Genomic DNA, 72089 nt, shown 5'->3' with positions numbered 1-72089 from the left:
TATATATATATATATATATATATATATATATATATATATATATATATATATAAAAGAAAAAAACATATGATGCATGTATGCAATAGGTAAAGTGGGCAGGTAAAGTGGGCAGGTGAGCCTGTGCACATGCATTTAATTTCAATTTTCAATAAATTCAATCAAAAGTGAGTGGGTTGGTGAACTCAGTTTCATGCTTTAAATCAATGAACCCACTGAACCCTCTAAAGATAGAACGGTTAACCGGCGGTACCGCCAGTACCGCCCTTTCAAGCCGTCATGGTACCTTCCTCCCTAATCAACGACTGTGGACTTGGACAATTAAACTAACATGCATTCAATTGTTGTTCTAACCTCAATATAGTATAAAAAATTGGCTCCATAAAAAATGGGCCTTTTGCCCATGCTTTTCACCGGGCCTACTACAAAATAGAACGTTTTAAGGAACAATATAATGTAATTTAACTCACAACACCTTCTCTAACATATGGCTATTTACACAAACTGCCCCTATTAAATAATTTCATCTTGTTACATCCAATATTATAACTTTACAAAATAGAACGTTTTAAGGAACAATATAATGTAATTTAACTCACAACACCTTCTCTAACATATGGCTATTTACACAAACTGCCCCTATTAAATAATTTCATCTTGTTACATCCAATATTATAACTTTAAATGTGATTAATGGACTGTTTGATTTCATATTAACCCAGTTTGGTCAGACCTTTTAACTTAACTGATTTGGTTCGGTAAGTGCCATTTATTTTGTATCTTACTCGATCCACAGTCACATCCTCTTAATCAGTCCGCCAGAAAAAGACGATGACTCGAAAAATGGACGCAGTTGCCCCCTTGACTCATGTCTGCCATCTCCTTCAATCGATCAATTTGTTCCTACAACCACCACCACCGGTCGTCTTCTTATTTAACTATGCTTCAATAAATTTCATGAAATCGATGCTTCTCCATCCACCACCACCGGTCGTCTTACTCTTTAATCCATTTTTTGGATTCAATTCATAAAATCGATTTCATGAAATATAGTAAAGCACATGGCCGCCCCAACAGATCCCTAGCATGGCCGTCCCAACGGATCTCTAGCTGTTAGGCGCCCCAGCGGGACGACTGTGTGGAAGGCCCAGCCCCGCCAAGGGGCACCTTCCACTACAAGACAAGGATAACGGCTCCAGGCGACAAGGAGCACATCCAGAGCATTATCGCCTGGACCAATCGTTTTGCCTGACACAACGAGGAACACGACTCACCAATAAGGACATCGGATCTTATCGGGACTGTAGTCCTTTAGGATCCTCAGTATAAAAGGATCAACACTTCGCCTTGTAGGGTAAGCTATCTCTCCCGATTCTCAGCCCTCACTCTCCAATACACTACTAACTTAACCGTTGGAGCGTTTTTTCGGGACCTCCTTCCGGAGAACGGCTGACGGTTTTCTCTTTTTGTGACCTCTCAGGTTCCTATCCAACGAACTCAACATTCACCATCCAAGTGGTCGGAGCCCAGGTCGCATCATATATATATATATATATATATATATATATATATATATATATATATATATATATATATATATATATATATATATATATATATATATATATATATATATATATATATATATAAAAGAAAAAAACATATGATGCATGTATGCAATAGGTAAAGTGGGCAGGTAAAGTGGGCAGGTGAGCCTGTGCACATGCATTTAATTTCAATTTTCAATAAATTCAATCAAAAGTGAGTGGGTTGGTGAACTCAGTTTCATGCTTTAAATCAATGAACCCACTGAACCCTCTAAAGATAGAACGGTTAACCGGCGGTACCGCCAGTACCGCCCTTTCAAGCCGTCATGGTACCTTCCTCCCTAATCAACGACTGTGGACTTGGACAATTAAACTAACATGCATTCAATTGTTGTTCTAACCTCAATATAGTATAAAAAATTGGCTCCATAAAAAATGGGCCTTTTGCCCATGCTTTTCACCGGGCCTACTACAAAATAGAACGTTTTAAGGAACAATATAATGTAATTTAACTCACAACACCTTCTCTAACATATGGCTATTTACACAAACTGCCCCTATTAAATAATTTCATCTTGTTACATCCAATATTATAACTTTACAAAATAGAACGTTTTAAGGAACAATATAATGTAATTTAACTCACAACACCTTCTCTAACATATGGCTATTTACACAAACTGCCCCTATTAAATAATTTCATCTTGTTACATCCAATATTATAACTTTAAATGTGATTAATGGACTGTTTGATTTCATATTAACCCAGTTTGGTCAGACCTTTTAACTTAACTGATTTGGTTCGGTAAGTGCCATTTATTTTGTATCTTACTCGATCCACAGTCACATCCTCTTAATCAGTCCGCCAGAAAAAGACGATGACTCGAAAAATGGACGCAGTTGCCCCCTTGACTCATGTCTGCCATCTCCTTCAATCGATCAATTTGTTCCTACAACCACCACCACCGGTCGTCTTCTTATTTAACTATGCTTCAATAAATTTCATGAAATCGATGCTTCTCCATCCACCACCACCGGTCGTCTTACTCTTTAATCCATTTTTTGGATTCAATTCATAAAATCGATTTCATGAAATATAGTAAAGCGCATGGCTTCTAAAACTAGCAACCCCCCCCCCCCCCCCCCCCCCCCCCCCGCGGTCGTCTTCCTCCAACCAGTCGACCGGAGACCACCATTCCTCCTTCCGACCAAGCGGGTATGAAGACGCAGCTTCTAAAACCGGCAACCCCCCTCCCCCCAGTCGTCTTTCTGACGACCAGTCAACAGAACACCACCATTCTTCCTTCCGACCAGGTTGTTTCCTCTATTTTTGCTGAGATTTCGACTTGTTCCATTTCGATTTTGTTGTTAATTGTTGTTCCTTTTCGATTTTGTTGCGACTTGTTTTATCTTCCGGCATGTTGCTTTGTAGTTGCAGAATAGCTGTGAGTGTTTCGATTTTGTATTTTGCTAAGATTTTTTTTATTTAAATCAATTCCTCAATATCAATTATGAAATCACATTTATGTATGACAACAGATTATGAAATCACAATTATTTATGATTAATTAGTTGGTTTTTTTCCTATAAGATCTTTAATATCACTTATGAAATTTTTAAAAGATATATGAGTAACGTTAAATGATCTCATCAGATGGCAGATGGGAAATGATACTCAAGGAGTGAAGATAGAGAGAGGGAGGATTGGCCCAGTTAAGAACAAAAACTAAGAACACAAAAAATAATGCATAACATAATCAATAGTGACTTGTTGCTTGCTAATATAACCAACCAAAACTGAATAAAACTGTGACATAATCAAACTCATGTATCTTGCCTTTGAAAACATATAAGAAGGGTATTTAGATAATGAAGGGTATTTATGTCAATCTCTGAGCAGCCTCCTTAGCAAGAACCCTCTCTTTTGCTTTGGTTTTAGCCTGTGATTTAGACCCCATTATTCCACCACCCCACTTCTTTCTGTACTCCTCATACTTATCATTAAAATTGGCCTGAAACAACAACAGACATTCATTCATTCAATTCAGAATCAACCATAAAAATTCCAAAAATTCTTAAATCCATGAAAACAAACCTTGATGGCTTCCAAGATTCTACTGAACTCCATCTTATCTTCATTCTTAACTGTAGTCAAGCACAGAGCAGCTGCAGTTTTCTGATGAACAATCTGATATAATATAACAAAAAACATGTTAGAACTCAAGCAAAACAATTAAGGGTATTTAAGTAAAAACACTTACAGTTCCCAAACGAGATTTTCCCTTCACAATGCAGTAAGGGATTTCCATCTTTCTGCACAAAGCGGGAAGCCAGACAACCAACTCAATGGGGTCTACATCATGAGCAATGATCACCAATTGAGCCTTGTTCTGAAATTGGGAGTGAAAATAAGTACAATATAAGCTTTTTGTTTCAGAAAGATTAAAAAGTTTGTATATTTAGATGGTGGAAATGAAAAACTCAAAAACCTGTTCAATAAGATAGGTGATATGATTAAGACCATATTTGACAACAATGGGCTTCTTGGCTTCAACCGTCTTTCCTTCAGATTCAGCTTGAGCCCTTTTCAGAAGTCTTTCCTTTTTTGCTGCTTTATCCTCAGGTCTGTACTTGAGAAGCATCTTGAACAAAGTTGTTGCTAAATATTACATAAAAAAGAGCTCAATGATCAATAGTTTATAAAACGAGACAAACAAATTGTCTTCAAATGTTAATACAAAACTTAAGCTGATTATAGACTTTGAGATAAAGGGAGGAGGATATTTGTGAGATAGTATCATAGATGATTACCTAGATTCTTGTCGAGGGTCTTGGTGAACTGATTAAGAGCAGGTGGAACCTTCAAACGCTGTTTGAGAATCCTCCTCTTCCTCTGAATACGAACAACTTGTGGCCATCGCACAAATCTGTGAAGATCCTTCTTTGGAGGCAATGCTCCACCTATGCCGAATTGTTTCGGCCTTTTCTCGAACAAAGGGTTAGCTACCTTCTCCTGGAGGGAAAAAAGGCATCAAATTAGAAAGCGTGAATCAAACACTATAAACGAGTTCAAAACATACTTAAATCAAAGGCAGCGACTGGTTGTAAACTAGAAACGTATACTAATCTAAGTAATCATACCGTTTTCTTCTTCGTTGCGACCGCCTTCCCACCCTTTTTTGGAGCCTTCGAGAAAACAAAATCAAACAAACAGAGTCATGTCATAATCAAACAACAGAAAATGAGAATTTGTGAAAAGAACATACGCATTTAGGAAATGAAGAAATCTAGTTGTAATTACAATAGCAGAAAACATGAAATTATGACGATTAACAGAGATAGAAGATGGAGTGGCTCACCATTGATGAAAGTTGGAGATCCGAAGTTCCAATACAGCGACGAGAAGGTAGACAATGGAAGATGGAGTTTTTAGGGTTTTTACGCAAATCTAGAGTGGGTTGGGCCGGTGGGCCTTGCTCTGTTTTTCCAAAAATCAACTTAAGGGGTGTTTGTTTTATTTTATTTTTTTGGTGGTTAGAAATTTATATGTAAATATTGGTTTCTTAGCAAAATAAACTGTCCAAATAATTGAATATGTTTTTTCTTTTATACGGAAATGAGTAATAACCAAAAATATCTATTTGTTAAGAACATACTGAAAGTTAAAATTATAGATGACCATATTAAAAAATTAAAAAATAAAATGTTAATAACATAAGTAATAATTTGAATGGAAACCATCAAATTTAAACAAAACACCGTCAAAGTATGTTTGATAATCTACGTCAGGGATTTTGATTTATCGGGTTTGGTTTACAAACACCGAGACTTGAGGAGATGGGGATGCTTCTAATTTTATACTAAGTTATAAACCCAAACCTGAGTTGCATAAAAAAATAAAACATGTGTATATTAAGTTTTAAAATACATACAATTTTTGGTCAGTTTCAGTTTTATAGATTGTTTTTTGTTTTGTTTTACGTTTTGGATTAGTTCGGTTTTAGGGTCAGTGTGTAAAGTATTCCAATTGATTTTTCAGTTTTAAAATATCAAAACCAAACAAATAAATAGTTTTGGTTTGGTTTTCGGATTTGATTTTATCAGTTTTCAGTTTTCGATTTCAATTTTGTTCACCTTACATAGAATATAGGTATTTGAACCAAGGTTGTCAAAATTATGATCTTGATTGTAAGATCGTATGATTCTACGATCCTAGGTATGAAAAAATAAGTTGTGTCGTTTACGGATCATATTTGAGATAGAATCGCACGTAGGATTGTAAGATCCTAGGTAGAATCGTAGAATTGGGATCTGATCCTACCTTCCTTTTAATTTTTATTTTTATTTTTTGAAAAAAAAAACTATTATTTTATGTCTTTTATTTTTTTTATCAATTTATCATTTTGTGTTTTGATGTGTGCCTAATGTATTGAATTTTGTAGAGTTTTTGAAAGGAAAACCGAATGTTGGAGATATTTTCATGTTTTAAAATTATAAGTTAAAATTATGTTTTATTTTGTAGGATCAAAATTCTCATCCCGATCTTGTAAACCTAGAAACGATCCTATATAGGATTCTGATCTTCACAACCTTGGTTTGAGCTTTTTAGACACTAAAAAGTGACATTTAATTTAAAAATAAAAAATAAAATAAAATAAAAGACGATTGATATGTCTCGTCTGTGATATAAGTGGATTGAAAAGTAATATTAGATTAGATTGTATTTATCGTTCCAACTATATATATATATATATATATATATATATATATATATATATATATATATATATATATACACACACACACACGGTCCGGATCCGGTAGAAACCAAAAAATTGGTAAAAACCGTAAGGACTATTCTCTATTAATTATTTCGTCAATGACACAACGTCAAACTCATTTACTTGGCCGTGACGTGTTCGCACGCGATGCACATACATGGAACATAATACGGACTCGGTGGAATAATTATGTGCGACGAACGTCATTTAAATGAATTTTTCTTTTCTTTTTCATTTATCTTGGTTTTTTTCGTTTTTTTATTATTTTTTTAATTTTCGTTAAAAAAATTCAAATCTTTTTTTAAATAGATATATGCTCTGTTTTAACATTTTTAAATTTTTTATTACTTTTTTTGTTTTTAAAAGAAATATTTTTTTTTCTTATTTTTTTTCAAATATTTTTACTACATACTTGAAGATGGTAGAATTTTTTTCTTTTGTTTTTATTTTTTGAGTTTTTTGACTTTTCAAACTAAATATCGGTTTGAGTTTTTAATGTTTAACAATTATAAAATTTTAAATAAAAACAATATTAAGGATCATAATATTTTCGGTTCATATTTTTTTTTTGAATCATATTATTTTTGGATCATAAAATTTTGAATCATAACGATATTATGTATCATATATTTTTTGATCATATTAATTTGGATCATAATATATTGAATTAAATAACGCTTTTATTCAATAAAACATTTTGATCATTATATTTTTTTTGAATAATTTAATTTTAAATCATAAAAAATATAATAAGTAAGGATCATTAAATATTTGAATCAAAATGTTTTTATATCATAATAAGTTAAGGATCATAAATATATTGAATCATAATATTTTTGAATGATAATTATTTTAAATCATCTCTATTTGCATCATATTAAAATCAAGTTTAATGTCTAAAACACCTTATTTTTTTAAAAGTTCTTTTTACAAAGTCATTAGAATAGTAGTAATTTTAGTGTCTAAAACACCTTATAAGTTCTAAACATAAAAATCTTAATTTAAAGTAGTAATTTTTCTTATTACATAATAACTAATAACAAAATCTAATAATTATTTTCCCGTAAGAATACTATTCGTCAAAAAAACTATTTATTGTCTCTGTTTTGCGTTGGCACACATCTAGTGTGTGTGTGTGTGTGTGTGTATATATATATATGAAAAGTGAATATGTAGCCGTCATGTATATAATATTAGGTATAGAACCATCAAAATTGACTTCATTTTGATTAAAAACATAATTTTATTTTATCATTACCTTTTTATATTGCTTTTGAATTCATATTATTTCATGATTTATCTTCGACATCTATGTATTTCAAATGTGTTGTTTTATTAGACCTCTAATAGGCTTCATATCTTCCTTCGACACTTACCCTATATATACTTTCATGGTTTTTTTTTGATGGGTTACGGAAATAAATTTATTGGGTTTTTTAATGAATAGTTTCAATTTTTCTTTATAGTTTCCTATATTAAATTTCAATATGAAAACCTATTGGTAGTTTATAAAGTGTTTTTATACACGGTTTGTGGTGAAAATTAAAGTTTTAAAACTCCATAAAAGTTTGTACAAATCCTATCACATACTCTAATAGAGGATGCAAGAAAATGGTATAGAGATTTGATTGTATTTTGTTAAAACTATGGTTACATGCCTAATATTAAGTATATAACAGTCATATATTCCTCAAGCCCATATATATATATATATTCTCCCTAATAAATAAATATAATTTTGCCACATGTCACTCTCTTATTAACTTGGACACATGTCATTTTTTGGTATTTCTGAATAAATATTTTTTTCCATTTGTTATTTTCTCCTTTTTTTCTTAATTAACACATCATATTTACATCTCAATTAATATGTAACGTCCCAAAAATCCGCACCAAAAATTTTTCTTTAAATCATTACCAAAGCCATATTCATAAAAACATATCATAAGTCATAACATGAATTCAGAGTATCATTTCCAAAACATATTTTCATTATCAGAGTAAAACATCCTAGGCTGACTAATCAATGGTGCGTGTCATGCGATCACATCGAACTCTTCCCTCCGCAACCGGAAGTAGCTGAAAACAAAACTGAAACCCGTAAGCACAAAACTTAATGAGTTCCCCCAACCTACCACATACCCTGCATAAACACATATTGCTCATATTAGGCCACGCCCGCTATTCCGGGCCTCGCCCGCTACTTCGGGCCTCGCCCGCTACAACGGCCCCGCCTGGCTTCGATCCCCGCTCGGATACAGATCTGTTTCTTTTAGGCCCCGCCTCTCTTTGGGCCCCGTCTGCTAACCACATAATACAAAAATAGCATATAACACGTAACTGAACATACCCTATTGTATTCATGTCCTAAGGCCTCGCCTGCCTTGGGCCTCGCCCCTGCTCTACTACTAATGAGATATGGAACACCGTCCATACTCTGCTATTGGTGCGATACGAGACCTCACCCTCACTCACCTCCCTACCAGGCACATACATGCATCACACAGACAACAAGTATACTCTATCATGCAAACCATTCCTTGGGCACCAGCCCGATATTGGACCTTGGTCCTGAATATCATAATAGCAAACAGTGCCTAGGGCTAACCCCCGGGTCTTCCTACTCATAACTACATGGGCCAACATTGTGGCCGTAGACCCATTCACACAAAGGGAAACTCACCTGCACTGCTGAACTTGCTGACAACCCTCTGGCTGCTGTCTGACAATTCTCTGAATCGCTGCTCCACTAGCTCCCCGAGCTATCAATATCAATATCAATATAACACTTAGTCCCAAACTGAACTCTTAGAAGCCGTCTAAGCCCACTCTTGCCAAAGTCAAATTCCTGGTCAATGTCAACCTTCTTGACTGATTCTACTCGCCGAGTCACCCCAAGACTCGTCGAGTCCATGCATTCAGAAACTCCCATAAAACGACTCAACTCGCCGAGTCACCCCAAGACTTGTCGAGTTCAACGATCTCTGAGTCCCATCCTGCCCAACTCACTGAGTCACCACTCAACTCACCGATCTAAGTCTTAACCCGGAAAGGTTGAGGTTCTGCGACCAGACTCGCCAAGTCCAAGAACAGACTCGTCGAGTCCAAGGTAATCTTCGACAGACTCGCCGTGTTGTTCTTCCAACTCACCGAGTCCATGCTCATGTTTATAAAACTCGCCGAGTACACCCATGTGACTCGCCGAGTCTCTTTAGATCTCAAACCATACAGTGGCTTTTCGAGCCATGCAGGGGCTCCAAACCATAGATCCACTCTTCTACAGTCTATCCCCCACGTAAAGTTGCAAACTTTACATGAAACCAAGAAGCTAAAAGCCCAAAACACTCTAGGGCTAGGGTTCTAGACGAGCATGCTTCACCAACACCCCCAAGACTGATACTTTATGGTTCTCTAGGCCGAAACACACCTAGATCTGAAGTAGCAACTTCAGATCTGGATTTCTAACTCGAAATGGCTCTTAATCATGCCATAAAAAACCAAATCTCATAACAAAGGTAACACTTTATGCAAAAGAGTGAAGGTAACGACTTCTTACCTCCTAATGCTCTGAAAAGTCCCACCAATTATGGATCTAAAGCCAATCCTTAAATCACCAAAGGTTCCCTTCCTCCTTCTTCCTTCAAATCACCCAAAATGGCAAGAAAGCTTGAATGTGCTAAAATGGAGGCTTAGGGTTTTGTGTTTTGGATAAGAGAGGCTTAGAGAACCCTAAGGGAGAGAATGAGATGCTTATATAGTGCACAAAGCCCCGGACTTAGGGTTTCCCAATCCAGACCGGACTCGCCGATTCCACTCTCCGACTCGTAGAGTCGGTCACTTACTCTTCGACCCGGATCCCGCTCGGACTCGTCAAGTTCCACCCTGGACTCGACGAGTTGACCCCTTTGACTTAGGGTTTTCCTTTCCTTTCTTGATCTTTCTGATTATGGGTGTTACATAATAATTGCCTTACAGATAGTGGCATATTTAGCTTTATATTAAGTATAGATTTTTATCATTTATTAGCTAATTTATTGCATATCATGGACAAAAGATACTCAAAAGTGTTTGAATTCTGTTTTCAGACCAAAAGCAAAGCTCGGAATCAAAAGGAAGCAGTAGAAGCGGTTGGGAGCTCGAGAGTTGAACAAAGAAGAAAAAGGCTAAAAATACAAAGTACTCGGCGAGTAGGGTCGACTACTCGGTGAGTCTCAGCGAAGATTCAAGAGGATAAAGACTCTATGACTTACCGTGTACGAGAATTAAGGGATGGACTCGGCGAGTCAGTTCGAATCTATAAAAACAGTTGTCCATATCAACGCAAGGTATTCTGGAACCCTTGGGGAGAAGCAAGCTGCGAATCAGAGTCAGAAGAGATCTGGAGAACAAAGATACAACCACAAAACCAATTTCGAAGGAGATTTGAGGCAAAATTACATCATTCTTACTTTAATCTATTGTTCTTCATCATGCTTAGACTTCTAGATTTCGTTTTTGTGCTGTTAATTACCTCAATCATGAGCTAAAAATTTTAAACTTCTGTTTGGGGAGACAATATTGATACTATGGTTTGATTTATGGTAGGATTGATTTAATATTGGTGATTTTGTTGATCCTAGCTTGTTAAAGAACCTTATGTGTGAATGATAACTACTTTTCTGTTAATAGGAAGATAATTAAGTTGCATGAACATATCTTAATTGCTACATCATATAATTTATGTGACCACTTTGTTATATGACTAGGATTAGCGACTGTGAAACTAGAATTAATAGAAAAATAGGTAAATTTATGTGTGAGCTTGTGTGATGACCATCAACCACAGGTTAACTAAAAGACCAAATTAGTTAGCTATTACAAGTCTAAATCAACCCGAATAAATAATCTAGTGAATTGAATTAAATTAGACAACTGGCCAGTGTTTAAGTTAGTTTGTTCTCTAAGGATTAATGCAGCGAACGTGAATCTAATCACTTGAATCGGTAGCCAATAGAAGAATTAATCCATTGCACTGTTACCATAATATCAACCATAGGATCAATTGAGTTGAACTAAACAGAAGTCCCCTTCGTCATTGAATTTTGTTGAATCTTTGCTCTTCTAGTTTTTTTTTATTTTAAGTAATAGTTAGTAAGTTTCTAGTCTTGTAAAACTAGAGAAAACCCCTTTTTATTATTCAATTTTAGATAAAAATTAGTTTTTAGTTTTAATTTACCGTTCCTTGTGTTCGATACCCTACTTATTTAGCTTTACCACAATTGATAGGTCCACTGCCTTTGTGTGTTTATTTTATAATTAAAAGTAGGTTTAAAACTAGTTGAGTTCACATACATCAAGTTTTTGGCGCCGTTGTCAGGGAACGGTTCTAAATTAGCACTAATTTCTATTTTTATAGATCCTTTGTGTGGGATTTATCTTACACAAAGTTAATTCTTATGTAATTTAGTAGTTAGTATAGGTTTTAATAAATATTAGTTTTAATAAGTAATTAGAAATTTTTTCTGATTTTGCCTTGAACTCGCCGAGTGCACTCGTGACAACTTGGTGAGTCCATCGTTGTTCACAGTTTTAGTTTTTATTTTATTTTTGTTTTTTTACGCGTTTTTCTTGTTTTATTTGCAGTTGTTTTCATGACCCGAGGAGCTGATACACCTTTGGTTCCTCCACTAGAAGACCCGGAGTTCGCCCTAAGGAAGAGCAAGGGAAAATCCGTTGGAGAATCCGTTTCTTCAAAGAACTCGCCACTAAAAAATCTAAAGTCCGTTTTCAGCAAGAAGAAGAGCAGCAAATCAGGTGCTTCCAGCGCCTCCATAGCTATAGAAGATGCGATCAAAGAGGACACTGAGTACGAAACTGAAGGAGAAGAAGATCTCACTTTCGGGCACGAATCCGATTTTGACGACGAATTAGCCATTAACATGGCTAACATCGATGAAGTCCCCATGGGGGAATAGAAGAAAAGGATGTGTGACGACACCGGCCCGGGACTTATGCAACCCGCAATTCCCGCTACTGCTACTTTTGAGCTAAAGGGCCACATACTCGCTCAACTAAAGGAGATCCCCTTCTATGGAAAAGACCACGAAGATGCTTACAAGCACTTGGATGAAGTCAATGATGTAGTTGATTACTTTAATGTTCCAAATGTGCCTCGTGAGACCCAGCTACTTTGCATGCTCCCAGTCACATTCAAGGGTGTTGCAAAAGATTGGCTCAAATCACTCCCTCCCGGGTCGGTCACCACATGGGCTAAGATGAAAGAAGAATTTATTGACCACTTTTGCCCACCTTCTAAAATAGCCAAATTGAAGAAGGCCATTGCTAACTTTGAACAACAAGCTAGGGAGTCACTATATGAAGCTTGGGAGAGGTATAAGAGCCTGCTAAGGAATTGCCCACACCATGACCTTAATAGCCAACAAGAAGTCTCCATCTTCTATGACGGAGTCAATGTCACCATAAGGCAGTTACTTGACTCGCAAGGCCCGCTCACAAAGATGGTTATCAAGGAATTAATTGAAGAGTTCTCTAACCACTCTAGAGAATACCACAACCCATGAAATGAAGTAAGTAGGGGGTAGTGAACACGGTCAACGATGGCATGGCGGCAATGATGGCTAAACTAGACAGTTTAGATAGAAGAATGATGAAGATGGATCAAACAATCCATGTTATACGGGTGGGATGTGAAAATTGTAGGGGACCTCACTTAACTAAAGAGTGTGACTTGGATGAGAATGAAAACAAAAAGGTGCAAGTCTTTTATTCAAGTGGCAACAGATACGATGAGAATTGGCGGAAACCCAAGAAGGAATGGCTCCCGTATGAAGAATACAAAAAGGCAAAGGAAGATAAATACAAGCAAAAAGATAGGGGTTTCTATCAAAAGGAAGAACCAGTTGTGAAAAAAAGAGCCGATTTAGAAGAAATGTTCACATGATTTATAGTCGCGTCCGAGAAAAGGCACAATGATCATGATGCTGCAATACAAAAGACCAGGACTATACTTAGGAATCAACAAACATTTATACTCAACATTGAGAAACAGCTTGGGCAACTAGCACATCAAGTGAACGAGAGAAGACCGGGTGAACTTCCAAATAAAACCGAGAATAATCCGAGAATGGAGAATGTGAATGCCATAACATCTAGTTATGGAGAAATTTTCACTCCTCTTAGCCCTGCATAGAAGGTCTCAACTAAGGTGCAAACAGAAAAGACAGAAAAGTCGAGTTCAGCTAAATCCGACACGACTCACTGAGTCCCTCTAATGGACTCGACGAGTCCATGCCTTGATGAAAAATATGTTGTTTCCTTAAAGCCTTACAGGCCTCCTTTACCATTTCCAATCTGAGCCATGCCTGATGATGTGACAACCCGAAATTTCCATTCTGTACAAACAATATCAATTCAATAGAAGTTATAACAGTCACAGTTAATCTTCAAACTTTTTCGTTTAAGTTTGAATACGTCAGGGTTTACACTTCAGGAAATATCAGGAGAGTGGATGCACTAGGGTTTAGTGCAACTCTATTATTCCATCACTCTATTATATTAGAGATCATTTCAGGAATAAAAATATTTTATTGCCAAAAATATCTCAGGACTATAAATAGAATTTTGAACCAAATTCATTCATTATTCGCATTTCCAACTAGAGAAAAGCCACTTTCTCTCTCACGGATCTTCGGGTTTTTATCCCAAATCGTGAGTACCTCTTTCTAGTAGTGTTAGAAAGCTTAATATGTGTTTATAACATGATTTAGAAGGCTAAATCACTAGCTTTAGGAGTTTACTCCCCAAGGTGTTCTTGGGCGGTAAACTCCCGAAACAAAGCCTAGACCGAACCTTGTGTTATGCTACTGCCTTAGACTCATTTGTATGTGTATTAGGGACAAGAAAACAACCAAGAAACACAAACACATGGGAGTTCACAGCCCAAGAGGATCTTGGACCGTGAACTCCAATAAAATGGATCAAAGGGTACTTTTAAGGCACCTAAAGCCCTAGACATTTACATGGAATTGTTCCCACTTAATTGAAGGACAAAAACACATCAAAATCACCCCTTCAAATGATTTCACAGCCCTAATAAGGTTCTTGGGCCGTGAACATCAAACAAAGGCACCAAAGTGTGCCTAAGGCCTTCATATGCTTGGAATAAAAGTCTAGAACCTATACCACTTGTGCAAGAGACTTGAAAGCATCAAAAACAACCATCCTTAAGAGTTTACGGCCGCAAACTCTAAGGGAAATGGCCTTAGGGCCATAAACTCCCAAATGGAGTATTTCTATGCCTTAAACCCTTCCAAGGACTTAACCACCAAGTTGGAATAATTCTAGGGATTATTTAACACCATAAAACAACCAAAGACATTGAGTCTTGGAGTTTACAGCCGTAAACTCAAGAATTTACAACCGTAAACTCCATGTGTGATGGTATATGGAGAGTAAACTCATATATGGGGTCCTTTGGAACCCTAAACACAAGTGCCTTGTCCCACAATAGCTTAGATGCAATCCTTAGGGCTTAAAACACTTATATAAAGTGTTTATTATGTCTAGAATGTCTTAACATTATCAATTAGTAATTTGAGACTAATTGATTGCATATATGTGTGATTATATGTTCATTAGGATCGTAGTGTGTGTACAAGTCCTCACTTGCCGCCTAACAATCCTACACCGTCCAGTTCATCCGAACCACCATCTACAGGTGAGTTCATACCCCTAATCAATGTTTTAAATGATTTTAAATGCTTTAAAAGGGGGGGAATACAAGTAGAAACAAACATGTTATTAAATCATTGATATGTATTTTATAATTGTGTTTGTCATTTAACAGATTTCACATACTACAAAATGGGATGCATGAAATGGTTTTAAATCTTAAAAATACTTTGTTATCAAATGTTTTACTTTTGAAATGTTTATTAAAATGACATCAAGTCATTGTTAATTATTGTTCAAAAACCATAAGATGTCTTACAAAACCATTTTACATTCATGAACTAAACTATGCATATACACTTATATTCTTATATATGTATTGATGTTACAGTTTACATCTTTCATTTAGTTTCCCACACCCTTGAGTAGTAAGAGTGTATAAACCTACTTGAACAACTAATTACCTTTCAGTAAATTATCATAGGGATAATTTGAAGATATCAAACATTATTCCTATTACAAGGAATCACACGAGAGTCAGTTCATTCATGAGTCTATACTAGTACATTACCTGATACGTGATTACATATATATATATATATATATATATATATATATATATATATATATATATATATATATATATATATATATATATGCTTACCTGATACATGAATATGTTTACATATACTTACCTGTTACATGAACACACTTACATGAATACCATACAGGAACACTTTTACATAGGTGCATTATCCTGTATTCACTTACCTGGATACTGGTACTTAGAACTACGAGGATGAGTTATTAGTACTTTCTGTGTAAATTATCTTTCCTATCCCGGTTCAATGGGATATCTCGGCGGGACTTACCATTCCGAACCCCACTGATTAGCACCAGTGGTCGATGACCATCTACGGAGGTCTAAGGTTACTATTTATATTAGTTAGATCGATATCAGGACTAACCCTTCCACCCACCTGTTGCTGCTACAGAGGACAAGTGGACAATCTTTGGATGTTCATTAGGTTATACTTTTCGCTTATTGCGATGTTGTGTTACTCCTAGTACCCAGCGATGACACTTACATTATTACTTTTTCTGGACAATCTTCGGATGTTCATTAGGTTACATATTTCGCTTAATGCGATGTTGTGTTAGTCCTAGTACCCACTGACAACACTTACAGTAGTACATTTTCCTGTTTACTTTATTTTGTGATACTTTCACGTAAACGATGAGTTAAACTAAGTACTTTAGTACTAATCAATTGAAGGAAAAACTATCATTTTACTTACAAAACATTCGGGTCTTGGTAGAAGACTACATCTCAAACTGATAGAAGATAAGGGATTTTCTAGGGCTTTTCATACTTATATCAACATTTTCATTTAAAGGTTTGCATGACTTTTAAAACAGCTTTTCAAGGCAAGACAATGACACTTAAATACTTATGAATTCACCAGCTTTAAAGCTGATACTCTCTTTCAAAATAACTTGTATTCTCAGGTCATCAGTAGACAGGTACGGTGGCCAGGTTTTGAGAAGACGGAGCAGACAAGTCTCGTCTTTTATTTTGATTGTATATTTTTGGTGTCTTATTACAATGAAAGAACACTCATGTATTAAAACTTTACTTATAATGCAATGGATGATGTTGTTGCTTGTTTACTATTATACACTGTTGTGATACTGTACATGACGTCCTCCACCCCTGAACGTTTCCGCCGTTCGTGGTTTTGGGGTGTGACAGATTGGTATCAGAGCATTGTTTATAGTGAATTAAGCATATCCATCCATAAAAGATATACTAACTATAAATACATAGGGCTTAAAACACTCTGTCTAAGAGAATATACTTTTAAATAATAAAATATTTAACAAAGTATACGTGCCTACATTCATACTAAAATCAGTGTCACAATGACAAGAACAAAAGTATTACGATTGTTGAATATCACAGGTAAGCTCGGGGATGTATGGTCAGTCTTGGGAGTGGCATAGCCTGATCAACTATGATGTTCCAAAGATTGATGAGCACATGCCCAAGAATGGTTGTGATATGACAACAAGTCTAAAAACTTACCAACATCACCACAATGAGAACATTATAATAGAACCTAAGTCTAAAATACCATAGGGGTGTTTTGTGTTACTATAAGTACTTTATACTTGAGAACTAAAATGGAATCTTCGTTCCTAAGTTGATAATTGCTAAGTGGAAATGCCAAAGTTATATGTAACTAGGATGTTACAGACTTAGAATCGGTGAAATTTTGGCTTTACCCTTATTCCTTGTGAATTTGGAGTTAAGGTCACTTATTCGAAGGCCTATCCTGTGTTGATTACATATAACCGGTATGCACTTTACAAATAGCGATGGAACTAATGAAGATTTCCTAAATAATTATCTAGATAGTTCGTCTAATAATTATTTTCTTACCCCAAATTCTCGCGTAGATAACATGGCTGGATTTCATCCCCACGACAACCTGTTCCTTCCGAACGCGGTTATTGCTGGATGGTTTGGAGAAGAACCAGTTAATGATCATCCAATCCCTCTGAATGATCACCATGCTGAAGACCTTTCAAACAGTGTTATCTCCGAACCCGAGGTTGAGAACCAACCTCAGGCAGCTCCCTTTCCAAATCCTAACCCTCGTCCAACTTTTCATGGCCCGACGCCTCCATGGGTGGAATATCTGGAAACATGGAGCGAATATCAAGATCAACCTATGTCGTTCAATGGAGACCAAAGTTTCTACAACGTAAGTGAAGGGAGCTCAACAGACAGAGTTCTACCAATTATGATCCGTATAGTTGCCTGAAACGAAATTCAGGGCAGGACAGCTCTACAACGTATCGCGGAAGTTGATACAAATGGAGGAATGCATATGCTTCGCACCAGTCGCCTTGAACATGCTCGTGAGAGGTCTGAGAGAGACTATGAAACCTTGCTGCAAGCACTGGCTAAATCACGAGCCGAAGTCATGGAACTCCGGGTACGCCAGAGAGTGTACGAAAGACACCTACTTGATGTGGAACGCCAACTGGCTGAACTGAGAGTTCACCAGAGGGATGACCGTCGCCAGTAGTAGATGCTTTACTTTATATTCCTTGTTGGAAAGGAATCATGTTTCTGTCTATGCCCGATGTGGCATTTTCTGTGAAACTATCTTGTACTGTAAGTACTTTTGGTTAGGTCTTTATGCTGTCAAGAACTATCTTCTCTGGATATGATGTGAGACCTTGTTACAAGGTCATTTTCCCGAACTTGTACGTCATGAATATCAAAGGTATTGACAGTCGGCTAACTTCTGTGTCATTCTTCATTCAAATACTCTTATCATACTTTCATTAGAGTCTACTTGAAACATGCTCTAGTCAAGTCATTGGACTATAGCAATTTAACTCCGGAGACATGTCCAAGTCTCTGGTAATGATTGGATCATGTTATTAACCAACCAACAATACCTCGGCTCGAACAACAAACATCTTGAGACCGTTGTAACAACTTACTTCCGATCTTTACTAGGACTGCATCATAGGGATGTAGGTCGAACTTTCCTGAACATACTTTCATTCCATACTAGAACTGCATCATAGGGATGTAGGTCGAACTTTAGAGAACATACTTCTATTCTTTACATGATCGATCGAAGTACTTCTAGGTTCAACCATTTTCGCTCACAAATTCATTTTCTTTCGGTGTAACAGAATCATGTCACCCAAGAAAAACGATCAGCCCATCAACCAAACACCAACTCTTCAGATTGATGCAGCTACCTTTCAAGCTGCAGTCTCGGCTGCCGTGTCAGCTCTAACTTGGCCTCCTTTGTCCCTAACATTTCCAGAGAATTGTAGAAAGAAACCCTAGCCCCCATATTGTTCTTGAGAGTGATTTTGGCTTTGTGAAGAAGGTTTGGGATCTTAGAAGAAGAGGGAAGAGGTTGAAGTGTGCAAGGAGGGGAGGTAGATCCGGAATCTACACTGTGAGAAGCTTCCATTCAGGTAGAAAAGTTCTTACCTTGATCACTAGTTCATTAGATCCCCCTTTTGTCCCAAATTAGTGGTTTTCAAGCCCTAAAACCTCAAATGTATTCATGCTCTATGTTCTGAAAGGACTTCAGATTGGGACCTTATGTACATCTTAGAAGTGTAAAGTCTCCGTGGTTGGAGTTATTGAGGTCCCTATTGAGTGTATGACCTCTTAAGGAGCTTGGATTTGCCTTCTTGAGCTTATAAGGCCATGCATGCACGTAAAGTTTACAACTTTACGTGATAAGCATGCCCTAGGAGCATAGATCTATGGTTTAGAAGCGTTGCATGTCTTAGATTTGGTATGTATAGGAAGTGGGTCGAAGGGACTCGGCGAGTCCCAAAGTGGAACTCGGTGAGTTCTATGAAGATGGTCTTAGACTCGGCGAGTTGGATGAACAACTTGGCGAGTCCTATGAAGATTGCCTGGAACTCGGCGAGTTGTTCTTCAAACTCGGCGAGTCATATGAACTGTCACTGAGCAAGAGGGGTTTAAGTGTTGAAGGTCCAACCCTTTGTATCCGCACGTGCAATTAGCAATTTAACGTGTAGCAATAGCCCCAGAACCCCAAATCCTATTAAGGGATGCTCTGGTGAGGATTTGGAAGCGAGTAGGAGATCTGCTCGTGAGGACTCGGCGAGTCGGATCACGAGTCGGCTCTATAGTCTTGAGTAGCAAGTTAATGGTGACTCAGTGAGTGGGAAGAGGGATTTGGCGAGTAGGACCGGGTTAGTAGGAGAAGGACTCGGCGAGTCTGTGCCACGACTCGGCGAGTCCAGTCAACTGGAAGTTGAATTTGACCGAGGAGTTGACCTAGGACCAAGGGTGGGTCAGTCAATTGACCTAAGGGTATTTATGAGTGGCTAATCTATGTTTATGAATTTGTAGCCGGAGGATTACCGGTACAGCAACCAGACGTCTAGCAGTCAGACTTTCGGTAGCTACTTTTCGAGGTGAGTTTCCTTCCAGTAGTAACGGGCCTAAGGCACAAAGTCCGACTCGTATAGACGATATGTTAGTGTCGGAGTGTGGGTAGGGCCCGTATCTCATAGTTGAGGTTGATTATGATTTATGTCAGTATGGTAGAATTGTTTATACTCGTTGTCTGTGTGATACTTGTATGTTATGGTTTAGCAGTTGAGTGTGGGCAAGGCCCGTATCTCTCAGATAGGGGAGTGTGGGCGAGGCCCTTATCTCCCAGATAGCGGAGTGTGGGCGAGGCCCGTATCTTCATGAGTGTGGGCGAGGCCCGTATCTCCTAGATGTTCATTGTATGTTTGTATGGTATGAGGTATTATGGGGGAACTCACTAAGCTTCGTGCTTAAGGTTTGCAGTTTTGTTTTCAGGTACCTCTTCTTCAAGAGGGAAGGAGCTGGCGCGGTAGCGGCACATCATACACGCACCTTGTTTTCCGCACCATGAGTCATTCTGCGATTTTGTACTCTGATAGTTGATTGTTTTTCATGTTTCGGTTTTCAGACACGATGTATGTTATGAAATGGTTTGACCAGACAATGTTTTAATTACAACCGTTTTCTAAAGTATTGACTTAAAAAGAAAATTTTTGGACGTGAAATTTGGGTCGTTACAAGTTGGTATCAGAGCCCTGGTTTGAGGGATTCAGACACACCCTCGAGGGTGTCTGAACTCAAATCGAGGGATTAAAAGATTTTGAAAAAAGAAATATTTTCTAAAAGTTAAAGAAAAGAGTTTTGAGAACGAACGAAGTGTGTGATGTGCGCGACTGGCCGAGCTCAAGTATTCCCCAAAGTACCCATACAAGTTTATGTCTCATTTATCAGTTCCAGTAGAACAGCATGCTAGAATATGACTAAGGATCTAGGAGTGATGCCTTATGTGCTTCAGCTTATGAGAGTTGCAAGCTACTATTGAGTAGACAGTAGTAGGATAGCCTGTTTAGGTTATGCCTGGTGGTATGAGCTTAGCATTATATGCTAGTTCAGCTTCTCATTATGAGGACAGACTTGCTTGAGTAGTTCTCCTGCGTCCAAATGCTGCTTGCTATGTGCTCTGTGGGACTCTGAGTGATGAGAGTTAGTCATTAGGTGAATACATCACATTACATGTGATCAGGGTGGATGAACTTAGAGTGATGGATTTGGCCCTATTGCGCAACTCTCGTTTGAGTCTAACCGTTGTAGGGACGAGTCTGTTACTCGAAGGATTATCTGAGCCTCATCGCACGTAATGGTATTCAGGTAATAGCTGATTGACATTACAAGGAGGCCTTCAACAGCTGAGGACCGGGCAGGGTGGAGTCAGAGATTCCCTAGGGAAAACCTAGGATGAGTATAGAAGTGATTAGCAGTAGAGAAAGGGATCTGGTGGAGTCGAGGCAGTCCTTGAAGAAGGTACGGATAGATGTGGAAGGTAGTATGGGCCCGTACTATTGAAAGCAGAGGATCCGTACCTGAACTAAGGAAGGCTGAGACGAGACCAGGGAACTTGAAATAGATGTGATCCCTTTAGAGGTATCAGTATCACTAATGGTTGCCTGTGTGTATTGCAGAATGGTGGTACTACGCCAGAAGCCAGCTGGTGGCAGTTCTGGAGAGGGATCGGGGTTGGGATCAGTTTCCGAGCCAGTAGATGAAAGGCTACGTGAGTTCATCGCGTCAGAGATCACCAGAGGCATCCTTGAGTCGACCCCCATCATTTTCGGGTCGATCAAGGAAGGGATAGTTGAGCTGATGGAGGACCGCCTCAGGGCGTTCAGGAGTGACATGGCATCTGGCCAGTCAGGATCTCGCACGTTGTCCTTTAAGGACTTTAAGGGCAGTGGTGCGCCGGATTTTCATGGGGCGAAGGAATCCATTGCTACCAGACGATGGATTGCGGACATTGAGTCTGCACAGCTGACCAGCTTCTGCACCGAGGGGTCAAAGGTGAGATATGCAGCAGGATGTTTACAAGACCGAGCTAGAGATTGGTAGGAGTCCATCAGTGACTCATTGTGGGCCTCGGCTATTGAGGCTATGACCTGGTCGGACTTTGTGGCCAGCTTCAGGGCAGAGTTTGCGCCGGCTGTCGAGCTTCAGCAGCTGGCCAGGGAATTTTTAGACATGAGACAGACTACGGAGACTGTGGCGGAGATCACCGCCAAGTTCCGGGAGAGGGCATTGCTGGTGCCCCAGTATGCGGGAGATGAGGATATGAGGAGGACCCGCTATCATGACATGCTACGGGCTGAAATCCGGCAGCATGTTAGCTTTTCAGCTTGCCCTACCCTGGAGTCCATGATTACCAGGGCGAGGGAAAGGGAGATTGATTTGGAGCATATTCGGAAGAGGAAGGAAGATACGGGGAAGGTGGTTGGGGCTTCGGGGAAGAAGCCCAAGGGATCAGATGGTAGGCCGAAAGGCCAAGGAGGGCCGGGCCGTTGCGGGAAATGCGGCAGGTCGCACAAGGGAACATGTAGATTGGGATCGTCAGGCTGCTACAAGTGCGGCAAGACGGGGCACTTTAGCAGGGATTATACTGCCCCTGTCTCGGTTGTTCAGACATCTGAGTTGCTGTGTTTCCAATGCAACCAGAGGGGCCACAAGAGGGCCAATTGCCCCCAGTTGACAGCAGCATCAACGCCAATGAAGGCGCCAGCTCCAGCGACTCTGAGGATCACAAATGGCCGGCAGGGCAAGTCAGAGGCTCCAGTGGTGAGGAGTCGGGCCTTTCAGCTGACTACACAGGAGGAACACGAGGGGAATCTATGAGAGGTGTTGGAGACCCTGAGGAGGGAGAGCTTATATGCTAAGGTCTCTAAGTGTGAGTTCTGGTTGCGCGAGGTGCAGTTTCTTGGGCACCTTGTCAACCAGAACGGGATTTTGGTGGATCTGGTCAAGATGGAGGCTGTGTTGAGGTGGGAGGTTTCGAAGTCTCCATCTGAGATTCGGAGTTTCCTAGGATTAGCGGGCTACTATCGGAGATTCATTCAGGACTTCTCCAAGATAGCCGTACCCCTGACACGGTTGACTAAGAAAGTCGTGGTCTTTCGATGGGGGCCTGAGCAGCAGGCAACATTCGAAGTTCTGAGACAGAGATTGTGTGAAGCGCCAATCTTAGCCCTGCCAGAGGGCGTAGAGGATTTTGTGGTATATTGTGATGCGTCCATTCCAGGGTTGGGCGCGGTACTGATGCAGAGAGGACATGTCATTGCCTACGCTTCGAGGCAGCTGAAGCCTCACGAAGCGAACTACCAGACGTATGATTTAGAGTTGGGGGCGGTGGTCTTCGCTCTCAAGATTTGGCGACATTACCTTTATGGGGTTTGGTGTACCATTTACACGGACCACAAGAGTTTGAGGTACCTCATGGATCAGCCGAACCTGAACATGAGGCAGCGTCGGTGGCTCGATGTGGTGAAGGATTATGATTGTGAGATCCTTTACCACCCGGGGAAGGCCAATGTGGTGGCCGATGCGCTTAGCCGCAAGGCGGCGCCGATCAGGGATATTTGCATGAGGATGACAATGGTGACTCCGCTTTTGGAGCGGATTCGGGAGGCCCAACAGGAGGCCATGATGGAGGAACATCGGAAGAGTGAGCGCATAGTGGGTCAGGTTTCCTCCTTCGACTATGATAGCAGGGGATTATTGACATTACACCGCAGGGTGTGGGTGCCATACCTCGGAGGCATGCGCCAGGTCTTGAAGGAGGAGGCACACAAATCTCGATTCTCCATTCATCCCGGGGCGACGAAGATGTATAGGGATCTTCGTCTGGACTATTGGTGGCCATGCATGAAGTGGGATGTGGCTTGGTACGTCGAGCGGTGCTTGACCTGCAGGAAGGTCAAGGCCGAGCATCAGAGACCGCACGACAAGATGCAGCCGTTGGATATCCCGTTGTGGAAATGCGAAGATATTACGATGGATTTTATCACGAAGCTACCCAGGACCACGCGAGGAGTGGATTGTATATGGGTCATCATGGATCGATTGACTAAGAGCGCCCATTTTATCCTGATTCAGGAGAGCATCTTGGCCGAGAAGTTGTCCGACATCTATATCAGGGAGATAGGGCACGACACGGGGTGCCAGTATCAATGATTTCAGACAGGGATGTGCATTTTACTTCCAGGTTTTGGAAGAAGTTTCATGACGAGTTGGGTACTTGTCTGCATTTCAGCACCGCTTTTCACCTGCCGACGGATGGTCAGAGCGAGCGGACCATCCAAACGTTAGAGGATATGTTGTGGGCATGTGTTCTGGATTTCGGAGGTAGTTGGGATACCTACCTCTCGTTGGCGGAGTTCTCATATAATAATAGCTATTATGCGAGCATCGACCGTCCTCCCTTCGAGATGTTGTATGGGAGGAGGTGCAAGACCCCGATATGTTGGGGAGAGGTCGGCCAGAGGGTCATGGGAAGCACCGAAGTGGTGCTCCAGACGACAGAGAAGATCCAGCAGGTCCGGAGCAAGCTTCAGACTGCTTAGAGTCGGCAGAAAAGTTATGCTGACAAGCGCCGTTTAGACTTGGAAATCCAAGTCGGGGATATGGTTCTCCTGAAGGTGTCACCCTTGAAAGGCGTCATCCGATTCAGGAAGCGAGGCAAGTTGGGCCCAAGGTACATCAGGCCATTCAGGGTTATAGCCCGGGTGGGAAAGGTGGCGTATAGGTTGGATCTGCTAGCCGAACTCAGCCAGATCCACAACACTTTCCACGTCTCTCAGTTGCGGAAGTGTTTGGTAAACCACTCGGCTGTGGTGCCTTTGGAGGATATTCAGGTCGATGACAGCCTGAATTACATCGAGTGGCCTGTGGCAATCCTCGACAGGAAGTCGAAGGATCTAAGGAACAAGAGGGTGGAACTCGTGAAGGTGCAATGGCAGCACCGTAAGGGATCGGAGTGGACTTGGGAGCTGGTGGAAGAGATGATTGAGCACTACCCCGAGCTGTTTCAGGATCGAGCAGTAGAATTCGAGGACGAAGTCTAAAATAAGTGGGGGAGATTTGTAGCACCCGGTTCCTGGTACGTACTCCTTGTGGTTTATATTTTTAAAATAGTGCTTTTTTGCCTTGGACTCGGCGAGTTGAAGGACCAACTCGCCGAGTAGGAGCGGGATAAGACGCTAGGTCTGAACTTTGGACTCGGCGAGTAGACCCGGTTTGGGCAAAAACCCTAATCCGGGTGTTTGCACCCTATTTAAACACTCTAACTTGGCCTCCTTTGTCCCTAACACTTCCAGAGAGCTGTAGAAAGAAACCCTAGCCCCCATATTGTTCTTGAGAGTGATTTTGGCTTTGTGAAGAAGGTTTGGGAGCTTAGAAGAAGAGGGAAGAGGTTGAAGTGTGCAAGGAGGGGAGGTAGATCCGGAATCTACACTGTGAGAAGCTTCCATTCAGGTAGAAAAGTTCTTACCTTGATAACTAGTTCATTAGATCCCCTTTTTGTCCCAAATTAGTGGTTTTCAAGCCCTAAAACCTCAAACTCCATGTATTCATGCTCTATGTTCTGAAAGGACTTCAGATTGGGACCTTATGTACATCTTAGAAGTGTAAAGTCTCTGTGGTTGGAGTTATTGAGGTCCCTATTGAGTGTATGACCTCTTAAGGAGCTTGGATTTGCCTTCTTGAGCTTATAAGGCCATGCATGCACGTAAAGTTTACAACTTTACGTGATAACCATGCCCTAGGAGCATAGATCTATGGTTTAGAAGCGTTGCATGTCTTAGATTTGGTCTATATGGAAAGTAGGTCGAAGGGACTCGGCGAGTCCCAAAGTGGAACTCGGCGAGTTCTATGAAGATGGTCTTAGACTCGACGAGTTGGATGAACAACTCGACGAGTCCTATGAAGATTGCCTGGAACTCGACGAGTCATATGAACTGTCACCGAGTAAGAGGGGTTTAAGTGTTGAAGGTCCAACCCTTCGTATCTGCACGCGAAATTAGCAATTTAACGTGTAGCAATAGCCCCAGAACCCCAAATCCTCTTAAGGGATGCTCTGGTGAGGATTTGGAAGCGAGTAGGAGATCTGCTCGTGAGGACTCGACGAGTCGGATGACGATTCGATTCTATAGTCTTGAGTAGCGAGTTAATGGTGACTCAGTGAGTGGGAAGAGGGACTTGGCTAGTAGGACCGGGTTAGTAGGAGAAGGACTCGGCGAGTCTGTGCCACGACTCAGCGAGTCCAGTCAACTGGAAGTTGACTTTGACCGAGGAGTTGACCTTGGAACAGGGGTGGGTCAGTCAATTGACCTAAGGGTATTTATGAGTGGCTAATCTATGTTTATGAATTTGTAGCCGGAGGATTACCGGTACAGCAGCCAGACGTCTAGCAGTCAGACTTTCGGTAGCTACTTTTCGAGGTGAGTTTCCTTCCAGTAGTAACGGGCCTAAGGCACAAAGGCCGACCCGTATAGACGATATGTTAGTGTCGGAGTGTGGGCAGGGCCCGTATCTCATAGTTGAGGTTGATTATGATATATGTCAGTATGGTAGAATTGTTTATACTCGTTGTCTGTGTGATACTTGTATGTTATGGTTTAGCAGTTGAGTGTGGGCAAGGCCCGTATCTCTCAGATAGGGGAGTGTGGGCAAGGCCCATATCTCTCAGATAGGGGAGTGTGGGCGAGGCCCATATCTCCCAGATAGCGGAGTGTGGGCGAGGCCCGTATCTCCCAGATAGCGGAGTGTGGGCAAGGCCCGTATCTTCATGAGTGTGGGCGAGTCTCGTATCTCCTAGCTGTTCATTGTATGTTTGTATGGTATGAGGTATTATGGGGGAACTCACTAAGCTTCGTGCTTACGGTTTGCAGTTTTGTTTTCAGGTACCTCTTCTTCAAGAGGGAAGGAGCTGGCGCGGTAGCGGCACATCATACACGCACCTTGTTTTCCACACCATGAGTCATTCTGGGATTTTGTACTCTGATAGTTGATTGTTTTTCATGTTTCGGTTTTCAGACATGATGTATGTTATGAAATGGTTTGACCAGACAATGTTTTAATTACAATCGTTTTCTAAAGTATTGACTTAAAAAGAAAAATTTTGGACGTGAAATTTGGGTCGTTACACTGCTTAAAGGAACCGATTCACAAAACACAGTGGAATGTGATGAATTCGCTCCGACTCGCCGAGTCAAGTTGACGAACTCGACGAGTCTAGTCGAAAATCTCAGAAACTTGAATTATCTTGATCTACTTGTTACCAGTCCCTTGCCTGATTTGGACATGAAGATCTTTCCTAATTCTTTAGAAGATCGAGCAGCAGAAGGCATAATTGTTAAAGCGTATGGTGATTTTCAACACGTTCAAGTAGCGTGTGTGACAACCCGAAATTTTCCATTCAAATCAAACCACATCAATCCAATGGAAGTAGAGCAGTTTCAGTGAAAATTCGAACTTTTGGAATAAGTTTGGCAGTTTTAGGGTTTTACACCTAAGGAGTTATTAGGAGAGTGGGTGCACTAGGATTTTGTGCAACACTGTAATTCCATTACTCTAGGTCATTAGAATCCATTCCGAGAATAGAAATATTTTCTGCCAAAAATCTCTAGACTATAAATAGAATTCTGAACCAAATTGGTTCATTATTTGATTTCCAATTAGAGAAAAGCCAAATACTCTCTCACGGATCTTCGGGTTTTCATCCCAGATTGTGAGTCTACTTCCCTAAATGTGTTTTAATACTTGTTATATGCTTTATAACATTGTTTACATGTCCAAAACACAAGATCCGGGAGTTTACCGCCCAAGAACGTTCTTGGGGAGTAAACTCCAAAATCAAGCCTAAAGGCCACATAGTCCCATTTCCGTGTTAGGCATCTAGCTAAGGACTTTATGAATGATCATTAGAGGCTAGAAGCAAATCAAAATCACTTAGTTTGAGGAGTTTACGGCCAAGGAACCACCTCTTGGGCCGTAAACTCCAAGTAAAGGGCACAAATGAGTGCCTAGTGATCCTTTAGCCTTAGAACAAGAACCTAGAAGCCTTAAGCAAGTGTTTTAGACCAACAAAACAATTAGAAACCAACTTTGGAAAGGAGTTTACGACCAAGATGCTCCTTAGGCCGTAAACTCCAAGATTAAATGCCAAAACCACTTCAAACTCTTCCTAAGGCTTAGTCTTCATTTTTGGCAAGTACCTTAATGTGTTTAGGACCTAGAAAACACATGAAAAGCATAAGAGTTGAAGAGTTTACGGCCAAGAGTATTTCTTGGGCCGTAAACTCCTATTAAGGGGTCAAAGGACACCCTAGACACTTCCTTAGGCCAAGAGACTTTTAGGGCAAGTACCTAGATGAGTTGTGGACTAGTTAAAATTCTTAGAACCTCATGTGTGAGGGAGTTTATGGCCCAAAGAGTTCTATGGCCGTAAACTCCATCAAATGGTTCCATTTAATGCCATAAACCCCCCTTAATCCAAGTATTGAAGCCTAGACTTGTTCCTAGAAATGTTAGAGACTTGAAAGGACAATAAGAACCCTCCCAAGGGAGTTTACGGCCGTAAACTCCAAGGGAGGGTTCTTATTGTCCTTTCAATTCTCTACCATTTCTAGGAACAAGTCTAGGCTTCAATACTTGGATTAAGGGGGGTTTATGGCATTAAATGGAAGCCTAGACTTGTTCCTAGAAATGTTAGACTTGAAAGGACAATAAGAACCCTCCCAAGGGAGTTTACGGCCGTAAACTCCAAGGGAAAAGGGTCTTTGGGCCGTAAACTCCCCAAAGGAGTCAATGTGGTGCCCAAACACCTGTATAGCCTTGAAACAATTCCCCTCTAAGGTTGTAGTACTTCTATGCACCATTTCATGACTTAGTTGAGAGTTTACGGCCAGGAGCTTACTTCCCTGGGCCGTAAACTCCAATGAATATGGTCTTTTGACCTTAAACTTCCATTAGGAGCATTGCACTTCTTTGTTGCAACCCATTAGCCTCCTAGCACTTGACCAAAAGTGTTGTCCTCGTGCTTAAATGTTATACTTATATAGTTAGTGATTAAATCTCTAATTATTTATATACATATGTCTTCATATGTAATTAGGATCATTGTGTGTGTCTAAGTCATCACTTGACACCAAGCTCTTGCCCGATCCTTCCGTACGATAACAGTCCGTTCAATTCCGGTCACATACTGCAGGTGAGTTCATACCCCTAATCAATGTTTTAAATGAGTTTTAAATGCTTTAATGGGGGGGGATACAAGTACAAACAAACATGTTATTAAATCATTGATATGTATTTTATAACTGTGTTTGTCATTTAACAGATTTCACATGCTACAAAATGTGATGCATGAAATGGTTTTACATCCTAAAAGCACATTGTTACCAAATGTTTTACTTTTGAAATGGGTATTCAAATGACATCAAGTCATTGTTATTTATTGTTCAAAACCCATGAACTATTTTACAAAACCATTTTTCATTCTTGAACTAAACTATGCATATACACTTATGTTCCTATATAGGTATTGATGTTATAGTCGCATCTTTCATTTAGTTTCTCACACCTTTGATTTGTAAGAGTGTGTAAACTTACATGAGCAACTAGTTATATTACAGTAGATTATCATAGGGATAATTTGAAGATATCAAACATTACTTCTATTACAAGAAGTCACACAAGAGTCAGTTCATTCATGAGTCTATACTAGTACATTACCTGATACATGAGTACCTTTACATATACTTACATGATACATGAACACGATTACATGAACGCATTACATGAGTACCTTTCCATAGTTACACTTATCGGTGTACATTAACAGGATTACTTGTATCTCGAATTGCGAGGATGATTTATTAGTACCTTCTGTGTAAATCTTCCTACTTATTCCACAGTACCTCAGAATATTTAAGACAGGACCCTATCCCCTAGTACCTCGGGATACCTAGATGGGCCTCTATCCCACAGTACCTCGGGATATATGTATGGGACTAACCATTCCGGAACCCATCTGTTAGCAACAGTGGGTAATGAACATCTACGGATGCCTACGGTTATTACTTATACTAAGAGTACCTTTACATGGACTAACAATCTTCGGATGTCCATTAGGTTATATGTAAGATGTTAACCCTAGTACCTCGGGTCAACATTTACATTAGTCTTGTTAGCACCAGTACCTCCGGCTAACACTTACATGATTATATTTTTCCTGTTTACTTTATTTTGTAATGGCTTTCACATAAACGAGGAGTTAGACCAAGTACTTGGTACTAGTCAATAGAAAGGAAAAACTATCATTTTACACTTCATACTTACAAAACATTCGGGTCTTGGTAGAAGACTACACTTCATACTTACAAAACATTCGGGTCTTGGTAGACGACTACACTTCATACTTACAAAACATTCGGGTCTTGGTAGAAGACTACACTTCATACTTACAAAACATTCGGGTCTTGGTAGAAGACTACACTTCATACTTACAAAACATTCGGGTCTTGGTAGAAGACTACACTTCATACTTAAAAAACATTCGGGTCTTGGTAGAAGACTACACTTCATACTTACAAAACATTCGGGTCTTGGTAGAAGACTACACTTCATACGTACAGAACATTCGGGTCTTGGTAGAAGACTACATTTCATACTTATAGAAAATAAGGGTTTTTCTAGGGATTTCATACTTACCTCAACATTTTCATTTAACGATTTACATGGCCTTCATAACAGATTTTCACAAACAAGGCAATGACACTTATATATATTTATGAATTCACCAGCTTTAAAGCTGATACTCGCTTTCAAAATTTCTTGTATCCTCAGGTCATCATAGACAGGTACCGATGCAAGGAGAAAGGAAGATGGAGCTTATTCAAGACTTATCTTTCATTTTGATTTATGCTTAGTGTTTATCAAAATTTGACAGAATACAATTGTATAATAATTATTTTATTAATGCAATGGATGATGTTGTTGCTTGTTTACTACTTTACATTGTTGTTGATACTATACATGACGTCCTCCGCCCAGAACGTTTCCGCCGTTCTTGGTTTTGGGGTGTGACAGCGTGCCTTGATAAAATAATGCAAGAAGATGAAGACGTTCCTCTTGAAGAGGAGGCAAGTTTTGGAGAAGAGGGGGATGCAACGGTTAAGAAAGATGATGCTGATAACCCATTCATTGAGTCACGTATAACCAATCCTCAAGCCCGAGTTTTGACCAATTATGAAGTAATGAAGTTTAAAGAAGGAGGAGTACAAAAGAGGGTGTAGGAGAATGGGGTAAAGGAGAAGAAGGTGGGGAAAAGGGAAATTCATGCAGTTGAAGATGATGCTACAAGGAAAAAGAGATAAGAATTGAGACGGGCATACAAGAAGAAGATACACGCTTACATGACAAAGTATAAACCGCAAAAGATTAGGCATGCATTCCCGATGCATGAAAATGAAGAAACGTAGATGGGAAGGAGTCCAGCTAACGACTCCTTAAAAAGAAGCGCTTGGCGGGAGGCAACCCGTTATGAGAGTTTGATTTCTTTCTCGTTTTATTTGATTTTCGTTTTTAGGATTTTCTTTTTCTGTTTTTGTCTTCTAAATCATCAAACATGACTGCTTGAGAGTACGTATGGGCTGAGTGTGGGGTGGATTGAATTATAAATACATGACAAAATGATATAATTTTTGAATTGTTTGCAAGTGACTCGCCGAGTCTGACCCTGACTCGACGAGTCTACTCATAATCCAGATTAGTTTCAATTCGCGATGAGACTCGCCGAGTTTGACCCTGAGTCGACGAGTCGATGTTATTTACAGAAAAAAATAATCATTATCTTTTTACATCTGGTAAAACTAGGGTTTTTACCCTAATGAGATCATATCCCATTCATACTCGCCGTGCGGCCACTCTTACTTTCTCTCTCAAGCACTCATCAAGTTCTTCAATTTTTCTTCAAAATTCTCGAATTTCATCACCAAAGGTACTTAATTTCTTCCATAATTCTGTTAATGTCATGATTTTTAGATGTTCTAAGGTATCAATTTTATAGAATATCCGTTTTTGAAGTTTAGTGAATCTTTAGGGTTTTGATTTTTGTATTAATTGTGTTGTTTTGGATGGTTATTCTTGCTCTAATACACTTTATGGACATCCCTGGACAAGACCCTTGAAATTTTTTTGAGTTTTTATAGGTGTATTGGAACTGACTCGTCGACTGACTCGTGCAGTTCATCAGACTCGCCAAGTCGTTCATGAACTCGACGAGTCCAGTCGGGAGCCCATTAAGATTTTGTTTTAATGTGTTTCTGTGTCATTTGGATTGTTTGTTGATTGTTTTATAGGAACCATGTTTTCAAGAGGACAAAGCTCTCGTGGAAGTCAAGAAGATTTTCCTTGGTTGCATTTTCCACAAATTAACTCAAATTCAACAAGAACCAAGTGGAAGAAGAAGCTTGCGGAGCTCCAGAAAAAGGAGATATGTACTCCTAATAAAATTGATTGGGAATGGTTGGGGAGAGTTCGTTATGAAGAAGAGTTAGCCCCTTATCTAGTCAAAACATTTGTGCACAATGGAGTATCCATTACATGTGATGGATGGAGTCATGTCTTCCGAATTCAAGAGCCGACTTATCGTGAGCTGTACCTGGAGTTCTTTTCCACAATACACTTCCAGGGCGTGGATGATTATTATAACCCCGGAAGTGTTACTTTTTGTCTTGGGGGCGAGCTTCGTCATTGTTCCATGGTAGAACTAGCTTGGAGATTGGGGATATATGACCAACAAGTGGTCAACACGGATGCATTTCGTACATTTTTGGAGCATTGTCACAAAGCATTTTCGGATGGGATCACAAGTTCAAGTTGGTGGAGCACCATTGCTAATAAAGTTTATATTCCGAAGTCGGATCAAGAAGGGAGCATACGATCACCTACACACCGCCTTGTTCATTGGCTTATTTCAAATACCATTAACCAAAGGAAAGATGATGACAAGGTTTCTAACCTTGATGTTTTCTTTCTTTAGAGCATCATTACACCCGATACTTTCTGCAACATTCCATGGTGCATCGCTTCATATTTGGTGGAGGGAGCGTTCAAGGACCGCAAAACTTCAAAAATTAATGGTGACATGTTAGTGACACGTTTAGCCTACTCCTTTGGGTTAATGACTAGTGGTGCTTGGAATTTGCTGACGGAGATCCCGACATCTTCCTTTAATCCTATTTTGTTTCGCAGGGCACGCATTATTGAAGATTACGGAGGATGTCATTATGCTATCCCACATGACGATCCGGTGATCGGTCCCGAGGCACCGGGACGGAGGGTTCGATCGAGACGTGAGCGGGAAGTGGAGGAGGAACCGCCGGTGATTCCGGTGGACAATGACGAAGTACCGATGGATTGGTACAATGTCGAGATGAGGAGGCTCCAAGATCAAATGGCGAGGGGTATTAATTTTAGCAACGAATCCCACGTGCGACTTTTTGACCATTTCCATATTCCACACATTGATGGGGGTAACTTCCCCTACAATCCTTCTTGGGATGAGATCATTAACGCAAGGCGGAGTGGAGTTGGTGGGAGCGGGGCTGTGCATGGCCATGATGAGGAAGAAGATGATTAGTTTTTTTTATGTCTTATGGGACAATTTTTATTTGTTTTTTTTATTTGGTGTGTTTTAAATTCTTAATTAGGACTTAAACTCTTATATGCTTGATGATCTATTTGCCTTGGTTTATTTCAGAATTTGGTTTAGGAAATGCTTGCATAAGGAGTCTAGAGTATGTGAGAAAAACATGGAAATGAGTCAAGAAAGGTCGACGTATTGAGTCTAGGTGTCGAGTCCGGTCCTAAGGGGTTTAGGAGTAAATGTTTACTAAAGCAATTGGAGGTTTTTGAAGTCCATTACAAGCTGGATTCAAGACAGAATTTCTTTAGTTTTCACCTAGCGATGACTCGCTGAGTGTAGTTAACCTACTCGACGAGCCACAATACATTTTCACGATTTCAAAAATTGCACGCTATTACTCGACGAGTCGTTTATATGACTCGACGATTCCTTCATTTATCTACCACAAGGGCTGTTGATTTGATGTTGATAGCTTCATCACTTGACCACTTATTCTTTGCAATCAATTCCTGAAGATTCTACAATATTTTTCCTGCACATTTGGAGCTACCCACATACGATTTGATGCCCACGACGTGGATGACCTGTTCACATGTCTAAAGTTGATTGAAGTAAGAACTTAATAGAAGATGGTCAGCATATCGACTGCTATCCCAGGGGAGTTTGTTCCAATTTCCTCGATATTTGTTTTGTTTTTCTTTTCATGCATAACATGTAATGAGGACATTGCATAAACTAAGTGTGGGGTAGGGGTTGATGTCACCTTAGTAAATGTAGAACCCTAATGTCCTAATTTAGGTTAATTTTAAAAATTTTTCATACCAAAAATGTTGTTTAGGACTTAATTTAGAAAATTTTGGTAAAAGTAATTAGGATTCCATGTTAGAGTTATGTTGATGATTGCATGAAAACTCAAATGTTTAGTTGAGCTTATATACGTTCTAGTGCATTTGTGGCTTCCTTATTCCAGTGAAATCATGGGACAAAAACACGACCTCGCTCAGCCCAAAGGATGCAATATGTTTAGCATCGTGTACCAGAAATGTATCCAGGAAAATTATTATTTTAGCCAATAAAGGTTGAAGTTGAGCGCCCTTGCTTAAGCATGCAGGGTTTTGAGTGAGAAAAAGTGAGGTACATATAAAAAAAAGAGAGAATTGCAAGAAAAATTGTGAGAATTTTGGAGCAACTAAAGTGAAGATCAACAGATCAAAATTCCAGAAGTCAAAAATTAAAGATACCAAAGATCAAATCAAACGAGGTGGTGAATTCAAAGAAATCAAAGATCAAATTATCAAGGAAGTGAAGAATTCAAAAGAGCTCCATAGTGGTATCATAAATTGTAATTCTAGATTATGTATGCTTGGGTTGCTTAACCAAAAACACCTTGAGGATAGGAGGTTTTCTGCAGATGGATTCGGAGGGATGCATAAAATGAGCATTGTTCGGGATGAGTGGGTGAATGTTTATGAGGATTGTAAGTACTTGGAATATTGGGGGGGGGGGGTTTAGGAAAATTTTAGACACAAATGCATGCGTTGTGGTCTTGGCATAATGGCTGGGTTGGATTGGAGTTGTCCTATGTGATTCTAATGTGCTAAAATTCAGTTTTGCTTGGGGGCAAGCAAAAGTCAAGTGTGGGGTATTTTGATAGTGGTATATTTAGCTTTATATTAAGTATAGATTTTTATCATTTATTAGTTAATTTATTTCATATCATGGACAAAAGATACTCAAAAGTGTTTGAATTGTGTTTTCAGTCCAAAAGCGAAGCTAGGAAGCAAAAGGAAGCAGGAGAAGCGGTTGGGAGCTCGGAAGTTGAACAAAGAAGAAAAAGGCTAAAAATACAAGGTACTCGGCGAGTCTCATCGAAGATTCGAGAGGATAAAGACTCCATGACTTACCGTGTACGGGAATTAAGGGATGGACTCGGCGAGTCAGTTCGAATCTATAAAAACAGTTGTCCAGATCGACGCAAGGTATTCTGGAACCCTTGGGGAGAAGCAAGCTGCGAATCAGAGCCAGGAGAGATCTGGAGAACGAAGATACAACCACAAAACCAATTCCAAAGGAGATTTGAGGCAAAATTACATCATTCTTACTTTAATCTATTGTTCTTCATCATGCTTAGACTTCTAGATTTCGTTTTTGTGCTGTTAATTACCTCAATCATGAGCTAAAACTTTTAAACTTCTGTTTGGGGAGACAATATTGATACTATGGTTTGATTTATGGTAGGATTGATTTAATATTGGTGATTTTGTTGATCCTAGTTTGTTAAAGAACCTTATGTGTGAATGATAACTACTTTTCTGTTAATAGGAAGATAATTAAGTTGCATGAACATATCTTAATTGCTACATCATATAATTTATGTGACCACTTTGTTATATGACTAGGATTAGCGACTGTGAAACTAGAATTAATAGAAAAATAGGTAAATTCATGTGTGAGCTTGTGTGATGACCATCAACAACAGGTTAACTAAAAGAACAAATTAGTTAGCTATTACAAGTCTAAATTAACCCGAATAAATAATCTAGTGAATTGAATTAAATTACACAACTGGCCAGTGTTTAAGTTAGTTTGTTCTCTAAGAATTATGCAGCGAACATGAATCTAATCACTTGAATCGGTAGCCAATAGAAGAATTAATCCATTGCACTATTACCATAATATCAACCATAGGATCAATTGAGTTGAACTGAACAGAAGTCCCCTTCGTCATTGAATTTAGTTGAATCTTTGCTCTTCTAGTTTTTTTTAGTTTAAGTAATAGTTAGTAAGTTTTTAGTCTTGTAAAACTCGAGAAAACCCCTTTTTATTATTCAATTTTAGATAAAAATTAGTTTTTAGTTTTAATTTACCGTTCCTTGTGTTCGATACCCTACTTATTTAGCTTTACTACAATTGATAGGTCCACTGCCTTTGTGTGTTTATTTTATAATTAAAAGTAGGTTTAAAACTAGTTGAGTTCACACACATCACTTACCCTCCACGAGGTTCGCTCGGATAACCTAGGAATGGCAATGGGGCGGGTTCGGGACAGGGCATGGATTCCCAAACCCGCCCCAATAACTTTTGGGTATCTTATCGGGGCGCCCCATTGGGTTTCGGGTTTCCCCGTCGGGTTTCGGGTATCTTATCGGGTTTACAACAATTGATAACGAAATCTTTATTCTCTTTTAGGGTATCCCAATGTCTTATAAAATATACATGTTCTAGAAACTCTTTTAAATTAAAAACATGATGCATCACTTGAATAGAATAAACTGGACATTATATTAAAAATTATTTGATTTAAGTTTTGTTTAATACGTCAAAACACATAAAAATGATCATTAACACCAAATTGTTAATAACTAAAAAAATTGTCCACAATAAGTATTTTATATTTGAAGGCGTACAATTAACAGCAAAAGTTTTTGAACATTATATATATATATATATATATATATATATATATATATATATATATATATATATAATCGGGGCGGGGCGGGTCGGGGCGAGGATAACCCACTCCCTGCCCCGAACCCGATAAAAAACCCGATAACGACCCGTTACCCGACCCGAAATGATCGGGTTTCGGGTTTCCCCATCGGGTTCGGGCTTTGTTGCCATCCCTAAGATAACCCAACAGTTTCGTCTGCATTATCGATAGGGGTGGACCAGAAGTAATTGTCGCACCCTTCAGCATTGTCTGTGTCGACCAAGATTTTGAATTCTGCTGTTTGTGCTTCAGTGACACCTTTAACTGCATATACTTGATTTGGCACAATTTGAACTTCTAATAGACAACTGCTTTTTCTTTGAATTTCTTCGACTTGTCCTTTGACAGGCGAGCATATTCAACCGAGTTCTCCGATATGAGTGGTTTCTCATTCTCGGTTTCGCTTTTCAAAAATTCAGAGCAATCAACCACATCTTCCACCGATATTTCGCTCATTTCACTTTCCTCATCAAATTCAGACGTATTTTCTATGTTCATTTTATGTTCTGAAATTAATTTAGCGTTTGATCAGTCAAATGTTTGAATGGTCTCGGACTTAATTTTTGACATATCAGTTTCATCCAAAAGATTTTTGAGCATGCATTTGTGTTCCTTGGAGTTAATAAAGGTCTCAATCTTATGCAGTCCGATTTTGTAAGAGATGGATGTCTCTTCTGAGGACATTATAGAATCACATTCAGCAATAACCTCATCCTCCTTAAATTCGAGGAAGGGTAAGATCATTTTATGAATCTTTTTCCCTATTTCACAATCTAAGTGCAACTGAGTAATATTCGTGTATAAACATATTTTTATTAAACAAAAAAATTTATGTTGCTTTAAAAACTTTAAATTGTCTCGTTGCAAATAAATAAGTTAGTCCCTAACTCTAACTAACTCCGCTTCCTTCAACTCTATCCACATCTTTCTCTCCTCACTCTTCGAAGACGTCCTCCTAAGTTGGTCAGTTAGGTTAGAGTTCGCTAAGCGGGTTTGCATGAGACTACCACTTAAGTTATAAAATTTAAATTTTAGTTCATTTAATTCTTCTTCATAGTTTATGACTGGAATTTTAAGTGATTCAAGAATGGATTGTACCTTTTTGATCAACCGGTCACAGTCGTTGATCCTCTCACTCATGGGCTTGGCTGCAAAGCATTTGTCTTCATAGACATTCGGTTCCTCATGCTTACCTTCGGCTGACGCTCTAGCAGTCACCATTAAGCATTTCCCAGCCGAACTGTTAACTTCTTCTCTTGCCACATAAGCTCTTCCATGTGTGGGTTTTCTCACTTCTTCATCCTCAGAATCGGTTGACCAGACTTCAACACCACCGAACTCATCTTCATTCACATTTTCCTACACGATCAAGGCATTCATTGAACTATTAGTTGCCTTCTTTTTCTTTATTTCTTCCAACTTTCCCATGTAATACACCTCATCATCTTCACCATCCCTTTTCTCAGCCATCTTTCTTAACATGCAATCTTTGGAAAAGTGGTTCTTGCCATGACAAAAATTGCAATCGAATCTAGAGTCTCCTACAAGCTTGCTTTCTTTCTTGTCTTCATCCTTTTGAGAGTTGTTCTTCGTTTCTTCTTTCACCTTCTCATAGCTGTAAATTACCTGCCAGTTTTGGTTCTTATTGGCATGGAACTTCTTTCGTGCAAACTTCTTTGGGTTGGTGACCATCATTGCATATTCTTCGTTAGTAAGGTCACACTCAGACATATCTGAATCATCCTTTTCATCTGCTATACTTTTGCCTTTTGAGACAAGAGCCAGCGATCCCACACCCGAAACTACCTTTGCTTCCCTGGTTACTACGCTTTCATGGGATTTAAGAATACCCATCAGTTTCACTAGAGAGTAAGATTTAAACTGTTCATGAGCTTTCATTGTTGAAACTACTACCATCTATTCTGGTCTTAATCCATTCATGAAAGTCACTTCCTGTCACACCCCCGAACCAGACGGCGGAAACGTCCGGGGGCTGTCGTGACTCAATTGAATACCATAACATTGAATATATATGAAACATAACAACATTCGTCACCATTCATCAACATAGTACAACCAGTAGTGTTTACATATCATACATTGTTTAAACATTACATTCCCCAAAAATTAATTTGTTCAATTCATACAAAAATAAACTGCAACCGTCACTGAGTATGATTTCCCTTGATTCACTGGTTCCCTGAGAATACAAGTATTTTGAAAAACGTCAACATATGAAATGTTGGTGAGTTCATAAGTAGTGTTTGAAATCGGATGTTTGTATTGTTTGAAAAACCACCAGAAAATCCGATATTTTCTGAAAAGGTAAGCTTTTGAAAACATTTGTGAAGATCCGTAGGTATGCTTGTTTGTTTCTATACTTGTAAAAAAAAATGTTCATTGAAAATGTATGCATTTCAAATCTGTACGTATTGAAAACCCTAGGAAAACCCGATGTTCCCCTAGTTCCTTTGGAATCCATTAAGTTGCGTTGAAACCATTACGAAGATAGCAGTGTCAGTCCCAGGCGACGTTGGAAGGTTCTCGAGCAGGATTATTTACTACAAACCCGCGTTACGCAAACGCCCAGTTTGTAGATATACTAACGATTCCCGAAGGCGTCGTCAGTACTAATCGCGTTATCCAATCGCCCGGACAAGGTGTAGTTCCACATCCGAAGAGAAAGAGGTCACGAAGACCCCGGTGACTCCATTAACCGGTTGGGGAAAATATGCGTGCGAGGGGTCCCCGACCCGCCTCGTAAAATATGCAGACTCTTCTAGCAATACCAAGGACCCTTGGGGACCAGTGGTACAAGCCATTGAAAGTCACTCTACGTTGTGCCAAGTCGGTGAAACTCAACACTTTGTAGAAAATATGTGTCTTCGGGCCTTAAGATCAGGTCATTGGGCTAGCTAGGCCCAACAAGCAAGATTTTACACTTTTGGGGCCCGAAGATGGTGCGTAGACGTCTGTGCACACTCGTATGTATATGTATTACCAATCGTTATTTGTATGTATCGAAGAGTTAGTAGTTGTAGATTTCCATTGGCTCGAGACCGAGCCAATTCGTTTAACAACGACTTTTGGTATTGTAATGAGTTGTATTTCGTCGATAGTCGCGGTGTCATTATTTGATCAAATTGTACATATTGAATTAGCCTTGAAATATTTCTGTTTTCAGCCCCTCATTATTTGTAAAATTTACATTTTCAACCCTTTTTATGTAATATTTCCCGGTTTGGTCCTTAAACTATTTTTCTTGACATTTTAACACCAAAAATTATTGAAATTAATATTTTCCAGCATATTTTTCATAGAAAACAGTTTAAGTCCCTGAAAATGCAGTTTTTCTCGGTTTTAGCCCTTCTTTTCGCAATTTTGACAATTTTGGCCCAAATTGGAAAATTTTTGCAACTTTGGTCCTTTTTAAATTTAAAAAGCATTTTAAACCTTTGAAAAGGATTTGGGACACTTATGGTCCACTGTTTTACAGAAATTCACAGTTTTGGTCCTCCAAAACAGAAAAATTCGCATAATGGGCCTCCTTGGGCCGAAATTTTCATTTTTAGCCCAATAAGCTTGAAATTTATGTTTTTAATCCTCTATTTGAATATAATTCCAGAAATAGTTTTATGGAAACTGTTTTGGCACATTTCATCCATCAGAATCTGTGAAATGTCAATTTGGGCCCTTAATTTTGTATTTTTCACATTTTTGGCCCAAAATGTGTGTTTTTAGCTTAAAGAAAATTGTTGCTAACCACTTAGCTATTTTTCTTGTATCACTTTATATGTAGAAATATATTTGAAGCTAAAATCATAAAACATAAGTTATGTCTCGGTTTTGAGGGGTTTAATGGCTAGATTCAACATTAAAACACATAAAAGCATACATATAAGCATGGAAATCATACAAGGCATACAAAACACATATAGATCTACACTTTCACTTGTATTCCCCCCCCCCCCCCACAAAACTCATAAAAACAGAAAATAGGGGGTATGAAGCTCACCTTGGGGTGTTGACTCGGTTTTGCAAGGAAAAATGGAAGGAAAATGAAGTGATTTTTGGCCTAAGCTCCCTTTGATGAAGATCTCGAGTTTGAGATGGTTCTAGGGTGCAAGATCACGATTTTTGCATGGATTAGGAGGAGATTTTTGATAAATAAAGAATACAAGTCATAGATCCAAGCAAAACCTTACCTTAGATGGTGATTTTTCTTGAAAGATCTCCTTGAAAGCTTCTTGAAATCTCGAATTTTTTGGGAGGAAATGAGAGAGTTTTCTTGAATGTTCTTTGAGGGAATTTGTGAAATGTGTGTGTGTGTTTGAGATGTGGCCGAGAGTGAGAGAGAGGAAGAGAAAGAAGTGATTTTTGAAGTGATGCTTGCATGGAGGCATGAGATGTTGCTTGGATATCCTATGGGTAAAGATGAGGTGGCATGCATTAAGTCAACACTTCCATTTCTCTTTGGGTTTGGGCCTTTGGGCCGAGATTTTTAAAAAGGGAAAAGAAAAATTTGGGCTTTTTCCTTAAGCCCAAAGTTTGAGTTAGTTAGAGTGTGTTTTATGCTTAAAAGAATGTAGTATGATTTTTATATTTTTATTGGACTAGTTTAGGTTATTCATGGCCCAAAGCTTTCAATTCATTTCATTATAGGCCCAACATGACCTAAAATGTTAAAATAAATAAGAGTGGGTCCAATTAGAGCCCAATTAGGGTTCTAAGCCCATGATAGTCCAATTGGAAACTTATTGGTCCATTTGGATCCAATAAGGAAGTTCTAGTCCAAAATAGACTTAACAAGAACTTCTAGGGTTTTCCAATTGTTTGATGACTACTCGTACTACTTGCGTAATGTATTTACTTGAAGTTTCTGATTCACATTAACTTGAATGTATAGATTACGTGGCTCAAAATTTACAGTTGTGACACTTCCTGCTCAATCACTTTTCTTTCAATGTCATGCTTAATCATTTTTCTAAGGAGATGATTGAAGCGATCAAAGGTCTGTATCATTTTCTCTTCCGGTTTCTGTTCAAAAGCTCCAAATTCTGAGAGCAATAAGGTTTGAATCGAGTGTTCTAGATCCTCGTTGGTTGAGTATAGTTCTTTTAACTGATCCCAAATTTCTTTAGCCGTCGTGTATGAACCGGCTAATCGAAAAGTGTCAGATTGCAGTGCGAATCTGATCATTCTCATGGCTTTCACGTTACATAGCAACTTATCCTTCTCGTCTTGTGGAATTTTCTCTACATCCACCAAAAGTTGATTATATTCTTTTTGAGTCTTCACTATCCTGTTCGTTCCAGAATGAACAAACGGCCCCAACGTGATCACTTCCCAGATGAGGTAGCCGTTGTCCTCGGATCCAACTACGTAGTCTTCAAAGTGATGCGCCCATACTTCGTAGTCTTGCGTGTAAAGAATGGGAACCCTTGTAGTGGATCCAGTGTTGTTGGAGATGTTGATTGGATTAGTTTGAGAATCGTCGTGAGACATGATGAGCCTTTCCTAGGTACTGCTAGAATCAGACCTGTAAACTTAAGATTAGGGTATTATCAAACACAAGAGTTACCGTTGACAGGAAGAGGACGGCTTCTTTATATTTGATAAAAGCGGAAACCCTAAAGAGTTCTTCACACAGAAGGAATGCGTATGAGTAACACAGTCTCCTACTCTGATACCAATTGTTGAAACAAAGTTCTAGTATGATCGATTGATTCTAATCATAAAATCAATAAATAAGGCAATAAAGAACACAATAATGGTTTAACTGATGTTGTATGATTAAGCTTTAACACCTCAGAAGAGCTCGACAAAGAACTTCGACTGTAGAGGTGTTTAGGGTTACAAAACAATAATGATTATGATGAGAGCCTCTAAGGCATACATGCATGCACTATAAATAGCATAACCCTAATCTATAATCACGGATGGACATGCCCATACCGGATATACTCAAACTAAGCCCATGACGCAACACAAAATACCTAACACATATAATATATTAATAAATCATATATAACATCTTCTCTCAAAAGTCCATCCTAACAAATAGTCCTGATGATATGCAACCCAAATGGACCATGCTACTCTTGGGTCAAGTATATACCAATAATAGTTATGGGCTTAGACATCTAATCCAACAATAAGATCTTATTTATGTACAACCGTGATGCATACACAAGTAACTACAATAATGATGTCAATCTCATATAAGGAAAACCCTAGGCTAGCAGGCATCATGTAATCAAACACTTCTATCATGCAATTCCTGAAGATCCCTAGCCTAGTATTAGCATGTTGTTTTAACATATCACAATATCAAATCACCGTATGGTATTTTGGGGTCAACTTACTGGCTCCAGCTGATCGTACACCCTGCATCCTCCTTTACTTATTTTGAAAATCATTTTAAAATTATTTTGAAAATCCTTCCTTGATTTGAGACTGGATTCACATGATATTTGTTCCAACAATTCACTCAAACCAAGGCTCTGATACCAACTTGTAACACCCATAAAAATCATGCCAATTTTAAACTTTTAAAAACATTTCAAAACCATTAATCATTACAAAACTTGTTTTCAAAATGTATAATATTAGAGAATCCCAGAAACATAAACACAAATATGAGGAGTTGTACGATCACGCCTTTGTCTTTTCGCGATCCCATGATGTACCTAAAACAATAAACTAAAATTGTAAGCCTGCGGCTTAGTGAGCTCCCCCAAAATACATAACAATACACATATAATCATAAACAACATACTATGGGTCCAGTCAACCATCGGGTTGGAATACCCCAGGCCCTCAACCATTCGGTTGGAATGCCAACATACTATGGGTCCAATCATCCTCGAGATGGAATACCCCAGGCCCACAACCAACAAGTTGGAATGCCCACATACTATGAGTCCAATCATACTTGGGATGGCATACTCACGGCCCATAACCAATAGGTTGGAATGCCCAGGTCTATTGGCTTTCACATAAAGCAGATAAGCCTCAACCGCCAAACAAACACGTGCACACATAACAGATAATCACATAACAGTCTATAGACAAACAAACTGATCTAACAGATCATAGCCACATAATTCATAATACAATCCTATCTACCAGGATACCGATCTAACAGATCATACTAGCATAACATATCCAGATAACAATCCAAAGGGCCGACCTTGGTGCCTTAGACCCTTGAGTATAGTGAGGATAACTCACCTCGCAAGTAGTGTTGAAGTACTAAAATCTCTTATCATTGTCTCACCGGAAATACCGAACTATCACTTAAAAATACCAAGTCAATACACAAGATACTAGTCTTGACTAAGTGTCCACACAATCCATCATGTCCCTTCTCTCTATTGGGTCAATGCCCAATGCCAAATCCATAACCTTGAAAGTCCTTATACAAGGCCCGTTATTGGCCCAATTTACCAAATTGGGCCCAACTCCCTAATTGGGCCTATTCTAAGATCCATTATCAAAACTTGGCCCAAAACATCATGTTCATAAAGTCCAGCAAAGGCCCAAATCTAACTAGTCCATAAACAGCCCAAAACCCGAAGCCCAAATGTCAAAGGCCCAACAGAGGACGTACGCGGGGCGTACTCGTCCTGATGTTGACCACCATCAGGGTGGTTGACCCAGTACGCTGGGCGTACTGGATTTACGTTGGGCGTACGTGGTGGTTTTCCAAAATCTGAATAAGTGCTTAATGGCTTAAGCACATAAGCCCAAACTTCAGATCCAGTGACTGAATGTGCCTAGGACCCATAAAGTCACGAACTTTATCACTTTGGACGTCTAGAAAGCTCTTAATACCTGGTCTTAATCCATTAAGACCTTCCTACTCCATGCATGGGACATCTTAAGCCATTGGGACCTCATTTTTATCACTCAAAACCCCTTCAAGAGTCTAGAAGGACAATTCTTTTCGTCCAAATCACATCATGCACCATCTTGGGACTTTTTGGGACAAGAAATGGTTCTTTAAAGAAAAAATGGCAAGATCTATACATATATACATAAAGTTTGAAGTTTTTTACCTTCTGGAGCTTCTAGGGCACAAACCAACTTCAGATCTACAAGCTTGATCTTCTTCTCTAACTCCTTGATGCAACACCTTCTTCTTAAAACACTCAAGAAACACCTAATAAGCTCCAATGCTCAAGGAAATGGCTAGGGTTTGGGGAAAACGACTCTAAGCAGTGGAGGCTGCGGTAAGGGAGGGTTTTGTGCTCATAATGTTGCTTATATAGCCCCCAAACCCTAAATATTAGGGTTTCATCCTGACATAAGTACGCCCAACGTACTAAGGCGGACCTTGGTACGCTTAGCGTACTCTTATGTACGCACATCGTACTCCTTCTTGGGCAAGGTTGCAACCTTGGCCCTCATACTTATCTTGGCTCTACACTTCCTACCTTAAGGACTACAAATGACCAAGTAATGATAGAAGAGGGTTCAGAAATACCTGCAAAATCTCAGGATGTTACATTCGAGCTCAATAGTGTCGAGTATTTCATGAGTTTAAGATCGAGCTTGGAAATGTAGGCTTGAACAAGTTCAAGTCAAGTTTCGAGCTTAAATTTTTATCGAGTCGAGCTTCGAGCTTGAAAATACTCGACTCATTTACACCATTAGCTAGGATGGAGAGATAGTGGTTGGTAATGGTAGTGGTGTTGGCCGCTCTAGGTTGAGTACTGATGAGGAATGTCACACTTTGGGTTATATATATATATATATATATATATATATATATATATATATATATATATATATATATATATATATATATGTAATTTATAAATTTAGTCATTTTACTTTTTAGTGTTTACTAATTTGATTCGAGCGTAAAGTTTTCATACAAGTATCAATTTGTTAACTAGTCAAATCTAAAGATCAATGGACTACTAATGTGTAATTTCTTCCAACCATAAGGACACAACATATCAACTTTTTAAAAATCGACCAAACCACAATGACTTTTTCTATAATTTACTTTATATATATATATATATATATATATATATATATATATATATATATATATATATATATATATATATATGCATCCACTAAATTTAGAATAAAAACTACACAAATGTTGACCTCAATACCTCATAAAACTCCACATCCAACCATTGAATGTATTTTCCTTTTTGTTCACCAAAGCATAATGTTTTCATCCATTTCATGCTCTCTTATATACCTAACTAATAAAAGTCAAACATTATGTCTCGATGACACCTTGGTTCCTTACATAATATATCACATGTATGTATCTTATGCATCAAGGCAAAATTAGAGTTTTTTTTTGTTACGTCTTAATGGGTTCATAAGCAAATGATACATCTGCATTTATAAAGTCCATGATTTCATATTTATTCCCAATAGAGCATATAAGGTATAAGTACAAATACAAGTACATATGATGGGTCGTGGTATTGGGCTATACAATACAACATACTAACATACTTCACTGTAGTTTTATCGGGAGGATACTTTCGAACGTTCAAGCCAAATATGAGATGTACAAACAAAGATGGTGTAACACACGAGTTTCGATTGGGTTTTTTCATTATTTGATGGTGGTATCAAGTCCAAGGAAATATAGAAGTATGAACTGAAGCATGAAGATTAACTGTTTAATTCAATGAGATCTTGAATCCGGAATTCATATGGGGGACGTTGGGTGCCCATTTAATATACGTGACGCGTCCAGCCCCATGGGCTATTCGTTTTTTAGGGTTTGTGGGCCATTTAAGGGGGCATTAACCTCTAGGGTTTTGTCATTTTCAGCCTCCATCAATCCTTCATGTGTTATAGATATTCGAGTATTTAATCTATAACCTTTACCAGTAATCTATCAAACATCATATTGTTAATTTATTCTAACAAATATTTAATTGTAATTATCGTATATGTAATTTACACCTATATATCTCAATTAAATACATCACCAAGATCAGATGGTTATTTTTAAAACCTCTCACTTTTACATTCAATTCAATATATATTAATAAAATAAAATGCGAATAATAGTTTATCAATAAAAAAAAGTACACGTTCATGTGTCGACTTCCGGATTCCACGTTTTTGCAACTATTTTCACGTGAGGACACATTTGATACGTGGCACTAGCGCTATATCCACAAGTTTCTTTTCACTGCCACGTCATACGGATGAAACTTCCGTTATGTAATGGCCCCACTCTGGTTTTTTAATACACGCGTGGACCCCACTTTTTTGGTTTTCTCTTCCCCGGGACGACAAGAATCGGCGTTGCTTATAACTCTCCACGTTACTCATTCATCATATCTGATATTTCTCTCTTTACACCTGTATACATTCTCTCTCTCCAATCGAGTAAGAAATCCGATTTTTTAGGGTTTTGAATTCGATTTGGATCTGGGTTTTGATGCTGTTTTGCTACTACCCAGAGCCAACAAATCTAATCTAACAAAAATGATTCAACGGGTCGTTGACAACCTCCTTGCTGTCACCAAAGAGTTAGTTTCTCCCTCTTTTTTCTCTTTCCTTCGATTAAAATTCAATAGTTTTTTTTTTTTCACTTTTTGGTGCTTTTGTTTGAATCATAAGTCATAACGTGCCGATTTACATAATCATTTGCTGTATGATCGTTCCAATTTGTAAATTCATTTGTTGTTGTTGTGGTGAATTGAGGGTTTAATTACATATACTATAAGAACAAAAGGGATGTTCGTGATCTTGAACGGAATATCATACGTATGGATTGATCCTTCTATTTTGGAGTTTCTAATTGGGGAAATATTCAGTTTTCACATCTTTCAGATATTTCGTAAAGTTATTTTAGGTTAGGGTTCATATATATATATATTTTTTTCGCTTCCTTTTAGATTGTAGTTTGGAATTTTAGAATATGTAGGCTTAGGATTCAATGATCGGGTATAACGAAAGCCATAGAACATCAGCCTCTTTATGATCCATTCATCTATAATTGTGCCGTAGGGGACACGTCAAACGTATACTTTACTCTTTAGTATAATACGTCTATTCATGAAGACTTGTACGAAAGTTCTTGAAGACCATTTGTATTGAAATTGAATGCAATCTCACAATCAGAGTATGTAGCAAAACTGTAGTTCTTTAAAATTGTAAATAGCAGTGAATTTTGTGTCTTCTAATGTGCAATCACGTATGGTGGCTTTGTATTTTCTCTGGCTTTTCATCTAGTAAACAAATTTTGGGGAAGACATAAATGACAATTTTCTTGTATTCTTCAGGTCTGTGAAAACAATTACTTATGAATCATTGAATAATATTTTGAGGCTGATAAATGGATTATCAGCAATGTTGCTGGCTATATTGCCTGGAAAGACTAACATGCTTGAAGGGATTCATGGTTGGGAGCTCAGACCTGCTTTTCGTGGACCCCGCCTCCCTCGTTGGATGGAGAAGTAAGGTTTTCATTTTTGTTTTTTATTTATTTTTAATCTTAACGCATATAAAGTCATTTTATTTTTCAAATCAATTGTTTGTCATGCTTTGTGTTCCCATACATGTGAAGATCCCTTATTTTGAATTATATGAACCTTGATTTCAATACTTTTTTATTTGATTTGTTGTTGCGCCACTTGTGGAATTTGATATATAAACCAGATTTCATATCCTAAGTTAGCATCAATCTATTCCCTTTTCCAACTTCATGCTCTTTGACATTAAAGTTTAAATTTTTTAACTATAGTACAAAAGAGGAAAGATATAAGACAAAATTTCTTAATCCCATAACTTTTTTGTATATTGTCATTTTCACAGATGCTGATTCTTGAATACACTAAATCATTAAATGACTTTGTTAACTCTGAAATATTATTGTCTGACATGGGGTCCATTTTTCTTGTAGTGGGGTGTCATCTTTTAACCAATTTGTTCATGAATTATCCATGGAATCTGACTCAGCATCAAGTGAAGATTATTCATCTGGAGAAGAAATGGATGATGATGATGATGATTACATCTCTCCTGCATCTCCATCATCACAAAGCTCTCGATTCTCTAGATCAAGCAGCTACACCAAACGTAGAAAAGACTGGCCACACTGGATTCTATCCATATTCATGTGGCTTTTACTTCCTGCAAGGCTAATGATTGGGATCCCAATTTATCTGTATAGCTTAGTTTTCACTAGAGACTCAAAGGGAGCCAATAGAATTGCAGGAAGATTGCAGAATTCAAATGTGCCAGGTGGCAGGAAAGCATTGGATCATGTTGTTGAATTGGCTACTGACAGAAGACGTGGAGTTATAGAGGTTTGTTTGCTTGTGATTTAATGCTAATGATTTATGGGAATGATAGTGTTATGTTGATTTGACATGGGTATTTTTGTAATTTTAGGATTTACATCTTGGAATAGAGATTTTTATAGAAACCATATTTGATGGGATTCATAAGATGACAGCTTGTGTTATTTCTCCATGGGAGTCTTTAAGGGTGTTTTTGAAGTGGTCTTCTCCTGATGATCCAAGTGCCTATGTTGCCACTGCTACTCTTGCAAAAGACGATCCTACCCCTACAGAAAGGAAAACCAGGTTGAATAATTCTTTAAATACAGATGGGCGTACATGTGAAGATGTCATTACAGAGCTTGGGTAAGAGTCCTCTTTTTTCTAAAAAAAATTGGACATGAGATGATGACATTGTTTTCTTGTCCCAAAATAGACGTTGGATCTTTCTTTTGAGTGAGATTCTTGTCCAAATTTACCTTTTTGCCCATTAATAATTATTACAAAATATCAGTGGCATTGACTTGGACCACTAGAAGCATCTTTAGTACACTTGAAGTTGAAATTATGGGTGCATAAATTACTCTTTTCAGGTACCCTTATGAAGCTATCAATGTGGTTACTGCTGATGGATATGTTCTTCTTTTGGAACGAATTCCTAGGTAGAAATTAATGTTGTATTAACTTTCTAAAATTACCCTTTGTTTCCTCAAGTTTACATTGACTAATGATTTTCTCTCTTTGCTATAGACGCGATTCAAGAAAGGTTGTTTATTTACAACATGGAGTCTTTGATTCATCCATGGGGTAAGCTTTATCTTTTTACTAAATCTTGGATAAGTTAGTTAGTAATCTTGAACTAGAAAAGTGTATATATATCTTTTTCAACTACAAAACATATAAAACTATTATTTAGCAATGCATAGATAGAAGACAACTTCAATTTCACTTAAAATTAGGCCTTCATTCACTTTTCTATATTTTTTTTACTAAGAAGAGTATGCACTAGAGGGGCATTTTTTGTCCAAATCCGTACAAACAGGTGAAATTGGGTAAATATTTCAAGGGGTAATGTCATAATTGCCCATTGGGTTACAAACCAATGTTTTAAAAAATTACCATCAGAAGGTGAACAACTGGAAATTTTTGCTTACAAAATACCCTTATAAAAATGGTATTTTGTGAACAAATTGTTCTAACTGCTTACCTTCTGATGACACTTTTTGTAAAACAATTAAAAAAAAATTAACAGTTTGTATGACATCAACCCAAATTTAATTTCTTGGGTTTCTTTGGATCCTAATTAAATTTATATAAGTCAAAATGTTGACTGTAGTTTTCTTATTTTTGCTTCAGTTGGGTGTCTAATGGAGTTGTTGGGTCTCCAGCTTTTGCAGCTTTTGATCAAGGTTTGTAAATAAGTTATAATCTTATTCTTCCACCACCAACCATATTTATAAAACGCAAACAATTTATATAATAATAATTATTAATCATAAATTTATAACATATCCTCCTCTTTCAGGGTACGATGTTTTTCTAGGCAATTTCCGTGGTCTCGTTTCTAGAGAACACATCGACAAAAATATATCTTCACGAGAGTAAGTTCCTTTCCCCTTCACACTAAATTCCTCTTCTTATATCTTCACATAACAAATAAATAAAACTATTTTTTTTTTTTTTTAATACTCTACAGGTATTGGCATTACTCCATCAATGAAAACGGAATCGAAGACATACCCGCAATGATTGAAAAAATCCACCAAGTAAAAACAACCGAATTAGAACACAACACACAAGAATTAGAAACCGAACAACCATACAAACTTTTTGCAATCTGCCACAGCTTAGGTGGTGCCGCCATCCTCATGTACCTAATAACCCGCCGGATTCAAGAAAAGCCCCACCACCTCTCTCGGCTCATCCTCCTCTCACCCGCCGGATTCCACCACGACTCATCATTCCCTTTCACCGCCCTCGAACACCTCCTCTTCTGGTTCTCCCCGATCCTACAACCTCTCGTCCCCGCCTTCTACATCCCCACGCGCTTCTTCCGAATGTTACTCAACAAATTAGCACGCGATTTCCACAACTACCCTGCGGTTGGTGGTGTAGTCCAGACCCTTTTTGGGTATTTACTAGGCGGTGATAGCTCAAACTGGGTTGGAGTCATCGGGTTGCCCCATTACAACATGAACGACATGCCAGGTGTCTCGTTTGGAATCGCGCTTCATTTAGCTCAAATGAAGCGGTCGAAAAGGTTTAGGATGTTTGATTACGGAAGTGCTCCGGCGAACATGGCGGCGTATGGGTCGCCGGAGCCGCTCGATTTGGGGGAGTTTTACGGGCTGATTGATGTTCCGGTGGATGTGGTGGCCGGAAGGAAAGATAAGGTGATTCGGCCGTCGATGGTGCGGAAACATTATCGGTTGATGAGAGATGCGGGTGTTGATGTGTCGTATAATGAGTTTGAATATGCTCATTTGGATTTTACGTTTTCTCATCGGGAAGAACTTTTGGGGTATGTGATGTCGCGTTTGAGACTTGTGTCGCAGAATATGAAAAAAGAGATGAGGTTGAAGAAGAAAGATTTGACTTGTTGATGCTTCGGTGTATAAAATGATAGGTTTTTCTTGAGTGTAAGTTGTAATTTTGTGTTTTGTGTTTTGTGTGTGTATATATATATCGTGTCGAGTTCTTCCTTGGTTTTAGAAGGGGATGGAGATGTGTGTGTGTGTGGGGTTAGTATGTGAATGTTATAGGTCTATATGAAGATAATGTTGGTTATCTCTTATAGTTGATGGTGGTGTATGTTACTCGAGAAATCTAATCTAAGTTTCGTGATACCATAGAAATCTACCGGGGTATTTTGGTTTTCACTTTATCATATTATTATTTGAGCATCATTGAATTATTCATCACTACTGCATATACAAAACTTTTGACAGTTTGTTCAATAGTTGTTCTATCGTAGTTTTGTATTATATGAAGATACTGTGTAACTTGTGTGTGAGTGTTTTTAAAACTAATTCAGATTGGTCAACTAAGTCAAAACCAAAATTAGCTCAAATTGGTTCAAATTAAATTCAGATTTGAATCAAAATAATCTGAACATACAGGAAAGGGCCGGGATCTATTGAAACCGATTTGAAAAAATTCAAAATTTTGTTATATTTTTTGATATAGGAAATTACAAAAAGAGAAATTGAAATACATGAACTTGAAAACATAAAACAAAAAAGCTCCTAAGCAAAAATAGCCAACGCCGTCTTCATTTTGTTAGTCGTTTTGGTCATTTGTTAATCGTTCATTGTTTGAAAGTTTAGTCATCCTCAAGGTTGTTGCATTTTTGAGGGGTGTGACCGAACTAACACAAATACAATACCTATATATACCAACAAATGAGGGGCAAAAGAGTCATTTAGGCGAAAATTACTATATAACGGCCACATAACCATTTGAGATAAAAAAAAAGGATAATTTCATAAAAACCCTTAAGTTTTCAAAAAATTATCGGTTTTACCTTTGGCCTCTTATGTGTTCATTAAAACCGGATATTTGATTTAATTTTTTGGCTTATGCCCTTTTAAGGAGTTTCCCAGTTGACTCCCAGTCACCAATGTTGAAAGAAATTGACTATGCTCTTTTTCTTCACTTCTTTCTTCTTTCTGTGCATCTCTACATCAATAAAAGCTGCAACAAAGAAACCATCCCCATCATACATCAACACAAACACCATCTCTGCCACCTGCGATATTCAAATCTCGCCATCCCAGCCACACGCCTTCCTAATAATCATCCAACCATCACAATCTTTATGGAAACAAAAATGAATGTCTTAATGTATACACATATACACCCTATGTATATGATAGAGACAAAGAACAGAAAGTTCCAAAATGAAGAAGCACGTCCTCTTTCTCTCACACAGGTATAAAAAAAATGATGCATATGTACAACTACTTACAACTGATGACCTTACGCTTGTTTAAGAGAAAAAGGGCTAGATAATTAACTTCCCCTTCATGCAATACCCATGAATCAGATGTGTCAATATATGAATTAGGCTTCATGTTTCTTGAAAGAATCAATCGAGCATAATCCATAAAACAAAGCGTATGAAAATAATGCTCTTACCAGATTGAAATAAAATATAGTTTCTTGAAATCCGATTTGTAGATAGAAATAAAAAACGAAGAAACTCCAAATATGAAAATAATGAAGAAAAAAGTAGCGGGGTTCAAGATAGCTTCAAACAGAGTCGTTCTTCTCAATTAATACATCCCTCGATCGATTTTGGTGTGTGTTATGTTATAAAGCTTCTCGAGAGAAACCTACAAATCAATTTTGGAGTGTGTGTTTATGTGTGTGAAGGAGAAGAAAGGAAAAGTAGAGAGTGTGTGTGAAGGTAAACAACCTGTTAAATGACAATTTTAACACAATTAGTCTAAATATCCGGCTTTAATGAACACAAAAGAGGCCAAAGGGTAAAACCGACAAAATTTTAAAAACATAAGGGCTTTTATGGCATTAGTCCGTAAAAAAAAACAGACTAGTTTTTCAAACCTAACCCTACATCGATTCTAAGACCGATAGGTATGGCGCCACCACATGGTGCGCTGGATGTGACATAACAATGTAGTACACAGTGAACACCTTAGTCACTGGGTGTGTGGTTTGCGATAAAGTCACCGTGCGTATATCTTTCCAATGGCTATTTTTCTCTTTTTTGTTTTTATTTAATTGTTTAAAAAATTATTAAATTGTATATATATATATCAAAAAATTGTAAAAAAATGACAAAATTCACGGTGCTACTTCAAAAGTACGATTGGTTTTCAAACCCTTTTTTATACACAAACCTAATTCTGGCCCAGATCTACGCTCATTACTGGGTCTTGTCCAAAGCCCAACTCCAACTATGGTATTCTAAAAGGCGCGAATAACTCGATAACTGATTACAAAGTTCGAGGAGTTCGAATAGCGACATCGAAGATGGACAACTCAGGCGCGATTCTCTGTCAACTGTCTGCACTAAAGGATATGCTTGATCAGGTTCAATATGAGTCGTTTGTTGGATGTGTTTTTCTCTTCATCTGGGATTTGATTATAGAACGTAATTGCTGATTTAATTTTTAATTAGGTGAACGATGAAATAGAGGCGAACTTCCAAATCACGAGAGAGATTGAATCAGAAATTGTCAAGTGTTCTGAATTCGAGAGAGCTTTGGCATCTAGAGAGTCGGAGCTGATGAAGACCGTGTACATGCTTCAGTTTGACATTAAAGGATTGATGGCTGTATATGGTAAGACGATGTTTTCTTTTATGTTTGTATATGTATGTGTTGTGATTTATCTGAATTACAGTTGAACTAAGTCTATGATCTATTTTTGATTTGATAAAGATAAGAAACAAACAAAATGTAATTAAGGAACAAAACAAAAGATCATTTGTTATATTTCTGTTTTAAGAAATACTCTCTGAGGCTTTTCATGCTTCATGTTTTAGATGAATCAAGAGCAACAAGGGAATGCCTAGAGAAGGAGTTGTCTTGTTTAAGAAAGAAGCGAGATGAGACACTTGGAAGAATGAACAACAAGAGGTATTTACTGAGTTTCCCAAATTCTTATTGTGAAATTTTGTTATGAATTTTTTTATGCTGAGGAACTTTTATCTGAAAATTCTAGGCACTAACAATGTGTTAGAATCTATTTGAATAATGTCTTGTTTGCTTTATACAGGGAAACATTTAGAACAATGTGTCTAGACTTTCAAAAGGAGATTAGTGAGGATGGAAACACTAAACTAGGGAAATTATTGTCTGAGAAAGAGTATCTTGAAAATGAGGTTCATCTTCTGAGGGGGAAAATTAATTCCTTGCAAACTTCAATGTCAGATTTTATAGATGAGATTCTTGAAGGTATCAATGCACATAATTCAGGTAATATTATCTTTCTTACATTTTTTTTTCTTTTTCATAAATAAAATTGTGTTGACTTCGATTATAACTTTGATGGTTGTTGTAGATTTGTATTTATTACAAGACCTATGAATTATGATTTGTGTAGGGGTACTCATGTTACAAGTTGTTGTGAAATGCAGCTTTGGTTGTTGAGATAGAGAGTGGTAATCTTGAGAATGACAAATTGGTCAAAGATATAAATGAATTGAAGACTACAATGCTTGTAGCAATGTCACCTTCACCATGAAACCAGGTAAAGCTACTATTGTTTTCTTAGTATTAGTGATGTTACTTATCGATATCTTAAACTTATATGATATACAAATATCAACATAAATATAAAAAACTAGAAGTTTATTATATGTAGAGTAGTTCTATTTGATTGTATACTATCATGCTACACTTGCTTCTTTGCTAACTCCCCGTTTAAAGTTTTCTTGAAATTTAAGAGGTACATGCTTGAAAATTTAATGTACAAATTTGTTATGCACAAACAATTATCTTTCTATAAACAAAAAACTAATTATGGTAAAGAATAATCATCGAGAAAATTTAAGGAAGGAAATATCAAGAGTAAATTACTGAAATCGTCCCTATGGTTTGGTCAAAATTGCACGTTTGGTCTCTAACTTTATGTATGTAAGGGACGAAAAATGCAACAAAATCAAACCACAGGGACGATCTGAGTGCAAAAAAAAGTTAGAGACCAACCGTGTAATTTTAACCAAACCATAGGGACGATTTCAGTAATTTAATCAAATATCAATTAAATTATAATAAGGCTGTAAACGAACCAAACAAACACGAACAGGGCTTGCTCATGTCCGTTCGTTTAAGTTAACCGAACAAATGAACGAACACGAACGGTTAAACGAACGAATTTTCTTGTTCATGTTCGTTCGTTTAACGAATTACGTTGTTCCTGTTCGTTCATTTATGTTAAAAGGAACTTATATAAACATAAATTAAGATATGACATAATAATGAAATCAAACACAATTAACATATATGAAGATAAAAGGAACTTATATGAACGGACATAAACTTTTATGAACGGACATAAACAAACGTAAACGAACAATATAAACGAACGTTCATGAACATAATTGAACGAACGAGGTCATTGTTCATGTTCGTTCGTTTAACTAAATGAACGAGAATTTGTGTTCATGTTCGTTCATTTATTAAATAAACGAACTTCCCGCCAAACAATTCATAGCAGTTCATTGAACATCCAGTTCGTTTACAGCCCTATATACTAAAAAGTAAAAAAATAAAATAAAAAATATGAGATATGTTATCGTTTCACATTGTTTTCACTTTATTCACTAGAGTTCACGACTTCATGTTTTTTTAACATATTTCAACTTCGGTTTTAATCTTAGTTTATTTTTCTTTCTTTATTCATGTTTCATATCAATAGTTTATAGGAAGGAATTCTCATGGATTTCCAAGGATGTTTTTGGTTTTATTGGTGTGATTATCACATAGTGGTAGGCCTCTGTATACCTGATTTTCTATTAATTGTTTCTATCATGACTATGAATTCTTTTTATTTTTGATTTTCTATATATCTATGTATATGGTAAAGTTATGACATAAAAAAAATTGTGCATTTATATTTTTTATTTTCTATATATTTGTGTATATGTTAAATTTGTATATGGTGGGTCTCTATTATCTTCTCCGTATTACCGGAGAGCTATTAAGGGTTGTTCATCCATCCAACTTTTTGATGGGTTGGTTGGTTCAAGCTCCTAAAAAACAAGGATCTTTGTCAATGAAACTTTTGTTGCTTTGATATATTTTTCTTCATAAAATATAATTATTCTTCGTTGTTACATTTAAGTATATGTATTTTTTTGAAAGCTTATTTTTTCCGATTGAAAATCAGTTTCCGAACCATCTCGAGTGACTTCTTCCTCTAGATAATAAATTTGCGCTCGTTTGTTAAATAGTACACAACAAAACAATATTAATTATGCTTAGTGTGTATTCCACTCATGGTAATTGGATAAAAATGTATTTTCTTTTGTTTTGCCCATTTCTATCTATCTCTCATCGTTTCAAGAGATATGATTTCTCTCATCATTCTTATTATTGAAAATAATATAAGATAATTTGTCACAGATGAAACTTTTAAAACATTATCTGAAAAAACTTTGATTTTTTGGATTCTTATTTTATAATTAATTTTTAATCATCTTCTTAGGACTCAAAGTGACAAAGCGATTTATATTATCTCAGCTTGAGCATGCAATTTTCTAAAATATCAACCATAAAGTTTATAGTCATTGAAACAGTCAAATAACATTTTCTGAAAAAAAAAAAAGAAAAAAAAAAGGAGTCGCCGTTTTGCATGGGTGCACATCTAATAGTTGTAAAAACATGTAATGTTTAATGATTTGTTTACATATCGTTTCAAACCATAAATACACCTCAAGCAATGCACTTTTATATTTTATATATAAATATAATCCTTTCGTAAATTATATTCTGCTTATTTTATATACACATATTTTCAACAACATGAATTGTCCATCCATTTTTTTTTAAGTTTTGTTTTTTTAAATCTAGTCATTTTTTAGTTAACCTATATTTCTACAATATATTTGGCATTTTGATAACATTTGACAGAAGTTTAGACACATTAAATTTCATGTGAAAAGGGGAGAATGAAAATTGAGAATACAACTACTAGTCACATACAATAAAAATTATAACATCTATTTACAATCAATAAAAATTGAGAATATAATTAAGTGGAAGACACTTCGTATAAGAATATGCAATATCAAAATCAAAAGTAGTACAATATAAGAAAAAAAAAAGTCGAATATGAAAGTAAATAAGGGTTCATCGAACATTTACATTTGTAGTATGTTACAAAACGTTGTCTCGTGGCTAAAGATAACTCACTATCAAGCTACAAGATCTTTTTTCATATCTTAAAAATGTTAAAATGGATAAACCATGCCTAAAAATATATATTTTATTGTATCGAGTTTAGGTTAAAATTTCTAGAAAATTACACAATTTTATTTGTTGTTAAAATAAATTTCGAAGTCCAGGCGCTTATATATAATTTTATAATTTTTATTACGTAACAAAAGACTCGATAACAATAGTTTTTTAAATCACTCAAGTCGTACTTCGTTTTCTATCAAACAGTCGAAATTCATTCAAGATAAACTCGAGGAATTGCCATAAAATGGTACCTCAATCCTTGCTCACCTCGCAAACCTGAAATCAACCTCTGTTCTTGTGAGATGGAGCTCTCTATTCACGACTATGGTTATGTGAAAAAGCTATCTTCTTCATTGCAATATTCGCCCACCAACTGTTTGACGAAATTCCCGAACGAACGCCAACACCCTTTCTCAAACCCATCGTCGTCGCTTATCACAGCAGCCAAGAAGAAGTCTCCCATTCCTTCTTCAAAAGGTATCCAAAAGTCCACCGACAAACACTTGTCTCATATTCTGAGGTCAGAGGCTGCCATCGAAGCAATTGAGAGAAAAGCCAATTCCACCTCTGTCAAGCATAACCGCTTTTCTCCGAAACTTCTTTTGGAAGCTTTGGACAACGCTATCCGCCATAGACGCTGGGAATCTGCTCTTAAGGTTCGTTGGATTTTCTATATGCCACTTCAATTGCAAGTCGTTAACTTAAACCTAATCAATCTGTAACCTTTTTATCATTGAATCTACACTGATTGTGTCCAGATATTCGATCTTCTTCGTAATCAACACTGGTATGAACCAAGATGCCAAACGTACACAAAGCTACTGGTAATGCTCGCGAAATGCAAGCAACCCATGAAAGCAAGCTATCTTATCGAGGTCATGTTGCAGGATGGACTCAAACCCACCATTGACGTTTACACAGCACTTGTTAGTGCTTATGGCTACTCCGGACTCCTTGACAAAGCCCTAGAAATCATCGATGATATGAAATTAATCCTCGATTGCAAACCAGATGTTTACACCTACTCAATCTTAATCAACTCTTGCACTAAACATCGCAGATTTGATATGATTGAACATATTCTTGCTGACATGTCATATTTAGGAATCAAATGCAGCATTGTCACATATAACACCATAATTGATGGATATGGAAAAGCTGGATTGTTTAAAGAAATGGAGAGTATGTTAACAGAGATGCTTGAAGAAGATGAAACTTGTCTTCCAGATTCTTTCACATGTAATTCAGTTCTTGATGCGTATGGGAATTCAGGGATGATTTCAGAAATGGAAAAATGGTTTGATGAATTCCAACTAATGGGGATAAAACCGAATGTGATGACATTTAATATCTTGATTAAATCATATGGGAAAGCAAAGATGTATGACAAAATGGGGTATGTAATCGACTATATGACAAAAAGATTCATTCCTCCAACTACAATTACATTCAATATAATTATCGATACATTCAAAAGGATTGGAGATATTGAGAAAATGGAAGAGTTTTTTATAAAAATGAAGCATGTAGGAATGAAGCCTAATGCAGTTACTTATTGTTCTCTTGTGAGTGCTTATGGGAAAGCCAGACTTTTGCATAAGATTGATTCGATTATGAGGCAAATTGAAAATTCTGATGTGATTCTTGATACGACTTTTTTTAATAGTGTTATTAGTGTTTATGGACATGTGGGTGATGTGAAAAAAATGAATGAAATGTTTTTGGCTATGAAAGATAAAGATTGTGAACCTGATAGTATCACTTTTGCCACAATGATACATGCTTATAAAACCATGGGAATGATAGAAGCTGCTCAAGATTTGGAGAAAAAAATCATTAAGGCTGAATATAATTTAGGTACTTCCAAATTACATGTGAAAATTTGTAGTTATTTGTTACTTTGTTGTGAAATCATTGATATGTTGTGTCTTTGTTTAGATTCAGGGACAAGGTTGATTGAGGGGTAGAATGGTCAATTCTAATATGGATGAGATGCCGTCAAATATGCAAGGCTTGATAAAATCATGTTTGTTGCATCATGTCCGATTGATGCATTGCAAACTAACATATCATGATATCAACAATCATTGTATATGCCTTTCAAGTGCTTACGGATTAAGTTCAATGTTGAATTGGAAGTTGTTGACCGGTTGTTGACCATGGAGGGAGTTGCAAGAAAGGGGGAAGACCATTGTTTTGAGGGATATCTTGGATTATACAAGAGATTTCTAAAGTTAGAAAACACGATTCTTAGGGGGGGAGGGGCTACGTGTTAGAATGTATCTATGTTTTGTGGCCTTAGGACCATTTCTGTAAAGTATTTTGTATTAGTGGTATATTTAGTACTTTAAGCTCATATTAATGGCTTCTAAGTATGGCAACATGATTAGTGTGCATGCACACAACATGATGATAAACAATATTGAGAATAAGCTCGAGGGAAAATACATGTAGATTAGTTCACTTCATTGAGGCTTCTCTCTACATGATTTGGTGCTTTCACGATCAACTATAACATACATAAAGAAAAATAGAAGATGAGTGTGTTAAAATATGTGCATACAACATAAGTGGCTAGCATTATCGCGAATGTCATGTGAGCTTATTTGGTAGCATAACTAGGGCAATCAGTCAATGATGAGATTGGATTGATTCTAACAATACTATGTCACTATATAATGGTTGTAAGGAACATTTTCTTAGGGAGGAGGTAGTCATTCTCATTGAACCCACTGAACCCACTGTCACATCAGCGTTTCTCTTTGATTTTTCTTCATCTTTCCGAACCCACAACACACGAAAATCCTATCTTTCTCGACCCACTCAACCCATTAAATTAAAAAATATATATACAAAATAATCAACATATAATCTTAATTACCAATAGAGTTACCGCTGGTACCACTCCCTCTTTGGCCGGTTGTTTAATTGGTTTCACGAACCCACTTCATCCTCTCTCTCTACTTTCTCTCTCTCATTTTCTCTTGTACGATATGTTTTAAGACTTGTACCTTAGTTGTTTAGTATTTTTTAATTGAGTGGGTTGAGTGAGTTGAAAAAGATAGGATTTCTGTGTGTTGTGGGTTCGGAAAGATGAAGAAAAATCAAAGAGAAAAGCTGATGTGACGTGGGTTCGATGGGTTCAATAAGAACGACTCCCTCCTCCCTTAAAGATTGTAATTGTTGCAGACTTAAAAACAACCATAACGGCACATGTTTGGACTATCTAGGACCACACCCTCATTAAGCTTAGTGTAACATAGATCGAGCATGTGGGTTAAGCCCATAAGAAGCCCTAAAATCCTCCTATAAGTAGGAGACCATTGTCTCGCTTTTGGTAGAGAAAGTATAACACTCACAAATTAGAGGTTTGATGTGCTTTCTTCTTTTTTTATTATTTAACTTTCGAATAGTTATTCATTTTAATTTAATGATTAAATTTGAATTAATTTATACAAGGTATTGAGATGTGCATATTAAATAAAAAGGTTGGAGAAAGTTTAAGCAACCATTGTATATTAGGTACGTAAGATTATTAAGTTATGTTGTTTTATTTATTTTAATTCCTTTAAATTTGAAATTTAGGTGGAACCGTAAGACTTAGGTGTTGTTTGTTTTTTGAAAAAATATCTTTTTAGCACTTATGTTTGTAGGCGGGAAGACATCTATGTCGACAAAGTTTTGAAGATTGTTTGTTTTTTAAAAGACTGTAGTCGTAAAAACGTCTGTTGACTTGAACCAATGTCTTTGGGTGGGAAGACCTCTCTTGAAGACCTATATATATATATATATATATATAGAGAGAGAGAGAGAGAGAGAACTAGGTTTAAATGTTTCTAGCAACTATTGTATTCTTAAATGTATCAATTAGAATTTAATAAATGATAAATAATTAAATAAATCATTTAACGGTATTTTGGACCTTTTGGACTTTTAATTAAGTGATCATTTAATTGATTTCCTGCAATTAAAGAAATAAAATAAATATATTTGACCTAGTCTCTCTCTTATATCCTCTCTTATATTATTCTTTTTCACCTACACGTAGATCAACAAAAGGACTCACGTCGCCTGATTTTTTATTCTCTCTGTCGGTTATCGTTGTTATTGATCTAGGGAGGCTGAACATGGAGGATTTTCAGCCAAAGAACATTAGGGTTTATCAATCACCGATTTTTAGTTGGTGGTTGCAATTAGGGTTTATCAATCATCGATTTTCACCATCATCATCACTGATCTCGATCTTTAGCTTCTGTCACCATTGCCAACCGCCTTATCATCAGATTCAAACTCAATTGTTGTTGGTGATCTTTTTTATTAGCGATTCAATGTATAAGAAAAGCTAACTGGGGATGAATACAATCATACATGCATAACAGGTAATTAATGAATTTTGTTCATATTTTTTTGTGCTCGTTACATCTCTATTATTCATCTTCTTACACCAGCATCATCTCCATCACCGTTTTCTGCCACTATTCTATTTAATCAGGTAAACATATTCTTAAAATATGATACACTCATCCTCTATACTTCTAATCAGAGGTAATCATATTCTTATATCCTTTTTAGCGAAATTTTGATATGTAATTATGTAATGGTGTTCAAGGCATCTTTATTTTTAAATATATTTGATGTTGGTGCATTTAGTTGTTCATTTCATTAGTAATGTTCTACAAAGTGTGATGATTTGTGTGTGCCCTAAAGGTGTTTGACGAAATGTCTAGTAGAAAAGATGTGGGTGGATTTCATTTTTTGTCACAATATTTTTGGTTTAAAAAATATGTAATGACAGAAATCTTGATATAAATGGTTTGTTAATATTTTTTATTAGGAAATACATTCATTATTCCTTTTTTATTACGTGATACATCTTTAGTAGTAATACAAAAATGCAATATAAAATAGTAATTTCAAAAGGTTTTTAAATGACGCCATGAATACCTTGTGCTTAAAGATCTTTTCATGCTTAGAATATTTTTGATGTCTTTCTAACACCTTTCAGGTTGGTGATAATGTTTATATAAATAAAATAGGGAAGAGGATGATTAAAACGTTGATATTCCATCCCAACTTGTGAGAAATACTAGAATTGCTCGTGGACCTTCACACACAAATATACTCATCTAGGTAATTTTATTTATTTTATTAATTTATGTTGCAACTTGATTATAGATGATAAGTTTTCATGGTTTCATTACACATACTACTAAAAAGAAACTATTATACAATGCATTCTAACAAAATACTGATTTTTGTAGGAAAATCAAATACACAATATAGTAGATTCTGTAAGAATACATTATGATTTGTATAGTGTATTATGTTAGAATACACTTGGTTATAATTTAAAATGATAATTACACTTTAGGTTTAATGATCCTTTAAGAATGTTTGTTAAAAAATTTATAATATATTTTGGTTACACAATAGTAATTGGTAATTGTATGATGTTATAAATGGTAATTGCATATATATTCTATCACAATTAAATGGTAACTACACTTTATATTTAATGATTCTTTTAGAATATTTGTTTACTTGTTAATCCTTTTTTTTTGTAATAGATGTTTCTCTTGGATTGCCTGTTATTCTCTCTCTCTCTCTCTCTCTCTCTCTCTCTCTCTCTCTATCTTGTAATAGATATTTCTCTTAGATTGCCTATTATTCTTTTTTAATGTATTGTGTCATATTTTATGTATTCTACCAAAATATATAAAGTGATAGTTAATTGCAAGTAACATGTTTTTAACCATTATTAATTTTTGTTGTATTTTGTGATAAGAATGACTGGAAGAATGCGTTGAAGACCTAATAGGAATAATTTGAAGAATGAATAAAGTTTGATCATACTCACAATTTTAGAATATTGTTATTTTTAAAAAAATTTATTCATTTTTGTTGATATTCCTTTAGAATATGTATAATTATATTAAAATGTATAAGGCTTTTAATCTATAAGAATATGTATGAATTTGTATTTAAGTTTGAATGTATAAAAATATATTAGAATGTTGTTATTTTGTAACATCGGATTCAAGAATGTTGTTATTCTTCAATAATATTCTAATAAAATAAAATTCTGAAAGAACATCATTCTAACAAAATAAATATTCTGACAAAATAAAATTGGTTATGTATACAAATTACGTTAGAATTAAAATTAAATTAATTAAAAAATTCAAAATTTTAAAATTAGGAGAATTAATTATCCTTAAAAATCTGAAAATTTCCTTTTATAAATGTAGTTAATTGTCCAAAATACCATTTTTTGCTAAAATTTGTGTGATTATATGGTACATCTTATCTTATTGTAATATTATACATCCTCAAATCATGTCCATTGATTAATTCTATCCATTGGTCCAAATCTGTGCATTCTAGCACACAATAGTTAGTAAAAACAAAATAACCTAAGCATATATATATATATATATATATATATATATATATATGCTTAGGTTATTTTGTTTTTACTAACTATTGTGTGCTAGAATGCACAGATTTATATATATATATATATATATATATATATATATATATATATATATATATATATATATATATATATATATATATATATATAACGTCTGTTATATTTTTTTATAACATTTTAATTTTTTTTACATAATATTTTTAACTTTTTTACAATATTTATTTTTAACATATTTAAAATTTTTCACAAGCTTTTTTAAAAAAATTATATCTTTTTTAAACTTTTTCTACAACATAAAAAGGTTGAAAAAAAAAAAGAAATAAAAATGTTATAAGAGTTTGAAATGTTATTTAACGTGTTTAAAAAAATAATTTCTTTTTAGATGCTTTAAAAAAAGTTATCAAAATGTTTTTTTACAACTTATGTGTTTTCTAAACATTTTTACTTATAAGTTTTATATTGTCAAAAGTTTTTAAAGTTTTTTACTTATAATTTTTCGGATTCATTAGGTTGTATTTTTTTATAAGACTTGTAAATTACTTTCAAATAATTATTAAAAAGGTTGTAAAAATATAAAAATAGATGAGGAGCCCCGCGTTGCGGGGATGGAGCTAAACATATACGATTGAGAGCATGTGATTTGAGTCGGAAAGTGAGTCCATTCAACTTCACTGTCTTCTTATGCTAGAAAAAACAATATTGGACACTTGACAGAATTAGAATTTATACTATAAAGTCCATTTAATACTTGTCTATTGATGTTTCTTTCACCTTCAAACAAAAGTCTTGAAACAGGATGCTAATCACAAATGCCAACCACTACAGAAAGTGATTTTCTTGTCAGTATGGTCGATTTGAATAAGAATCATAGGGTAATGACCGAAATTTTGGACCTAACATGTTGATGGGTTTTGGTCGTAAGAACATCCTATGTGCTCATGCAAACCCTAATGCTTGGATCTAGGTTTCTCTATTATACATGCAATTCATCCAAGACTTTAAACCCTAGATCTAGCATGTGATAATCAATATTAACATAAGAATGGGGTTTAGATCTTACCTTGATTGTTATGTAGCAATAACAATCTCAAATCCTCCTTGTAATGGCTTTAGAAAGCATAGAGTCACAAGTGTCACTCCTGTAATGGATCACAAACACCAAGAGCAAGAGGATGAAGAATGAGAAGAGAGGAGGCACCCAAAAACGTATTGAAACCCTAAGGAATCAGTTCACCACGTTTTTGAGTCTCAAGGGTCCTTTAAATAGTGAGGCTATTAGGGTTATCTAACAAGGAAACCCTAATTTGACTCCTTAGGCCCTAAGCAGCCCATGGACTCCCTCCTTAGAGGCCTTGGACAATTTCTAATGGGTTTCCCCATAGAATTCGTCCACTCCATCCTCTATGGAGTCCATTAGCCCAATATTCAACTATCACGCAATTGACAGTTCCAGTCCCCTTTATTTAATTAATGTCTTTTAGCCACAAAATTAATTCTGAATTAATTATTGACTAATATTAATTAAACAATATGATTTCTCCTTTAATATATTATTCTCATAATATATTAATAAATCATAATTAATCCTCTCTCTCCATAATTCATCCTATCAAGTTGCTTTGGTGAAGGCAACCCAAAAGGACCATGCACCATCGGGTCAAGTACATACTAAAATAGTTATTAATTTAGACACTAATCTAACAGTCTCCCACTTGGATAAGTCTAATAACTATTATGCGTATGACTTCATATCCTGATCCGCAATCGTAGCTTTCAAAAGCCGTTGTCAACTCTGATCTTATCAGATACACGTCCTTTATATAAGGGATCATATATTCCTCCATTCTAGATATCGTATAGACTGAGACATGGATTTTAATCATTCTCTCTGTCTATATGTTGTTTCCCAATTTCCGATTTATAACGACTAACAACAGACTACAATTGAACACATTAAATTAGTCCCGGCTTAGCCAAGCGCTTAGGTGTTATCACTAAATCATCGAGGGGCCCACAGATATCGCTTTCATCCCACTTTGGATAAAAGTAACGGATAAACTTTGATTCAATGCTTGCTTGCACCCACTTACCGAACCACACACAACAATATGTTTTATAACACCAAGTTACTGGTGCGTTTACATATTATCAACGTGTAACCGACTCGCAAGATATAACTCACACATCTCGGTTTCAAGAATATAAGATGTTATCGTCTCACCAATCACTCGTGATAAAATCCATGAAGTGATCCAAGTGAGCGTGGGTTTAATCCAATGCTTAAATCATATTCATAAGCACTCATGAACGTTGCAACAAACATTTGCTTATGTCTAATACACTTTAGACAATCCACACACCAATTCACGACAATCTTCATTCATACCCACTTCCAACATATGAACGGCTGTGGACCGTTCGAATAATTTGATTATTCTGAAATAATTTAATTATTCAGGAAGTCAAAACATGCAAAGTGAAACACAAGAATAATACTAGTCCCATATGGCCCCAAACTTTGGGTATAAATAAAACATTTTATTTAATCACCATATTGATTACTCATTATTTGTTGTTTCGGGTAATCAACTTTTTACTCGAATTATAACAACAATTGTCTCATGCTCTTAGCATGCACACTATCTTTACCTATGATCCTTACTTTGTGAAATAGTATAAATAGAATCTTATCTATTCATAATAATGTCAATATGGTCCATCCATGACTACATACAATTAAATTTCTCGATCTAAGCTTTTAGATTGAAAACGAAGTATAACATTCTCTCCCTTAATTATAGCAAAAACATCTCTTCAACCCCTGCAACCTTGCAAAGTGAAACTTTTGTTTTTCTATAATTAATATTGCCAACTTGCAATAGTTAAATAATAATCATGCTCCCACTAACATGATGATTATATTCATTCCAGCATAAACCGTATGCTCCCACTAGCTTTGACACGTATTTAGGAACCAGCTAAACTTCTAGGAATCAATACTTACTGAATTCCAAAGTTCATTGTTTCTAATACAATATGCTTTGATAAGCCTTTATCTAAGCTTCTCAAAATCACACACCTTTCCTTAGATAGCTCATATGTGTGTCTAAACTAATTCAGAACTTATCTAACTAAGTCCTAAATGTTCAGACTAATTGCCAAATCTCACAATTCAAACTATTAAAAGGAATGCCATAATCATAATTGAATTTGAGAATGCAATTTACATAATCGCTATCTCCTTAAAATCTCTCTTAGTGAAAGCGTTTCCTCACAATCATTTTCATGAAGGAGAGAAACCTTATGACACTTAGATTTTATGGTGTATGTGTTCCTATCCATGTGAATTTGCCATAACCATAATCGAAAGATGATGTTTGTGACAAATTCAAACTCTTATGGACATAACCTTTTCATTTTTAATTTCTTGCCATCAAGGGTCCCACCATTGCTACCAAGTTATTTAGCAGCTTACCTATGCCAGTCAATGTACTTTCATTGAACAAGGTGTTTGCCTTATGCAGTCTATTGAGAACTTGTAGAACTCATATGCATAATCACTCAACAGGATTGGCACATAAATAGAATTTTGTCAACACGATAGGTTACAAACCTCAAGTCGTGTGCTAGTGCTTACTCTTGATTAATTCTTGAATCCTTTCAAGATCTTCAGACTCCCACTGACCTCTTGACATATTAGATTTTCTTGTCAAGAACATTTCTTGATAAACAAATATCCAAGAGTTAGTGTGTGTCTATATCAAGACAAAACATTACACACATTTGGTCTTAGTTGGTCTTTGGCTTCTTCAAGACATCACAACATGCCAAATTCAAATGTGTAAGAGTAGGAAAAAAATGTCTACTTCACATTTGATGAGTGTGTGTCACTCAATTCATAATCTTGGATTACGATTCTAAGACTTGATTTTGGAATGAAGTGTGACTCATCCTTTTGATTTAACCATTTCAACAATTTCCAATTCCTCTTCTTAGCCATACTAGTGCACTAAGATGTCCTTAGAGGATCAATTGTGATATGGTTCTTAATCATTAAGACGATCATAAAAACCGATACAAAAGTACTCTCCCTTCTTCTTAGATTGGAGAAACATTTATCTTTCTGCCTAATTGATTCTTCTTATTCGTTCTGCAATTCATTGAAACTTTTCAATGATTCAGAATTCTACTTAATCTTGTACGCATAACCACTTTTACTAGACTTTTAGTAAATTATGACGAATAGTTTTATTGTTATTTGTGGTGGACTTGACTCGTGCACAACATTGTGTTCTATTCCTTTAGTCCTTTACTTGACTCACATACTTGTGTGATCAAGGAATTAGTCTTAATTTCCTAAGTACCAAGATTTCCATACATCACATGATTCAAATCATATGATTCCAAGTTTCTGTCCAATTGAAACTTAGGTGATGAGAATCTTTCCTTACTTAGAAAATTTTGACATAAATAACATAACTAAGAATCACACCCATTTACAGAAATACACAAACATCAATTTTTCACAACGATTTCATTGCAAGGATATACATAAATAAGATAAATCAAAATTTATTTTATTCATAAAACCAGCGGAAAACATGTCCTTGCAATGCAAAATCAACTGAAAACTATGTAATCAAATATTCCTAACAACTCTATCAAAACTTTCTAAGCTCAAAATCTGATCTTTGAATCCATGCAATCGTGATCCATTTCTTCGTGATCAAACTCATCTTGCTCTTCCATCAAGCTTCCTCTCTTTTCATTGATCCTGCAAAACATTCAAATCTAATCTTATCACATTATGTATTAAGAATCAATGAGTAGGAATTTAATGGAGTTAGATAGTGGATTTTTACCTGAAGTAGAGCCAAACGTCTTGACTCTCCCATCTCTTAGATCTCTCAGGTAGATAGGGCAGCTTCGTCTCCAATGCCCCTTCTCTTGGTAATAAAAGCAAATTGACTCTTTCGAAACAGCACACGGAACTACTTCAGACTTTGCCTTTCTCTTATGATCAAACTTTTCGACCATGGCATGCCTTTCGTTGCCATTGCCTATATCCATAGAGGTCTGGAAGGCAGATTCACCAATCAACTTTGCTTTTCCAGTGCGCCAAACCATTGTTGATTCAGCAGCAATAAGCAAATAGGTGAGATCGATGAGGGTCACGTCGTGGTCTATCATATAGTACTCTCTTACGAACTCACTATATGAGTCAGGAAGTGACTGAAGAACCCAGTCAACAGCCAGCTTCTCACAGACAACGGATCCCAACATTCTTAACCTATCAATGTGTGACTTCATCTCTAAGACGTGCGCATACATTGACTTTCCTTCGTCATGTTTACTTGCCAAAAGGGCTTGAGTGAGCTTGAACTTTTCAAGCCTTTGAACTTGTGGGTTAGGGAGAACAATAGGAGGAGGTGGAGGAAGTGAAGCATGATCTCATGTTCCTTGATCGAATCATGGAATATCATCTTCATGTGGAAAGCTTGTTCTACGGGATTTGGGAAGACCATAATTGTCATACTTTGACATCTACAAAACGAGAGAAAATTCAAGTTAGTTGATTGATTGAGTCCTTAATAAATCACCCAAATGAGATATTAAGGCTAGGACCCAACACAATAATCCACAACTTGGGAGAGGGATGTCGTAACCCAAATTGCAGAATATTTGAATGTAAGTGAATGACGATTCACTAATTTTCCACCATGAAAAACGAAAAAAAAAGATCAGGTTTTAAATGTATTGAAAAACTCCTATATCCTTTGAGATTCATTGAACTTTTCAATGACATGTTTAAATCTCGATATGCCCCTAGATTTGTGACTGGGATGCCGAGGATCACAAAACAGGGTGTGAATAACCATGCAAACTTACATGGTGTCCCCAATGTTACATCCACCTATTCGATGTGTCGGTTAACCACACACACTCCACCAAACTATGACAAACATTGAGTCACCCTTTGCTATCTTTGCTTAGAGCTATTTAGTGTGTCGGTTAACCACACACGCTCCACTAACGTCTTCGCAAGGTTACAAAGTGTAATTTCATGGAATTGCATCAAATTCACTTTTTCATAAAGTAACTAAGATTGGTAATTTTGTATAAAACATTTAGTTACTTTATACTTCATTATACTTTTAATGGAAAGGGTTTGCCCTATCCTACCCGTTTGGCTAACGACCCTCCACCAATCAAGGAAGCGGTGGGTGAGAGTGGACACCCATTAAACGGCCATTTTATAGGTCATAACCTTATACCCCCTTATAGATCGACTTCGTGAATGAGGCCTACTAACGGTAAGACTAACAGTTTAAGTTATACATATATAATGTTAGACTTTTAATGTTATATATAGTATAAGGGTGTATTTTACACTTTTAAAATACTAGGTGGTCTAATTTAATAAATTACATTTTTAATTTAATTAAATATAAACCATATCACTATGGATTTATTAACTCTCTTTTAATTATACACTTAATTAATTTAATAAAACCATAAGGGTGCAATTTGAACTTTTTCAAAACTTAGGGTTTTAGAATTTAACATTTTAAAATTAAACTTTTTAATTAAAATTTAAATTCCAAAACTTGAGGGCAAGTTTTGAAACATTTCAAATCATTAGGGTTTATAATTTAAATATTTCAAAATTAAACCTTTTAATCAAAAGTTTAAATTCCAAAACATGAGGGCAAGTTTTGAAACTTTTCAAAACACAAAGGATCAAAAAGCAAATAATTTAAATTAAACAATTAATTTAATGATTATCTAAATTTGACCTAATCCAATTTCATGCAAGATAATGATCAAATAATTCAAATAATTTAACATTTATCAAATAAGGTAACAATTATCTAATTAGATGACAAAAATCTTTTATTTTGAGAAGGATAATCATAAAGAATCAATAAAAATCGTATTTTATTAATTTGAAACAATTATGACAATTATCCTAAGTCAAAATACGCAGAAATCCCGAAAATCCGTCTTTCTGACAGCTAAACTCGTCGAGTCCACTTTGGAACCCGTCGAGTTCATCCAACTCGTCGAGTTCATCAGGCAGAAAGCATAAAAATCGATTTTAAAGCTTGAACAAATAAACAAGGCATCAATACAATAGAAACCAATCAAGGCTCTGATACCACTGATGGGTTTTGGTCATAAGAACATCCTCTGTGCTCATGCAAACCCTAATGCTTGGATCTAGGTTTCTCTATTGTACATGCAATTCATCCAAGACTTTAAACCCTAGATCTAGCATGTGATAATCAATATTAACATAAGAATGGGGTTTAGATCTTACCTTGATTGTTATGTAGCAATAACAATCTCAAATCCTCCTTGTAATGGCTTTA

At 36.8% G+C, this 72089-nt stretch overlaps 4 protein-coding genes and 1 non-coding gene across 6 annotated transcripts; 3 read left to right on the top strand and 2 right to left on the bottom strand.

The window, feature by feature from the left end:
• Positions 1-3271: 3271 nt before the first annotated feature.
• LOC111886548 (60S ribosomal protein L7a-2) lies at positions 3272-5016 on the bottom strand. Its single transcript, XM_023882802.3, has 7 exons — positions 4904-5016; positions 4686-4730; positions 4356-4557; positions 4034-4203; positions 3806-3934; positions 3640-3732; positions 3272-3556 (listed from the first exon to the last, which is right to left on the bottom strand). The coding sequence occupies exons 1-7, from the start codon at positions 4904-4906 to the stop codon at positions 3425-3427; spliced, it is 774 nt and encodes a 257-aa protein (XP_023738570.1). The 5' UTR covers positions 4907-5016; the 3' UTR covers positions 3272-3424.
• Positions 5017-12627: 7611 nt separating this feature from the next.
• Positions 12628-12734, bottom strand: LOC111886562 (small nucleolar RNA R71). Its single transcript, XR_002848492.1, has one exon. It is a non-coding gene; the product is annotated as a small nucleolar RNA R71 (small nucleolar RNA).
• Positions 12735-47397: 34663 nt separating this feature from the next.
• On the top strand, positions 47398-52229 carry LOC111886552 (uncharacterized). Its single transcript, XM_023882807.3, has 9 exons — positions 47398-47595; positions 48352-48525; positions 48972-49377; positions 49463-49716; positions 49944-50012; positions 50101-50157; positions 50707-50759; positions 50876-50951; positions 51047-52229. The coding sequence occupies exons 1-9, from the start codon at positions 47552-47554 to the stop codon at positions 51951-51953; spliced, it is 2040 nt and encodes a 679-aa protein (XP_023738575.1). The 5' UTR covers positions 47398-47551; the 3' UTR covers positions 51954-52229.
• A 2011-nt stretch (positions 52230-54240) lies between these two features.
• On the top strand, positions 54241-57616 carry LOC111886542 (uncharacterized). Of its 2 annotated transcripts, XM_023882799.3 has the most exons (6): positions 54241-54405; positions 54494-54656; positions 54860-54953; positions 55093-55292; positions 55454-55566; positions 56737-57616. In XM_023882799.3, exons 1-5 carry the CDS (start codon positions 54346-54348, stop codon positions 55558-55560), a joined length of 624 nt encoding a protein of 207 aa, XP_023738567.1. In that variant the 5' UTR covers positions 54241-54345; the 3' UTR covers positions 55561-55566; positions 56737-57616. The 2 variants fall into 2 exon arrangements, with proteins under 2 accessions (XP_023738567.1, XP_052626488.1); XM_052770528.1 differs by having other exon boundaries at positions 55454-57616.
• Positions 57617-58227: 611 nt separating this feature from the next.
• LOC111886547 (pentatricopeptide repeat-containing protein At3g53170) lies at positions 58228-60748 on the top strand. Its single transcript, XM_023882801.3, has 3 exons — positions 58228-58936; positions 59039-60137; positions 60219-60748. The coding sequence occupies exons 1-3, from the start codon at positions 58583-58585 to the stop codon at positions 60245-60247; spliced, it is 1482 nt and encodes a 493-aa protein (XP_023738569.1). The 5' UTR covers positions 58228-58582; the 3' UTR covers positions 60248-60748.
• The last annotated feature ends 11341 nt before the right edge of the window (positions 60749-72089 follow it).

Source organism: Lactuca sativa, chromosome 4 (assembly GCF_002870075.4).
Source record: "Lactuca sativa cultivar Salinas chromosome 4, Lsat_Salinas_v11, whole genome shotgun sequence".
Taxonomy (NCBI): domain Eukaryota; kingdom Viridiplantae; phylum Streptophyta; class Magnoliopsida; order Asterales; family Asteraceae; genus Lactuca; species Lactuca sativa.
The sequence above is the reverse complement of the archived record's forward strand: the minus strand, read 5'-3'. Positions and strand labels throughout refer to the sequence as shown.

Excerpts from the sequence above, each read along its gene's own strand:
- LOC111886547 (XM_023882801.3), top strand. The coding sequence starts at position 58,583 with ATGGAGCTCTCTATTCACGACTATGGTTATGTGAAAAAGCTATCTTCT. Across the intron at positions 58,937-59,038 it reads GCTGGGAATCTGCTCTTAAG|ATATTCGATCTTCTTCGTAA; the intron begins GTTCGTTGGATT and ends GATTGTGTCCAG. Across the intron at positions 60,138-60,218 it reads TAAGGCTGAATATAATTTAG|ATTCAGGGACAAGGTTGATT; the intron begins GTACTTCCAAAT and ends GTCTTTGTTTAG.
- LOC111886542 (XM_023882799.3), top strand. The coding sequence starts at position 54,346 with ATGGACAACTCAGGCGCGATTCTCTGTCAACTGTCTGCACTAAAGGAT. Across the intron at positions 54,657-54,859 it reads AGGATTGATGGCTGTATATG|ATGAATCAAGAGCAACAAGG; the intron begins GTAAGACGATGT and ends TTCATGTTTTAG. Across the intron at positions 55,293-55,453 it reads TATCAATGCACATAATTCAG|CTTTGGTTGTTGAGATAGAG; the intron begins GTAATATTATCT and ends TGTGAAATGCAG.
- LOC111886548 (XM_023882802.3), bottom strand. Across the intron at positions 4,558-4,685 it reads TCGCAACGAAGAAGAAAACG|GAGAAGGTAGCTAACCCTTT; the intron begins GTATGATTACTT and ends TTTTCCCTCCAG. Across the intron at positions 3,733-3,805 it reads GAAAATCTCGTTTGGGAACT|ATTGTTCATCAGAAAACTGC; the intron begins GTAAGTGTTTTT and ends ATATTATATCAG.
- LOC111886552 (XM_023882807.3), top strand. The coding sequence starts at position 47,552 with ATGATTCAACGGGTCGTTGACAACCTCCTTGCTGTCACCAAAGA. Across the intron at positions 50,013-50,100 it reads CTTTTGGAACGAATTCCTAG|ACGCGATTCAAGAAAGGTTG; the intron begins GTAGAAATTAAT and ends TCTTTGCTATAG. Across the intron at positions 50,158-50,706 it reads GTCTTTGATTCATCCATGGG|TTGGGTGTCTAATGGAGTTG; the intron begins GTAAGCTTTATC and ends TTTTTGCTTCAG.